The sequence below is a fragment of the Lynx canadensis genome, chromosome X (assembly GCF_007474595.2).
Source record: "Lynx canadensis isolate LIC74 chromosome X, mLynCan4.pri.v2, whole genome shotgun sequence".
Classification (NCBI taxonomy): domain Eukaryota; kingdom Metazoa; phylum Chordata; class Mammalia; order Carnivora; family Felidae; genus Lynx; species Lynx canadensis.
In genome coordinates, this window is record NC_044321.2 from 2,444,377 (window position 1) to 2,516,465 (window position 72,089).

General features: G+C 41.4%; 1 protein-coding gene across 2 annotated transcripts; it reads left to right on the forward strand.

Annotated features, from left to right (window-relative positions):
* Positions 1-27,160: 27,160 nt before the first annotated feature.
* Positions 27,161-36,700, forward strand: LOC115507310 (odorant-binding protein-like). 2 transcript variants are annotated; one of them, XM_030305602.1, is made up of 8 exons: positions 27,161-27,578; positions 28,082-28,218; positions 31,454-31,524; positions 33,837-33,935; positions 34,125-34,235; positions 35,080-35,181; positions 35,472-35,560; positions 36,444-36,700. In XM_030305602.1, exons 1-7 carry the CDS (start codon positions 27,228-27,230, stop codon positions 35,510-35,512), a joined length of 912 nt encoding a protein of 303 aa, XP_030161462.1. In that variant the 5' UTR covers positions 27,161-27,227; the 3' UTR covers positions 35,513-35,560; positions 36,444-36,700. The 2 variants fall into 2 exon arrangements, with proteins under 2 accessions (XP_030161462.1, XP_030161463.1); XM_030305603.1 differs by lacking the exon at positions 33,837-33,935.
* Positions 36,701-72,089: the final 35,389 nt, after the last annotated feature.

Genomic DNA, 72,089 nt, shown 5'->3' on the forward strand with positions numbered 1-72,089 from the left:
TGCGCTTCCTCATTCACCTCTCGCGTCTGGTGCACATTTCCTTCACTGTTGAGATATCTGGTTTTCCTGTCTTGGTTTTTAAGCATGTTTACTTTCTTTTTTATTTTTTTAGAACAACATTTTATTTTATTTTATTCTCTTATTTTTTATTTTATTATTTTATGATTATTGTATTTTTTGGTTCTGTTATTATTTTTTATTTTTTACAAAGGTTGTCACTTATTTTTTAATTTAAATCCAAGTTAGTTACTGTAAGTAAAGATTTCAGGAATAGAATCTAGGGGCTCAGTTGGTTCAGCGTCTGACTTCAGCTCAGGTCATGTTCTCACTGTTCGTGTGCTGACAGCTCAGAGCCTGGAGCCTGCTTCGGATTCTGTGTCTCCCTCTGTCTCTGCCCCTCCCCTGCTTGTGCTCTCTCTCTCTCTCAAAAATAAATAAACATTAAAAAAATTTTTTTTTTTTTTAAATTTTTTTTTTCAACGTTTATTTATTTTGGGACAGAGAGAGACAGAGCATGAACGGGGGAGGGGCAGAGAGAGAGGGAGACACAGAATCGGAAACAGGCTCCAGGCTCTGAGCCATCAGCCCAGAGCCCGACGCGGGGCTCGAACTCCCGGACCGCGAGATCGTGACCTGGCTGAAGTCGGACGCTTAACCGACTGCGCCACCCAGGCGCCCCTAAAAAAATTTTTTAAGAGGAATAGAATTTAGTGATTCAGCACTTATAGACAATGCTCAGTGCTCATCCCAACAAGTGCCCTCCTCAGTGCCCATCACCCATTCAGCGAGCGCATTCCCCACTCCCCTTCTCTCCAACCACCTTCAGTTTGTTCTCTGTATTTAAGAGTCTCTTACGTTTGTTGAGGCGTGTTTTCTAATGCTTCACACTTCATTTTCCCACAAAAACAAGCTTTCTCAAAAGGGTGTGATGGCGGAGACGACAGTGAATTGCCTAGACAAGACTCTGGTCTATATCATGTCACTTCAAACATTATTCTGGACATTTTTATATGAGGCGAGAAAATACACAAGCATAAGCAGCACATATTTCTTCAATATATGTCTGATAACATAAATTATACGTGGCAAATATTTACATTAATAAATCAGCTACAAGAATATTTAAATATAAAAGGTACACCTCTAAATTTGGAAGTGCAAAATCATCCAAACCAGTGTTTACCAGAAGTGCCTTTTTGCTGAAATCACCCTGTGGTTTCTGTTAAAAGGCTGATTCTCTACACTTTCCCTTAATGCGATCTTTTAAACATGTTTTTCTACAGTGGATTATTCACAAATATATTATGTTTTCATTTTTGCAGATGAAACATTATGTGAAGCAATTTCACGTGTATATACATATTCTCAGATACCTCCAATGTTTAACGAAAATGGTAATGTTCTTTATATTTAGAATAGTTCCGCAAACTGAGTTAGTCAATGAACATTTTCACAAATCTTCTTGTGTTTCATGAATGCCTTATGACAATAACTCCAAGTGAAGCTACCACTCATGTATTCATTCCAGCCTTGGTATTGTCAGACGCATTCACCCTTCCAAGCATCATTTTACAAATGGGCTTCATTCAAAATGCTATTATTTTAAACCTCTTCACTGTTATCTCTGCATCTGACTTTGAGATGCAGAAAATGAAATGCTTTTCCTAGGGATTTGGAGGTTTGAAAACGTTGATGTTGGAACCAAAAGTACACAGGGGGAAAATTACCAAAATCACTAGCAACTGAAATGCAAGAATTGAGACAGGACGTCACTGGGTATGGCTGTTTTTATTTCCTTAGAATTGTGTACACGGATGATGGGGAAGGGTATCTTTTGACCAAAGAAAGGACTTCACGTAAAATGAGGACGCATTTTAAACTCTGTCCCACCATGCTATGTGGACCCCGTGAATTGTGCATGATTTTAGTTTATCGGCGCAGAAGTATCAGCGATGCGTTGTATTTTCCCTCATGAACTCCGCTGGGCACTTCTTCTGGACATGCCATTTCACTGCCATGATATTTTGTCACCATAACAAGGTAACGACTAGAAGAAACATCTCAACACGTTGGCTACATTTCTCAGAGCAAACTGTGCTAATCTGTGTTTCCCAAGTCGGCCAATTTCCACCACCGAGAGGTTTCGCGTCAGAAATTAAAGCACTAACAGGGAGACACTGTGAGATCCTGCAGCTTTCAGCCTTTTCTTGACTGGGTCTTCCTGCTGGCTTCAGAGGTTTCCGATTCTCAGTGACTGATGCTTCCCGCCTGTGATCTGTATGCACGACGTCACTCTGGAGGCCACTTTAGCTCCTGCAGTCACATTTTTGAAACCATCAAGTGTGGTTTCTCTTTAAAAAGGCAAGTAAGAAAATATACACATTTTACGAAACATGACTGCCGTGTTTCCCTTTTTCAACTTGCCACCTTTTTGTTGTTCTGTATTGTGGAAATGATCTGTAAGAGGCAGAGGCATGTCAACCTTCTCCATCAAGTTGTTCTGGAGCTCTTGACCACTGCTGTATTTGTTTCGTAATTATTGGTGCCTAAGGACCAGGAATATAAGCTCATGAGCTACAGTAGTAAATAATGCTGCTCTGTGTTCCCCAGGAGCCTTTTACTCTTGGGGGTGTAAGCGTGTTGGACACAGAACGTCCCCACAGCTCCTTTGCTGATCCCTTCTTTTCAAAAGGACCGTGTAGCCAAATGGACACTTCATCTTCCCATGCCGAGGAGCCACCCAGAAAGTACGCTGAAATCTCGGGGCTCTAGGATACTGGCCCTTCGCTCATGAAATTCTACTTTCAGAAAATTGCCTGTCTGGTCATTAGCTTGGAAGAGATCCATACCAGGATGCATGCTCCTGCTTTCTCCAGAAACAACCACGGGGCCAAACTTGAAGTGTGGAGGTGAGCCATGGGCTATGGGAAGCAGGACTGAGACACACAGTGGCAGATGGATGGGACCTCTTTTCTCCCTTGTGGGGACTTGACGCAATATGGCTTTGGCATAGCAGAAAATGTCTCTCTCCAGCCAAAGAGGTCTACACCCTAATCTCTAGACACACGTGAACATGTCCCACATCAAAATGGACTCTGCAGATGGGATCAAGGGCTCTTGAGATGGGGAGATCAGCCGGTATTATGCAAGTGGAAACAACAGGAACCACAAGGGTTTTACCCGGGAAGAAATTAGAGTGACACACTTGCTGGCTGGAAGGGAACCACAGGCAGAGAAATCTGGGCATACTGTCAAAGGAGGAATATATAACCTGGAGGAAGCAAGGAGATTTTTTTGTTGTTGAAAAACCTTCATGACGAGCACGGCCCTTGCGATGCCTTTATCTGACTCTAGTGAGATCCACTCTGGACTTCTGACCTACAGAACCATAAAGATAATAAATGTGTGTTCTTTTATGCAACGAAGTGCGGGGTAATTTGTTACGGCAGCCTTAGGAACCTCAACAGTGGCCGATCAATGTATGTTGCGTAACAGAAAACACACGAGTCTGTTTATCAATTCAGGCATCCAGACATATGTCTGCTCTCCTGGAATCCACAGTCTTTTTTCTTTCTTTTTGAGACAGAGAGACAGAGAGAGAGAGAGAGAGTGAGCGAGTGACCAGGGGAGGGGCAGAGAGAGAGGGAGACCCAGAATCCGAAGCAGGCTCCAGGGTCCGAGCTGTCGGCACAGAGCCTGACGCAGGACTCGAACTCACAGACCGTGAGATCATGCCCTGAGCCGAAGTCAGACGCTTAAAACTGAGCCACCAGGCACCCCTGAAACCTACTGGTTTTAAATCTTGTGCTGACTTTGTGCTTTTTTTTTTTTTTTTTTTTTTTTGGATAGAGGGAGATTTCACTTCATCCATATAGATATCTGCGTGGAGAACTGGAGAGACTTGTCAGAAACACTAATAAGCCATTTCTGTTCAAAGAGAAATAATTGCAAAGTAGGCAGGCTCCCTACCAAGAGGAATGGTAAGTATGGGAACCTTGATGATTTGGACATGTTCTGTCTTCTGCTTCACATGTCTGCAGAGGCACACTATCCACCTGCTAACGTGCCACAGCCGAAACGGGACACGCACGCGGGCTTTCTTTTCTGCGCTCCACGGTCAACGCAACTGCAGACCCGCTCGGATATGTTGCTTTGAGACCACTGGTGAAGCAAAGACCAAAACGGCAGCATGACTGCTTTGACGTTTGCCTGCTACCTTTTCTCCCAGCCACCCTGGAGGTCCTGCACCTGGAAGGGGTCGTTACTCTCCGCCTTGTCTTGGGCTCTCCTTCCTTGAGATGCCAAAGAAAACACAGGGAGGAAGCAGACAAGTATCCACCTAGCGAGCGGCAGTGTTATGAGGCTTGGGCAAAAACACGGAAGACGTCCCGCGACAGGTGAACATGGACGGCTCGGAGGAGATCAAGTTGGAGAGAAGATCCTATAAAACACTGGAGGCCTGTGTTGAGGACAGAGATGGTCCCCACCTGTGGTAAAACAGTGCATTCTGTCTGTGGTAAGAGGCGGCATGCAGAATAACGGGCAGAGAATCTGGCGTTGATGATGGCAGTGGATAGGAGGCACCATTTTAAAAAAATTTTTTTAAATGTTTATTTTTGAGACAGAGAGGGAGGGGGAGAGAGAGAGAGAGAGAGAGAGAGAGAGAGAGAGAGAGAGAGAGAATGAATCTGAAGCAGGCTCCAGGCTCTGAGCTGTCAGCAGAGTCCGATGTGGGGCTCAAACTCATGAACTGAGAGATCATGACCTGAGCCGAAGTTGGATGCTCAATCGACTGAGCCACCCGGGAGCCTCGGAAGGAGGCACCATTAATCTGCTCAGGCTGCCATTACAAGGTACTCCTAACTGGGTGGGTCAATGACAGAAACTGATTCTCTTAGAGTGCCAAAGGCCGGAAGCCCAAGATCCAGGCTGGACAGGGGCTGATTCCTGGTGAGGACTCTCCTCCTGGCTTGTAGATGGTCACCTTCTCATTGTGTCCTAGGTGGCTTTTCTTTGTGCTTGTGCAGAGAGAGAGAGAGAGAGAGAGAGAGAGAGAGAGAGAGAAAGAGTGTCTCTCGTCACAAGGACGCAAATTCTATGGAATGAGAGAGTCCCACCCTGTGACCTCATATAATCTTAAGTAGTTCCTGATCTGCAAATACAGTCGCACCGGGGGTTAGGGTTTTAACATATGAATTTTAAGGGGACACAATGTTGTCCATAAGAGAGGCAGAGCGAGGGAGACCCGTGTGAGATGCTCCTGGGGAGAGGCAGTGCTTGAGGTGGAGACGGTCAGAATGACGTGTGAAGTGTCTGAATACCGCTGGTAGATTAAACGTGGGGAACCAGAGACAGAAAGACGAGAAGGACTCCATGATTTGAGGCATCCGTACTAAGTCTGTTCAACACGAGCATTAAATTTGTACACTGACTGCAAGTTTCTTTCAGGGAGATTTAACTGGTTTAGATGAAGGACTTCCTCACAGCGGTGGTGACAGGCTCAGTCCAGACAGTTCACCCTCTGCAGTCACGCGGGCTCTGGGTGACCCCTGAGGTAACACGATCCTCCCCGCTAACACCACGCCCATTTCTGTCCTAAAATGCCCATTCTTAATCTCTCCATTTCCCCGGGCTCCTGCCACTTGGTAACTATGAGGCTTGTGGTGCCCACCACCCCAATGTCCTTCCATTTATGATTCAGGCCTATTGTTCAATGACATACAGGTGACTCTTGAACACAGGTTTCAGTGCAGGTGGCTTTCTTTGATATACACAGTACAGTCCTGTAAACGCATTTGCTCTTTCCTCTGGTTTTCTTAATACGTTTCCTTTTCTCTGGCTTACTCTATCGTAAGAATACAGTGCAGTCTCCCTTGATTCACAAAATGTGTGTGAATCAACGGCTTGTGTCACCAGTAAGGCTTCCAGCATCAGCAGGCCATGAGTAGTTAAGTTTTGTGCGAGCCAGGGGTGCCTGGGTGGCTCAGTCCGTTAACGGTCCAGCTCTTGATTTCGGCTCAGGTCCCGATCTCACAGCTGGGGCGTCTGACTCCTGCGTCAGGCTCTGTGCTGACAGTAAGGAGCCTGTTTTGGATTCTCTCTCTCCCTGTCTCTGTCTCTTCCCCTCCCTGACTCATACTCTCTCTCTCTGTCAAAATAAATACACTTAAAAAAGTTTTGTGCAAGTCAAAAGTTGTATGTGGATTTTCGACTGCACAAGGGGGTTGGTGCCCCAACTCCCCTGTCGTTCAAGGGTCAACACTAAGATCTCTTTGAGTCTGGAACTTAGGGAGTCACTGTGGTTGTTACTATTATGCAGTACGTTTTGATACTGTATAATCCATCAAGGACGGTTTGAAAGTAGGAGTATGTCCCTCTTATCCTGTATCAAACAAATATACCCAGAACTTAGCAATGCTTAGAAGTCGAATATAAGCTGGATAGGAATTTTTGTTGTGGTTGACCTGTAATATTCACCTTCTCCATGAATGTAACCCTAAGGCCATGCATCCCTTTACTTGACTGTGGCATCTGATTTTACCGCAAGGAGACACGGTCAGAAGGCATTCCGAACCCAAACAGAGCCAAGCCCACTGAAGTCCAAGAGATGACATACCTTGCTCACGGCCACAGGGGCAGTCCTAGATCAAAGATGCCCGAGGACCCTGTGCTTTTTCTCTAAGTGGTCAGCGGTTCTGTTCCTTGCCATGGGTACACTTCTTAATGAGCTTTGTCCAAAGGATTCTGTGATCCCACAATTGCTCACTCCTTTCCCAGTTTATTCTTACAACCAGCACTATTTCTCCCTCCGTAGATACTCTCTTCATACGTCTATACCTGTGCTCTCCCTATTCTAAAACAATAATAACACCTTCACATACAAGAGTATAATCTCCTTTTGGTTAATAAAGCACAATAAATCATGCACGCATATTAAACTACCGGAGTGAAGTATTACGATTTCCATTACTTCTAGTAACTGAGTCCGTATTGATTACATATGTGAGTACAATAGTGATATGTGGCCAAATACAGTACAGCTGTTCTCTGCCTAAATTTTCCCATTCTGTTTATCATTTTAAGGACTCATTTGAATAGCTCCCTTAGAGTCTAATTTATTCAGAGGAATATTTCAAATGAGATTAAATATAAATTAGGTACCCTGCCAGAATTTTGAAACATTTTTGACTTCTATAGTACAATGTTAATAAAATGGTATTTTAAACCTTTTCCCCTGTGAATGCCAACTTATATTAAATTCGATATTGCATGTAACCATTTATAGGATTAGATCCTAGATTTTGAAATTAGTTCTGTTATTGTGGTAAATCTGCATTGCTTCTAATTGAAAATTAGAGGTTCAAAGGTTCTCATTGATTAGACGGTTTAAAATAATTAACTGTGGATGTTCAGAGCATTATCGGGCTTATTTGCATTATGGAAAGCAAAAGCTGCTTCTTTGCTAATATTTCACTTTATCAAATTTTTATTAAATGTGATACTATTTTGATGTTTTAAGTAATGGTTGTGAAGCAAAGGCGAGAATTTACAGGAAGCAATTACAATTGGGGGAGGAGGTTGTATGGCCAAGAAGAATGAATATGGTGCTGGTCACCTGGGGAGTTATTTCACACATGAGCACACATACACACACACTTCGTTATGACTATCCCTGATGTCATGATGATGATGATGGTCATAATTAACTTCTGTGATGAGATGGGGTGTGCTGTATCCCCCAGGTATACTAACGTGATGCAAACACAACGCCAAAATGACATGCTGAGATGACTTCTTCATGATTGCCCAGAAAGAACGGGAAATGACACCTCGTAAGACCTGGCTCTGAGTCCTGCCTCTCCTGAGGCGGGTACTTGACTTAGGTGGACTTCCTTTTTGTCATCCACGAGTGTGCGTGATGGTTTGTGGATTTATAGGTGTCTCTCTTTTTTTAAATTTTTTTTTTAATTTTTTTTCCAACGTTTATTTATTTTTTTTGGGACAGAGAGAGACAGAGCATGAACGGGCGAGGGGCAGAGAGAGAGGGAGACACAGAATCGGAAACAGGCTCCAGGCTCTGAGCCATCAGCCCAGAGCCTGACGCGGGGCTCGAACTCACGGACCGCGAGATCGTGACCTGGCTGTAGTCGGACGCTTAACCGAGTGCGCCACCCAGGCGCCCCTCTTTTTTTAAATTTTTTAATGTTTATTCTTGAGAGAGAGACAGAGCATGAGCGGGAGAGGGGCAGAGAGAGGGAGACACAGAATCTGAAGCAGGCTCCAGGCTCTGAGCTGTCAGCACACAGACCAATGTGGGACTTGAATCCATGAACTGTGAGATCAGGACCTGAGCTGAAGTTGGACGCTTAGCTGACTGAGCCACCCAGGTGTCCCTGCATTTATAGATTTCAAAATATTTTCACATACACCATCTTGTTTGAGTTCTACATAACACACGCACATGCCCACAGTACACGTTAGTAATGTGAACTATTTTTAAATAATAGAGTAAGTCAGGTAAATATAAATATGCATGCGTCATTAAACTGAAACTCTATTTTCCCAAGGAACATAGAATTTCCCCTTTGTATCAATCTATCAAGCAAAACTTTTCATATAAAAGTCTTTGACAAAGTGGTCTCCGAATGAATTGAATTGTTCACATGGAGAGTTAACAGAAAAGTCCCTGTTAAAATTTTATCGTATGTGGTATGCTTCCTTTTTACCTGAATTCTTCATTTTGCTTTCGGATTTAAGGTTTAATTGGAACTGTCTGCACACTGCTGAGGCTTGCCTGAGTCCATTTTTTGTCTGTTTGTCTCTGTCTCCTACTTTACAAACATTACGTCCGACTTTGAGGTATAATCATTGTTCGGCACATTGCACCTAGCTTCTAAAATAGTCAGTTTCCTGGGGCTCCCGGGTGGCTCGGTCGGTTACGTGTCTGACTTTGGCTCAGGTCGCGATCCTGCAGTTGTTGGGTTCAAGCCCCACGTCAGGCTCTGTGCTGTCAGTGTGTCAAGCTCAGAGCCCACTTCGGATCCTCCGTCCCCTTCTCTCTGTCACTCCCCCCTGCTCACGCTCTCTCGAAAATAAAAAGAAACATTGGAAAATCAATCAATCAATCAATCAATCAATAAAACATTCACTTTATTAAAACAGCCAGACTTGCACCGTGGGGAAAAAAATTTGTAAGAAAATTAAGTTTTCGGACTGTGTAACAGTCCATGGTACATATAACACATGTTTTCTTTACCCATTCATTCACTCATGGACACTTGGGTTGCTTTTAGCATATGGGGTACTGTAAGTAATACTGCGATGACCACGGATGTGTTCATATATCTGCACGAGCCTGCCTGATTTATTTTGGCTGTATATCCATAAGTCAGATTGCTGGTCATACAGTAATTCAACGTTTAATTATTTGAGCAACCTCCACACCCGTTTTGCAAAACGAGTACAACAGTGTGTGAAGGTTCTAAGTTTGCATCTTCATCAACATTTGTTACTTGGTCTTTCTTGTTTTTTCTTGTGTTTTTTTTTTTTTTATAGTAGCCACCTTGTAGTGTCAGGTGATGAGTCATTGTGGTTTTGATTTATGTTTTTCTAATGGTGAGTGATAACGAGTACCTTTTCTTCTGCATATTGCTGATTCTGTCTTCTTCACTAAGAAAGGGCTCAAGCCCTGTGCCCTTTCTTTTTTTTTAAATTGGTTTATTTTGTTGCTGTTGACTTGCAGAAATTCCTTCAACATTCTTCTCGATATCTGCTTTTAGATACTTGATTTGCAATTAATTTCTCCGGTTCCACAGACTGTTTCTTTATTCTGTTGATTGTTTACGTCAACGCACGAAAGTGTTCAAAGGTTGGTGTGACCTTAACTTATCTATTTTTACTAGTTGTTGCATTTCATTCCGGTGTCAAAGCCAACAAATTTTGCCGGCCTTAGAAAAGGAAACCCCATCACATGCTAAAACATGCATGAACTGGGAGGACAGGACACTAAGCAAAATAAGGCACTCACAAAAGGACACATCCTAGAGAATTCCACTCACAGGAAGGCTCAAAAGGGGTCAAAAGCTAGAAGTAGAAAGCAGAAGGGGGTATAAAGGTAAACCTAGGATGTGCCGGTTGGGGGTGGGGGGGGGTAGGGAAATTAATGTTCACTGGCTACAGTGTTTCAGATTTGCAAGATAAAAACATTCCAGGGATGTGTCGCACAACCCCATGAATACACTTAACACTGCTGAGCTGCACGCTTAGAAGAGGTTAGGATGCTAAACGTAACATTTTCTTTCAGCTTTAGAGAAAAAAAATTCAGAAAGTCCCGCAAACAAAAATCCGGAAACACTGTGCTTCCTTTATACGCTGGCACTAGGTGCAGATTTCTTGAAAGGCTCACAAGGGTGTAATCATCATACACATAAAATACAAGGGATGTAAATCATCCTAATGGGGCCATTTTCAAGGACATTCCTACGCAACATGATATTCAGGCACATTTAAGGCACTTAGGCTGCACTCTTTACGGTTTATTAAGATTGCCAAAGCAATGGTTAACACACCTGAGAATAAAGTGCTCAGTAAAATCACGTTCCTCACTAACAGCCTAGCTCAGTATATTAGAAAAGATTGTGCAGAACCCAGTGGCTTAAAGAGAAGAGAAAACAATTGCACTGTTTTATTAAAGAGCAGTCATTTGGTCCTAAATTGCCTATTAACAGATATTAATTTCTGCTTTTACATTACTGGTGACTGGGATAATTCATTCTTCATTAAAATAAGTCTCATAGAGAACATTAATTTATATACAGATGTATTGTCCCACCTAATTTATATACAGATTTATTGTCCCACTTGTTTTATGGTCTTTTAGATGCCTCCACCCTTAAGGCTACTATTCTGTGACAAATTTATTCTATAACAGTGACATCAATAATAACCAAACACATCTATGCATAAACGTTTGTTGGGTGAGGGTGTCTACTGGAAGTGTGAGTTATACAGTGGGACACATTTTAGAAGAAATTTATTGCATTTGGTGTTGTTTAAATAATCACCAGGATATACAAGAATTAGCAAAATACAAAGACATATTTACTGAACCCTCAAACGCCTGTGATACGCAAAACCCCCCTCTGTTTATTTATACAGTGCTAATATTCCAAGTATAAGTCAGTGCTGGATACAGAATCAGGAGGAAGTGATTCAGAATGAAAAATAAAATAAAAATAAAATCTGTTTCTGTTGTTTGGTGTTAGGTTAAGACAGATCTCTGAATGGGTCATCAGATCCAGTGACCCTAGACTGAATACGAGGTTCCTGATGTGGCATCTCAGAATTGACTACATTTCATAATTGTAGGCAATCCTTGGATTAGACATTAATCTCTCACTTTTTAAAAACTATGTATGTTTCCACCCATGTCGCTACAAAAGGCCGTATTTCATTCTTTCTCATTGCCAAGTAGTATTCCATTGTGTATGGAAACCACAATTTCTTTATGCATTCGTCACCTGATGGATGGAACTGGGGGGTATTATGCTACGTGAAATAAGTCATACAAAGAAAGACAGACACCATATGCTTTCACTCTTATGTGGATCCTGAGAAACTTAACAGAAACCCATGGGGGAGGGGAAGGGAAAACAAAAGTTAGAGAGGGAGAGAGCCAAAGCATAAGAGACTCTTCAAAACTGAGAACAAACTGAGGGTTGATGGGGGGTGGGAGGGAGGGGAGGGTGGGTGATGGGCACTGAGGAGGGCACCTGTTGGGATGAGCACTGGGTGTTCTATGGAAACCAATCTGACAATAAATTTCATGTTAAAAAAAAACTACACATTTTTTGTGAGGTTCTTAAAACTAAGGTAGATTTCTCTGCTTTAAAATTGTAAAGTACGATTCTGCAGCTGGTTACATACATTTAACTAAAAGAGCACTTGGTCCAGATAAGTTAAATCACTTTGGTTATTAAAATCACCAATAAGTAGTACAGCACATTGCGGGCCATGCCATTTAAATTCAACCCAAACCAAGAAGTCAAGTAACTTTGCTTTAGCTCATTAGGTATCCTTCCATTACTGAGGACAATCCCATGAAAAGTGCCCTCTCTTAGGAAAGAATGAAATTAGTCAATGACGGCTGACATTTCGAAAGTAGACAAAATAGAAACTGAGCAGATCTTGAACTGCCTAGACTTCAAAAAAAATGTTGGAATAGATTAACAAAACATTTAATGGACGAGATCCAGTTTTGTTTCTTTTCTTGTCTTTTCTTTTTAAATACTACTCACCCTGAACAGAATGCATCTCCAGGCCTCGAAATGTCAATATAAAAAATTAGGTGGAAAATAGCATGTTAACAGTCTTCTTTAACATCCTGAAATTTTTGATCAATGGTAAGTTTTAAGGCTGCCTGAAAACATCCTCAAATTCCCATTTGCAATTCCTCTACAAATACAAAGACATTGCTAAATATCAGAGTTTCAGAGCATGATTTCTAAACCACGTTCCCAGAAAATTTTTAAGTTCCAACTGCAAAGACATTCTCAACGCTTGGTACCTGTCTCAAGATGGTCTTCACTCAAGGATGAGGGCTATGGCTCTTTGGTAGCATCAGCTCGGATATGTTCCCTTTTTCAGGACACACGGTCTCCCTGTGTGATTAATTCCTGCAGAGACATGAGGAGAATGAAAGCCATATTAAGGATTCAAGGACATACCTATTACTCAAATTCTCTTCTGCTTTCTCCTAGAGTACAAATTAATTCTGATATTCCTGCAATTCGTAACATCCCTGAATATAAATGGAATGTCCACATTCCATTTGGAGTCTCCATTTATTGAAGTATAGTGTGTGTTAGGCTCTCTAATGAACATTTTAGGCAATTAATCTATCTAAATTGATTCCCACAACCATTTTTGGAGCAAGTGCTAATAATCTCCACTATGATGTCGGAGAAGACTGAAAGTCTGAAAGGTCCCAGAACTTACCCTATTCCACAGGCCTAGAAGGTTTTAAGGCTGGTTTTCACAGGTTTAAAGAATTTCATGGAAGTATTCTGTCTCAATGACGGCAGATTTGAACCAACTTTTAGCCCTACCCTTTTGAACAGCATAAATTCCTTTATTATTTCCAAATTCTTGTTCTTGATACTACTGTTGTGTGTGTGTGTGTGTGTGTGTGTGTGTGTGGTGTGTCCATGTGTTTGCATGTGTCTCTTTAAAGCATCATGCTATGCAGAGAAAGGGTCCCTTCACATTTTAGACTATGTCAATATTAACTTTAATTTCCACCACCACAATGAGCATTGCATAGTATTCTTGCCCTGTTGTCAAAGGACTGCTTTCATATACTGTAAATGGTCTTTACTTGTTTTGTATGTGTATATTTTTGTAAAATTTTTTTAATGTTTATTTACTTTTGAGAGAATATAAAATATGACTTGGGGAAGGGCAGAGAGAGGGGAAGACACAGAATCCGAAGCAGGCTCCAGGCTCTGAGCTGTCAGCACAAAGCCCAACGCGGGGATTGAACTCACGAATTGTGAGATCATGACCTGAGCCGAAGTTGGACGCCTAACTGACTGAGCTACCCAGGCGCCCCTGTTCTTTTATATTTACAAATGCACATATAGAAATAGAGAGTTCTCATTTTCCTATCAAAGACACTGAAGGTTTTGGCATGTTAAATGTTGCAAGATTATTCGGTGCTCTTTAAAAATAAGAATAAAAAGCGGGGTGGGGGGGTGTGCCTGGGTGGCTCAGTCAGTTGAGCGTCACACTCTTGATTTCAGCTCAGGTCATGACCTCATGGTTCATTGGACTGAGATTCTCATTGGGCTCTGCACCGACAGCACGGAGCCTAGTTGGGATTCTCTCTCTGTGCCCCTCTCCTTATTGAGCACACGTGCATGAGGACACTCTAAGAAGGAAGGAAGGAAGGAAGGAAGGAAGGAAGGAAGGAAGGAAGGAAGGAAAAGAAAAAAGGAAAAGAAAGGAAAGAAAAGGAAAAAGGAAGGAAAGAAGGAAGGAAAGGGCCCTTCTTCAGCCAATCTTCCCAGATGAAGATATCTGTATTCAGAACCTGAATTCCCCGAGTGAGGAGAGCAAAGTGTTTCAGGTGTTGGTGTCCATGATCGGATCTCTCACTCTGGAATTATATTCTACCTGTTTGATCAATGGATGAACACCTGAAGCCTTGGTGCTGCTGAAAGCTCTTCTGGTTTTTGTTCATAGCCTTTATTCATTTATGTCACCATTTCACTTCGCAAGCAGCGACCATGCTGACCTCTGGCATCTGCACGGTCAGTAATGCATTTGGTGCTCTGAGTCTAGGACTCGAGGCAGTCGGTGTTTCACACGCAAGGGGACGCACACTCGGGCCTCTTCACGATGACCTACAGGCTCAGCTCAGATATCCCAGTCCTTAATATAAATAACGACTACACAAATGCTGCTGATTGCATCTACAGAAAGTGGAACTAAATTTGGATTAATATCCCTGGCGAGAAGCTATGGCCTTCATACTGGACACAGGGATAGGGACGTACCTGATTATCATTACTTTGGTTTCTTTCCTTATTTTTTTTTTTTAATTTTTTTAACACTTATTTATTTTCGAGACAGAGAGAGACAGAGCATGAACACGGGAGGGGCAGAGAGAGAGGGAGACACAGAATCTGAAACAGGCTCCAGGCTCTGAGCTGTCAGCACAGAGCCGGACGCGGGGCTCGAACTCATGGACCGCGAGATCGTGACCTGAGCCGAAGTTGGACGCTTGACCGACTGAGCCACCCAGGCACCCCCTTTCCTTATTTTTTTTAGGGGAAGAACACATTTCTCTTCTATTTTGCATGTTTCAAGATATCATTACAGGGTTCTGTGTATGAATTTAGGAAGTAAAATCATGCACGTCGAATACTTGAATCTACCCTTAGGGACACTGTTTGAGTTTATACATTCAACTGCTTCCCAAAAGGATATGTGTGTTACACTGAAACCGTTCACCCCATTTCCTGAACATTTTATTCACAGCCCAGTCAATAGTGGATCAATGTTAAATGGGTTTTAAAACATGATATACGCATTTACAGAAAACAAAGACGTAATACAGACCCCTGTCCTTCTCCAAGTTCATGCCTGACGTTCTCTGAGGCAAGACTTAACACAGCCTCGGATACCGAGAGTCTGAACAAAGAATGTGCTGAAGGGAGTCTATACGCATTGTCCTGAAGAAGGAAGGCAACTCAAGAGCCAGCGCCTACTACGTTGACTAAACAAATAAAACACGCACCCCGGAGCTTTAAGGTTATGAATTGCAATGTTTAGGAGTTCTGTTTAGTGAATGTCATTTTTAAAGACCATGTTCTAAACAAGAAGTACCACTGAGGTTAGTACAGAGGAAAATGGACATTACAGCAGATTAAAATATTCTGCAGGACTGAACGCAGGGATTAGGATAGAACACAAGGAAAAACATGTACAATTAGCAGCAATGGCATGTAAGCACGCAAGGAGGTTCAGCCTTGAAGATATTTTTTGAGCAAATAAAAAATATTCTAATTTAAAAATACCATTGAATAGGGGCGCCTGCGTGGCTCAGTCGGTTGAGTGTCTGACTTTGGCTCAGGTCATGATCTCGCGGTCTGTGGTTCGAGCCCCGTGTCGGGCTCTGTGCTGACAGCTTGGAGCCTGGAGCCTGCTTCAGATTCTGGGTCTCCCTCTCTCTCTGCCCCTCCCCTGCTCATGCTCTGTCTCTCTCTCTCTGTCAAAAATATATAAACATTAAAAAAAATTAAAAACACCAGTGAATTCATTGGAAGGTATTTCATCATGTTTATAATGTTTATCTTTGAGACAGAGAGACAAAAAGCACGGGCAGGGGAGGGGCAGAGAGGGAGACACAGAATCCGAAGCAGGCTCCAGGCTCCGAGCTGTCAGCACAGAGCCCGACGCGGGGCCTGAAACCATGAACCGCGAGATCATGATCTGGGCCGAAACCAAGAGTTGGACGCTTAACTCCCTGAGCCACCCAGGTGCCCCAAAAAGGATTTCATCCTCAACACCTGATGTAATGACCAGGACCATCAAATGTGAACGTCGCTCAACACAGAGACCACATAATAATGGAGAATGGTAAATATAAGCAGATAAATCAGATGAATGTGAGCAATCTAATGAATGTGTTAAGAGAATTCTTGAAAGCAAGAAGCGTACTGTACAGAAATTATAATAATGCACGGATTTAATACCCAAATAATGCACAGAAAGCTAGGAATTGGTGGGAGAAAATGTTAATGATTCCACCATGAATTCTATCGATGGGAGGGAGAGTAGGGGTTGATAGTTTTAGTGAAAATCCAACGTAAGCCACAAGTACTTGGGATTTTAGTTATAACTAGTATTATTTAAACAGACTTGCAGAGGGAAAGGGGATTATCACCAGGTGATGGTAAAGAAAATGAAAGAATTTACAAATGAGCAAGGGAGAGTACGGAATGACTTGTAGCTGAATCAAACCGGCAAAGGACAAAGAGGAAGGAGACAAGAAAACTTTTACATTTCCGGCATACTGAATGAAACACACCCAACCAATCCATCTTGATGAACTTCTGAGACAGAAGCATGATAATTAAAGCTAGCAGGAAACGATATCCAGGGCATAAACAGAACTGCAGAACCAAGCACAATTGTTCTGAAGAACACGGAAAATCAGAAAGCAGAAACGTTCACCTCTGAAGACATTCATTGCACACCTACAGATGTTTTTCTACCAAGAATGATATCAAATACGATGGCAAACGTGGGCATTCTTTGTCCAAGAACTGAGTGAATATACATTTATACTGTAAAAATATTGCAATGTTAGGTATACGTCTAAGATCAATACTCTTTTCACCTCCAAAGAAAGGATCTTTGCACAAAGATTTAAAGTTGGTTATGTTTACTGTTCCTGTATGTTCAGTAGGAGAAAATACAGCTAAATTGAACACTATTTAAGTGATATGTTACTGAGTGATCTGTTTTTTTCTGTGATCACATCTTGCAAAAAGATTGGCTAAATTACTAATTATTATAGTCACAAAAAATGTGATTCAATGTTTAATTAAAGATGCTGTGCATTTATTGCTAAGTTTATCTTCCACAAATATGATTTCAGTTAATTCAGTTGTGGAAACCATTTCAATAATATATGGCATTGCTAGCACAACTTCTAAAGAAAATGTGAGATATGTGAGTGGTAACGGACACGCACAGTAATACTATTTTTATACATATGTACAAAATAGATGGGAAAATGCATTATGGCTCAGTTCATAGCAGGGCCGCATTACAAATTCATGCATCAATATACCTGGGTAGAACAAAAAAACACAAATCTCCCTTGCCCCATGGTGCTCCATTAAATACAGATTAAATTTCTGTTTGCAGTTACGAGGAAGCAAAAAAAGTACATAATTCCTCCAGTAAAATAAATGCAAAATGGCAAAAAGCCACATAAAACAAACTCATCAACCTGCATTATTTGGAGGTTCCTTAAAAGCAACAATTACCATCTCAAAGTTCATTCAGTAAACTGGTTTCTGGATTTCTAGGTGATTCATGTAAGCTCTTATCAGTAAACAGGTTTCTGTATTTCTAGGGGATTCATGCACACTCTTTTCTATTGTCGAGCTTTTTTAAAGGTGTAATTGGTATTAAAAAATACCAATAGACACACTTTGGCTTTTCCTAAGGTATAATTGCTATTAAATTATTTTTTCCAATATGGGATCTTAAAATTCTCAAACACAGGGGAAGGTTGAAAGAAAAGTACAGCAAACACATATAACATCTGCAGACGGGCACATTTTACTTTAGTGGGTTGATCATATACTATCCATTTGTTCATTCTTTTTTCCATTCAAGCTGTATTTTCAGGTGTATATTTAAAAATAAGTGGCATAGCGAGTACACAATAAGCACATTCCAATACTAAACGCTTTAGTGTGTGTATTATCGATATGTGTTATTGGAGAGGGCTCTTTTTGTTTGTTTTATTTCAGGTCAAATGTGCATCCCGAAGGGAAATGCACAATACTGAGCGTGCACACGTGGGCACCTTGAAGAAGGCATACACATGTGTGCCTCCAGCCTGTCTAGATGTAGAACTCACCCGCACTCAGCTCCTTCCAGAAATTGCAAATCAGTTCTGACCTCCACCCAGAGAAGGAAGAACACCCTGATTTTTTTTCACTGTAGATTTATTTTGCTTTTTCTCAAATTCCACGTAAATGAAAACATAGGGTTTGTATTTTTGAGTCTGGCTTCTTTCAGCATGATTTTTTTTTTAAAGATCCATGAATGCTATTGTGTGTATCAGTAACCCATTTCTATTTATTGCTAAGTAGTAGTCCATTGTATAAATGTATTACCATTTTTGTCATTCATTTCCCGACTGATGAAAACCTGGACCGTTTCTAGTATTGGGCCATTATGAATAAACCCAATATGAGCATCCTTGTGCAGACGTCTGCTGGACATATTTTCATTTTCTTTTGGTTAAATATTTAGGAGTAGTGCTGATCTGTCTTAGCATATGTGCACTTGCAGAGTTACAGGAAAGTGCCAATTTCTCTCATTAAAATGTGAAGGTTATCTTGCAACTCTGTGTTTCTGTAACTGTCTTTTATTGTGCACACAGAGTTCTTCCAAATTAACCACTCCACAATCTTTTGTTACCTTTTTAATATCCACAATCCTCTCTGTCTGTTATAGGAAATTCATTGTGACAGCTTGCTGGTCACTTCAAAACCTGGATATATTGTAATTAACTTTGTTTTGTTTATACCTTCCCAGCCAGTTTTATTTCCTGTGACATAATTTTATATACAAGCCAGTTAATGCCTCATACATCAGGGGACATATCAACTTTATTTTGCTATTGAAAAAGGATATTAAGCTTTTCTAATTTAGTACAGACAGGCTCACTTGCGTTTTCTTTTGTGATATCATTTATGGAATTATATAAGTTTTGACAGCATTATAACATAGCCTTGTTTGAAAGGAGTCTTCCTAGTGAGTTATTCAATTTATTCCCTCGTGTCGGAGAGAAAGCTTCTTCAGGGCAGGAGTTTAAAATATATTCAGGCATGCGCCGACCAAAAGACATAGGGTATCAGAATGGATAAAAAAACAAGACCCATCTATTTTCTCTCTACAAGAGACTCATTTTAGACCTGAGGACACCTTCAGATTGAGAGTGAGGGGATGGAGAACTATTTATCATGCTACTGGAAGTCAAAAGAAAGCTGGAGTAGCCATACTTATATCAGACAAACTAGACTTTAAATTAAAGGCTGTAACAAGAGATTACATTGCATTATGTAATAATTACAGGGTCTATCCATCAGGAAGAGCTAACAATTATAAATGTCTATGCGCCGAATACAGGAGCCCCCAAATATATAAAACAATTACTCACAAACATAAGCAACCTTATTGATAAGAATGTGGTAATTGCTGGGGACTTTAACACCCCACTTACCGAAATGGATAGATCATCTAGACACACGGTCAATAAAGAAACAAGGGCCCTGAATGAGACATTGGATCAGATGGACTTGACAGATAGATTTAGAACTCTGCATCCCAAAGCAACAGAATATACTTTCTTCTCGAGTGCACATGGAACATTCTCCAAGACAGATCACATACTGGGTCACAAAACAGCCCTTCATAAGTATAAAAGAATTGAGATCATACCATGCACACTTTCAGACCACAATGCTATGAAACTTGAAATCAACCACAGGAAAAAGTCTGGAAAACCTCCAAAAGCATGGAGGTTAAAGAACACCCTACTAAAGAATGAATGGGTCAACCAGGCAATTAGAGAAGAAATTAAAAAAATATATGGAAACAAACGAAAATGAAAATACAACAATCCAAACGCTTTGGGACGCAGCGAAGGCAGTCCTGAGAGGAAAATACATCGCAATCCAGGCCTATCTCAAGAAACAAGAAAAATCCCAAATACAAAATCGAACAGCACACCTAAAGGAACTAGAAGCAGAACAGCAAAGGCAGCCTAAACCCCCAGCAGAAGAAGAGAAATAATAAAGATCAGAGCAGAAATAAACAATATAGAATCTAAAAAAACTGTAGAGCAGATCAATGAAAACAAGAGTTGGTTTCTTGAAAAAATAGACAAATTGATAAACCTCTAGCCAGGCTTCTCAAAAAGAAAAGGGAGATGACCCAAATAGATAAAATCATGAATGAAAATGGAATTATCACAACCAATCAGAGATACAAGCAATTATCAGGGAATACTATGAAAAATTATATGCCAACAAATTGGACAACCTGGAAGAAATGGACAAATTCCTAAACACCCACACTCTTCCAAAACTCAATCGGGAGGAAATAGAAAGCTTGAACAGACCCATAACCAGCGAAGAAATTGAATCGGTTATCAAAAATCTCCCAACAAATAAGAGTCCAGGACCAGATGGCTTCCCAGGGGAGTTCTACCAGACATTTAAAGCAGAGATAATACCTATCCTTCTCAAGCTATTCCAAGAAATAGAAAGGGAAGGAAAACTTCCAGACTCATTCTATGAAGCCAGTATTACTTTGATTCCTAAACCAGACAGAGACCCAGTAAAAAAAGAGAACTACAGGCCAATATCCCTGATGAATATGGATGCAAAAATTCTCAATAAGATACTAGCAAATCTAATTCAACAGCATATAAAAAGAATTATTCACCATGATCAAGTGGGATTCATTCTTGGGATGCAGGGCTGGTTCATCATTCCCAAATCAATCAACGTGATACATCACATTAATAAAAGAAAAGATAAGAACCATATGATCCTGTCAATCGATGCAGAAAAGGCTTTTGACAAAATCCAGCATCCTTTCTTAATAAAAACCCTTGAGAAAGTTGGGATAGAAGGAACATACTTAAAGATCATAAAAGCCATTTATGAAAAGCCCACAGCTAACATCATCCTCAACGGGGAAAAACTGAGAGCTTTTTCCCTGAGATGAGGAACACGACAGGGATGTCCACTCTCACCTCTGTTGTTTAACATAGTGTTGGAAGTGCTAGCATCAGCAATCAGACAACAAAAGGAAATCAAAGGCATCAAAACTGGCAATGATGAAGTTAAGCTTTCACTTTTTACAGATGACATGATATTATACATGGAAAGCCCGACAGACTCCACCAAAAGTCTGCTAGAACTGATACATGAATTCAGCAAAGTTGCAGGATACAAAATCAATGTACAGAAATCAGTTGCATTCTTATACACTAACAACGAAGCAACAGAAAGACAAATAAAGAAACTGATCCCATTCACAATTGCACCAAGAAGCATAAAATACCTAGGAATAATCTAACCAGAGATGTAAAAGATCTGCATGCTGAAAACTATAGAAAGCTTATGACGGAAATTGAAGAAGATATAAAGAAATAGAAAAACATTCCATGCTCGTGGATTGGAAGAATAAATATTGTCAAAATGTCAATACTACCCAAAGCTATCTACACATTCAATGCAATCCCAATCAAAATTGCACCAGCATTCTTCTCGAAACTAGAACAAGCAATTCTAAAATTCATATGGAACCACAAAAGGCCCTGAATAGCCAAAGTAATTTTGAAGAAGAAGACCAAAGCAGGAGGCATCACAATCGCAGACTTTAGCCTCTACTACAAAGCTGTAATCATCAAGACAGCATGGTATTGGCACAAAAACAGACACATAGACCAATGGAATAGAACAGAAACCCCAGAACTAGACCCACAAATGTATGGCCAACTCATCTTTGACAAAGCAGGAAAGAACATCCAATGGAAAAAAGACAGTCTCTTTAATAAATGGTGCTGGGAGAACTGGACAGCAACATGCCAAAGATTGAAACTAGACCACTTTCTCATACCATTCACAAAAATAAACTCAAAATGGATAAAGGACCTGAATGTGAGACAGGAAACCATCAAAACCCTAGAGGAGAAAGCAGGAAAAAACCTCTCTGACCTCAGTCCCAGCAATTTCTTACTTGACACATCCCCAAAGGCAAGGGAATTAAAAGCAAAAATGAACTACTGGGACCTTATAAAGATAAAAAGCTTCTGCACACCAAAGGAAACAACCAACAAACTAAAAGGCAACCAACGGAATGGGAAAAGATATTTGCAAATGACATATCGGACAAAGGGCTAGTATCCAAAATCTATAAAGAGCTCACCAAACTCCACACCCGAAAAACAGATAATCCAGTGAAGAAATGGGCAGAAAACATAAATAGACACTTCTCTAAAGAAGACATCCGGATGGCCAACAGGCACATGAAAAGATGCTCAACGTCGCTCCTCATCAGGGAAATACAAATCAACACCACACTCAGATATCACCTCACGCCAGTTAGAGTGGCCAAAATGAACAAATCAGGAGGCTATAGATGCTGGAGAGGATGTGGAGAAACGGGAACCTTCTTGCACTCTTGGTGGGAATGCAAACTGGTACAGTCACTCTGGAAAACAGTGTGGAGGTTCCTCAAAAAATTAAGAATAGACCTACCCTATGACCCAGCAATAGCACTGCTAGGAATTGACCCAAGGGATACAGGAGGGCTGATGCATAGGGGCACTTGTACCCCAATGTTTATAGCAGCACTCTCAACAACAGCCAAATTATGGAAAGAGCCTAAATGTGCATCAACTGATGAATGGATAAAGAAATTGTGGTTTATATACACAATGGAGTACTACGTGGCAATGAGAAAGAATGAAATATGGCCCTTTGTAGCAACGTGGATGGAACTGGAGAGTGTGATGCTAAGTGAAATAAGCCATACAGAGAAAGACAGATACCATATGGTTTCACTCTTAGGTGGATCCTGAGAAACTTAACAGAAACGCATGGGGGAGGGGAAGGAAAAAAAAAAAGAGGTTAGAGTCGGAGAGAGCCAAAGCATAAGAGACTTGTTAAAAACTGAGAACAAACTGAGGGTTGATGGGGAGTGGGAGGGAGCGGAGGGTGGGTGATAGGTATTGAGGAGGGGATCTTTTGGATGAGCACTGGGTGTTGTATGGAAACCAATTTGACAATAAATTTCATATATTGGAAAAAAAAACAAATGGCTTCAAGGTCATGGGATCATTCCTCCTTCAAGTGCAAACACCCCAAGTGGACTCCAGTCTTCCGGGAGCTTTGGGGCTGAACCTAGATATAAGTCTGAGCTGTAACCACTTGCCTTCGGGGCAGATAAGACAAGTTTTATCATTCAACTAGGGGGAGGGGGCGCGGTCAGAGCACTTATTTCTTTCATTACAGAAGCAAATATCAAAGGCTACACATCAAAGCCTTATTGTATATGAACATGTTTCTAAGAGAAGTGTAAGCGAATATTTCCTAGTTTTATATCATATATATTTCAGTGTCCCAGGGGGCGAGAGATTTTTTTTTTTCTTTAGACAGCACTGAGAAAGCGAGAGAGGCCGTATGCCACACAATATTTTGATGATTTTCATGGCAGATACTTCCCCAGCTTTTCTGCATTTTTATATCTGAGCAGTGTATCTGGTACATAACAGGTATCGATCGGATGGTTTCATTCAGTCCAATTCTCTCTGTATCTTACATGGAAACAGTACTACATTTTAATGAATTTTATTATTGCGCATATATAAACATACATAGATGGATGAACGGGTGGACGGATAAATGGATGGATGGATGGACAGACAAACAGGTATGATGGATGGATGGATGGATGATGGAATGATAGATACACAGATAGATAGATAGATATAGATAGATAGATATAGATAGATAAAATGTAGGTATACCATATACTACTATATATATAAAATTTAACAGGGCCTTAGATGCCCATACACATACACTTCCAGTGATAATCTGTGTTTTTCCCTTTTTCTAACTGATTATTTTTCCACCTTTTCTATTCCTTTCCAATGTGCTCTGAAGATACAGACTGTTACTAATCTGGTAATGATACCCCTAGTGATTACGGTATGTTACTGACTTACCAAAGTCTCATAGTAACTCACTTTTTACTGTCAGATAAGAGAAGGTGATTAGAAAAACTTAGCTATATCCATTAAAGTACATCCATGGTGGCATTTATTTCAGGTCCATCATCACTTTTAAACCCATAACATCACCATCAAGTTTTCATTCTGAATAGGACTGTGGCTTTCTTGTGTATTTGCCAGCTTCCTTGATTTGCAATCCTTTCTCGAAGTGTTGCCACGCATATGACAGATGCTCTTAGGTTTTGGTTGTTTGAAAATATCTGTGTTTCTCTTTCAATTTAGTAAGAACATTTGACAGTGGAACATTTTACTACGTCATGACTTCCACTGTTTCTTGAGAGAATTTAGTGGTCCACCCGTTACTTCCCTCTCTCAAGGCAATCCACCCTTTTAAACATTTTTTTCTCTACATGTGTTAAGATTTCGACTTAGTGTTTGGTTTTGCGATTTTGCTCGGGCAGATCTCCGTGTGGGTTTCTATTTGTTTGTTCTTCTCAGGCTGGGTCGTGCTTCCTGAGTCTTTACCATGATGTCTTTCTTCGATATTGGAAACTTAGGACCCGTTATCTTTCAGATAGTGCTTCTGCTACAATGAACAACTCAGGAAACAGATGCTGGCAAGGATGTAGAGAAAGAGGAACCTTCTTGCCCCGCTGGCGGGATCGCAAACTGGTGCAGCCACTCTGGAACACAGTATGGAGGTTCCTCAAAAAATTAAAACTAGAACTACCCCATGACCCAGCAATTGCACTACTAAGTATTTATCCACACGATACAAAAATGCCGATCCAAAGGGGCACATGCACCCCAATGTTTATAGCAGTGCTATCAACAATAGCCAAAGAACGGAAATACCCAAGTGTCCATCGATGGATGAATGGATAAACAAGACGTGATATACATCTGACGGAATGTTACTCAGGCATTAAAAACAAAGACTATTCTGACAACTGCTACATGGATGAACCCCGAGACAATTATGCTCAGCGACATAAGCCAGACACCAATGCATGGATGCTGTATGATTCCACTTCTATGAGGAACTTGCAGCAAATTCATAGACACAGAAAGCAGAACCCTTACAGTGGTTGTAAGCGGCTGGGGGAGTGTAACGGGGGGTCAGGTGTTTAACGGGGGCAGAGTTCCAGTTTTGCAAGACGAAAAGAATCCTGGAGGTGGTTGCGTAACAAGGGGAATATACGTCACCTTCTTGACCTGTATGCTTAAAAACGGTTAAGATGGTAAACTGTAAGTGGCATGTATTTTACCAAAATCAGTTCTTAAAAGGACATTGGAGTTGCTAGTCTTTCGTTCTGGAATCATTTTACTAAGATAATGGTATGATTTCTCCTTCCCCTCTTTTCTGATCTCTGCTTAAATGACCCTGTACCACTCTGCGCTTCGGTAACCTGTGTTAGGCTTCCGTGGGGCCGTCATTCATATTTGTGATTTTCTCTGTTGAGCATTTATCTATTCCTGTCTCCCCTTGTGGGAACAGAAGCTCTGGGTATCATATGTGCGTGGGTCACTGCTTGCTCTGCTACAGACGTGTAACAGTGTTCTCCACCTGGTGTGGGCTCAACAGGGACCTACTGAATGCACAAGAAACCCTTGGTATGAGTACTTGTGAAAATAAACTCTTTTTTTTTTGTACAGCATGCATGGGGGTAATGAGCATATTGCTTTCTGTTATACTTTCTAATAGTTACTTTTAAAAAATTCCTTTTGTGTTTCTTTATTTTGGGGTGCGTGCGCAAGAGAGACACAGAGCACCAGTGGGGGAAGGCCAGAGAGAGAGAGAGACAGAAAGAGAGAGAGAGACAGAGAGAGAGAGAGAATCCAAAGCAGACTCCAGGTTCTGAGCTGTCAGCACAGAGCCCGATGTGGGGCTCAAACTCATGAACTGGGAGATCACGACCTGAGCCGAAATCAGATCCTTAACCCACTGACACACCCAGGTTTTAGATTGGGTTTTAGACCTTATTAGCACTGCTCTTATCAAATTTCAAAAGATACCCATATATTCTTGACATTCCGGTCTATTCTTATCCCATAGACCATTACTCTTTCCATTTCATAACCGACAAAAAGTGAGCAAAAGGGTTGTAAGGTTGACTGTTCTTGCTTTATTTATTTGTTTGTTTGTTTGTTTGTTTGCTTATTTATTTAGGCAAGGACACTTCACACCCAGTGTGGAGTCCAACGCGGGGCTTGAACTCACAACCCTGACATCAAGACCTGACCTGCGATCAAGCATCAGACACTTAACCAACTGAGCTACCAAGGCACCTCTGGTACTGTTTAATTTTATTAGCCTGTAAAGATGACTGGAAAGTTCATTTAATATTGAAGCAACTGGCCATGCTAACAGCTTCCTAAAAGACTGTTATTTTGTCGACTGATTCACTGTTTTTTTTTTAAGATTTTAATAACAACTTAAAACCTGTTTTCTCCAAGCAGAACACTCCCCTCTGAGCTTTCCATCAGTACAAAATTGTCTGATGTCACAATCAACTCACAGGGTCAGAGTCACTCAGGAGACTCTAAACCTTTGTACCCAAAAAACCTCCAAAGTAGTGTACCGTCCAGCTCGTTCACCCACTTCAGAGTCTGGGAAATAAAGGAAGACCTAATGTTTCCACACATTTGGTCTGTATCTTGGCATTTATATTTATGAGTGGGCATAACTCATTGCCCACACATAAATCTTTCTGTCTTTCAACAAGGAAAAGGGTGCAGTTTGCTGGGGAAAGAAGGTGATTTCCTTGAAACTCATCTGAGAGAAAGGGAAGGCAGGTTTGTTCCCCACACTCCCCCCCTCCAAGAATGAGTGAATGAGTCTCAGTGTGACATCAGATATGCAGGCTTGATCCAAACGACCCTGTAGGCAGGCCTACCTTCTGAACGTCCTTTGGAGGGGTTTATGGAAGGGGTTTATGGAACGTCCTTTGGAGGGGTTTATGACCCAGGTCTGAAAGATCTTTGGGATACATTGCTGCCAACATGATGTTTATTTTCAGCGTTGCACAACGGTCTCTTGTAAATAATGACAAGTAGATAAACATTGCCACATTCACAGATGTTTACTATATAAAGAGGTCAAGATTCTCACCAGCAGGTAATTGATTCTGAGCTTCCTCCAGAGGAGAAACCAAGAGGTGCTAGAAAGATGAAGATTCTACTCTTACTTCTTGGAGTCGTTCTGGTTTGTGGCGGCCGCCTACCTCTACCGGACGGCCGCCTACCTCTTCCGGACAGCCGCCTACCTCTACCGGACGGTCGCCTACCTCTACCGGACAGCCGCCTACCTCTACCGGACGGCCGCCTACCTCTACCAGACAGCCGCCTACCTCTACCGGACGGCCGCCTACCTCTACCGGACAGCCGCCTACCTCTACCGGACGGCCGCCTACCTCTACCGGACAGCCGCCTACCTCTACCGGACGGTCGCCTACCTTTACCGGAAGGCCACCTACCTTTACCGGACAGCCACCCACCTTTACAAGACAACCTTACACAGGTACCAGAAAAAGGCTGACCTGACATGGACGTCTTCATGTGTGTGCCTCTGGGTGTGTGTGTGTGTGTGTGTGTGTGTGTGTGTGTCTTTTGGGGGGGTTTCTATTTATATCCAAATTTATGTGCATCTAAGCCTAGCCATGCACCTGGAAACTCGGAATCCCTCTGTTCACCACCTCCTTACACATTTCTTTTGTACATGTCTGCTCTGGTCTATTACCCGGCTGCTTCCCCTGTATTTATAAAACAGAAGGTGCATCAGCCAAAGAGCTGTTGGGTTTGAGCTCTTGCATTTGATAAGAACGAGTGTGCTATTTCAGGACTATGTGAGTTTTTAGTTCTGCTGCAGACTTGGGTTTCTCAGTATTTTATAAATCGTGCTTTTGTTCCTTAAAGTTAGACAGCTCGCTGCTGATGCAAAAGAGGAGGGAAACCCATGCTGGATGATGTTGGAGGCCATCAAAAGAACTGGACCAACGTTTCTGATGGAAACTTTGCTTTTAGCTTTCAGGAGAATGGAACACGCTTTTGGTCGCAGCCACCAACGTTGACAAGATAAGCAACGGCCCATTCCACGGTTATATGCGCAAAGTTGATGTGGACATAACAAATGGCACAGTCGTCTTCAATTTTTCTGTCATGTAAGAATAGCACAGAATGAAATGGCCTGATCTGATGGCCCTGAGAGGGCATCTGAGTTGCATGTTTGCAGTGAAATACCCCGGTGATGTTGGAAAGTGAGGCTCTGAGTTCTTAAGAAATTCAGTACACCCTTCTTGCTTTAATGAGATGATTCTCAGGGACCTCCTGTGACCATAGGGTTCCCGACACTGGCCTCAATCATTCTCTACCCTGAAGAACTCCCAAGTAGCAATGTTTAATCATTATTAAATTCACCAAAGCCTTTGCTGCTTCAAATATTATTTATAAAATGCTCACTTTCCTGCAGGCATTTTATTAAGAACTCAAGAGTAACAGACGATGAAGACACTTTTGTACTTCCATTGTTCAAACCAGAGCCAGATACAGATCTATAAAGTAATAATATCATGCATGAAATTCTTTACTAAGAGTAAACATGCGGTGGAAAGTGGGCACCAGAAAATGACAATGATCGCATAGCTGAACTGTATTGCTAAATTGAAAACACCAGCAATCACACATGCTGATGAATTCACCTGGAAATAACAATGATTTCCACACCAACATTTGACTTCCAGTAGACGACTCCTAGGATAATGAAATGAAGCAGGAGGTATCACTGGAATCAAAGGAATATAGGGCATCTGAAAGCATCAAATCATGCAAACAGATCCTGGCCTGTAAGATTCAAACATCTATTTACATTGCAGGTGGGAAGTATAATGCTAATTTCTATCTTTCTGAGTTCAGATGGATCTTCTCAGGGGAACTGATGATAGCTTATGATAGTTCAAAAAGTTCTCAGTATAAAGAAATGAGAAAACTTGCAAGGGGTGGTGACAGGGGATTATAAGAAACCGAATGAAGTCTGTTTCTGAAGACCTAATTTCTAAAGCTATAGGTAGAATGCAGGAATCTTTCAGTCTCCACTGCTCACACACACATAAACACAGGCACATACTTTGAAGAATGAGAAATAAAAAGGGACTGACATGAAGGAAAAGAAAGGGTTATGTTTGGAGAGAGTGGTTTATAAATATATAAATATAATTGTGTATTAAATTATATAACATGTTATATAATATGAAATCTTATACAATTATAATATGGAATTATAATAATAATAATAATAATAATAATAATGTATATGCCTGCAATATAGTGAGCGTTCCATAAATAACACTCAAAGGCTCTACGAAGTCAGTAATGGATAAAACTGCAGTATATTATATACAATAATTATATAACATTGCATATATACATACATTATATGTAATATACATGTAACATTATAGAATTATGTAATTATGTACATAGATGTAATAGATATGTAATATAATACAATATATAATTAATAATATAATTGATTGTATATAAAATATATAGTTGGTTATATGTTATATGCAATAATCATATAACATTGCATGTATACATACATCGTAGGTAATATACATGTAACCTTATATAATTGTGGGATTATATACATACATATATGTAATAGATATGCAATGTTATACAATTATATAATTGTATATAAAATATATAGTTGGTTATATGTTCTATATAATATATAATCGATTATACACATATTATCAAGTTACACACACATCCTATTCCAATAGATATACCTGTCAGTTTTCATTAACTTTTTAAAGAGTACCTTAGGGTCTTTTTCTCTCATTTTTCAAATTTCTGTGTCCTTCTCTGTTTAGTAGACTTTCCCTTTGGACGCCCACCTGCAATCAGGTTTACTGAAACGCAAGGGACGTGTAGTGATAGGTATCCATGTGAAGGCATAGTTCAGTGAACTTGGACCTACGTGTACATCTACTGCACCCAAAGATGCATACATTTCCATCACCCCAGTTATCTATAGGCAACACCTCACATGCCGTGTTTTCCTTCCCTCTTCTAGAACTTCACACGCATTAAACTTCACACTCTGAAATTAAACACGATGCATCTCATTCTGCTGTCTTCACTCTGCATAAGGTTTGGAACGTATATCCACGTGTCTCCGTATGCAAACAGTCACTCGCGTCACTGCCAATCAAAGTTCCTCGTGTATGTACCAATATGTACGTTTCCCACTTCCTGGGTAACGTTTCCACTTTGTGGTTGTCTTGAACACCTTGGATACGAACTGCTCTGCACTAATGTCTGTGCCGACACATATTTATTTGCAACTCCTCTCCGGTAGCCCACAACTGCTGCATCATGGCACACGAGCATATTTAACCACAGAAAGGGTCAAGCTGTTTTCTAAGTGACGGTGCCTTTTGCATTCTTGCCAGTAACGTATCAGATATTTAGCGGCAGCACATTCTTCCTAAACCTCGGTATTGACATCTTTTGATTTTAGGCAGTCCCGTGAATGTGAGGCACCAGCCCACTGTGGTTTTAACCTGCATGTCTCTGATGAGTCATCGACCTGAGCACGGTTTCCTACACTGTCACTCTTGCATGACGGGTCTGTTCAACCATTTGCCCCATTTTAGTTGGTTTACTTCCTCTTTTACGATTTCTGCCGTATTCATTCTTCCTGTTTTTCCAAATATGCATTTTTTATCATATACACACACAGGAATACACAAACTCTCTTGTTATATATGTGACACGTATATAATTGTTTGTAATACACATGTAGTTTCCATCCAGCACACACACGCATCATGTGTATTTATGCATTTGCTTGTGTGTGTATGTATGTTTGTGCGTGTGCACACATATGTGACTTGATGTCTAATTTTCGGAGTAGTGTTTTTATACAAGTTTATGGTTCTGATTAATTAAGCCCATCATTTTTTCCCCCTTTTCTGGGGGGTGCTTTTGTCTATTATATTATGTAAGAAATCTTTGCCCACGTTGTGAGAACCGCCAAAGACCGTCTTGACGGCTCTTCTTCTCTTTTTCCAGAATATCTTTAAGGCAAGGGAATGTTCTTTTTGCCTTCTTTTCTAACAATTCATATTTCTTCATGTTTAATTGCCTTTAAATATGACTTGTTTTATAGTCACTCTTTAGAACTACCTGATTCCATGTGTAGACAAAGACATTTTTGGCAGGTGACCTTTGATGGTGGAAAACGTATTTCTTCTCTTTCAAATGGCATGTTGTTTACAGGCACTGAAATGATGCCTCATTCAGATTCTTGTGCGATTGAGACAAAGAGAATGTTAATTGTGGTTCAAAGTTTGTTTTCATCGACTCACTCGAAGACATTTTGTTTTTAAGGACGAACGGACTGTGCACAGAAAAGTCTGCCGTGGGAACCATTGGGCGTGACAAGTTTATCAATATTGGTTGTAAGTACAAGTATTTTACTGAGATATTAAGGTCAAAATCTTAGTCTCCACTTCTTTCTGGAACTCTTGTCTGCCTGAATTCTAGTTCAACTAATCATTGGAAATGTGACCAGGCACACTCCCCTAAATTATCTATCCAAGCGCTTTATTTTGTCGTGCACAGTTAAGTCATAGGACATTGGTGGCCCCTTCCAATTTTGAGTAGTATTAAATCATTCATAAGGGCTTAGGATGTTTATTTCATAAAGTTCTTGAGTATATGAGAATGTTTCAAGATAATTTAAATGGCCTTAGGAACTAAATATAATAGGTCTATCCTCACTTTACATATCAATACCATTTTGCTTTAAGAGAATACTTTTTTAAACATCATCTTAAAACATCTTACTGCATTCCATTCTTGGGAGATTAACCTACAATCCGAGGAAATCGGAGTGATTTTAATACCAGGCACATTTGTTCGTAACCTCACCTTCTGTTAAAAGAAACGGGGATGTCGGCTAACACTTAGATTCTAAACTCTTCTTAATTACCCTAAACAACACTCCAAATTTTAAATGGCCTAATGTCTAAATATCTGATTAAAATTGTGATGTGTAAGTCTGTGGTTACAGCCCTCATCTAAGATAAGAAACAGCACAACGGCTTTGTAAAAAGTAAAATATATATGCAAACAAAGTGAATTATATGCCTGGCATTCGACCCTATGCATATTCCTCAGTAACTTATGTTCCCAGTAGATTTTTTAAGTTATGTTTTCACTCTTCTTAGCTTTACATTATTTTTTCCTTTGCCTGAGGCATCAACGTCCTCTACCATCTTTTCTTGAATTTTCTCCCTTTTGGTAACCCCTTCTAACTTAGATTTGGACAACTTGAGAAGGGAGAATGAGCTGCACTTACTGTAATAGCTCTTTTGGAGCTAGGAATTGTAACCTACCCAGCTCTGTTCTGGAGAAAGTGAGGTGTCACACTGACAAGCAGAATACCAGCAGTGGTCCTGAAACCACCCCGGAGGCTCAGAAGACAGATTTAACTTCATTGCTTCCATAACCTGCACTAACTCTATAAACCTATTTAGTGAGATTTTCTGCAAAGCCCTTCATTTAAAAAAATTTTTTTAATGTTTATTTATCTTTGAGAGAGAGAGAGAGAGAGAGCCGAGCACAAGCAGGGGAGGGACACAGAGAGAGGGAGACACAAAATTCGAATCAGGCTGCAGGCTCTGAGCTGTCAACACAGAGCCCGATGTAGGGCTTGAACTCATGAGCCGTGAGATCATGACCTGAGTGGAAGTTAGATGCTCAACTGACTGAGCCATCCAAGCGAAGGCCTTCTTTATAACATTATCATTAAAACATTTGGTTACTAAGAATCTGAAGAGATGTATAAACTCTTATTTAAATTGTTCCAACACAACCCAAGACTCATGGACCTAAGAGCAGGCCTGTGCAAGATTTAGGTCCATGCAACTATGAAGTTGTTTCAGCTGCCACTTGGTCTCTGGCTGGGGCTGACTAAGGCTATTTGAATGGGAAACACAAAGTGGCATAGTTTCAAATAAAATCCTGATGAGTGGTTCCATTAAGGCATTGTGTACGTTGAGAGCAGAAGAGAGAACGGATATTAGAAGGTATGGTGATGACGCTAAGTTGGTCAATGCTTATTCTTTTTCTTGTACACGTGCCGGGGTGGATGGGCAGAGCCAGAGTGGAAGGTGCCCCTGCAGGCGGGATCTGAATGTGTGTATCGTCACAAGTAAAACCGTATTAATAAAAATGCACATGTTCATGGCAGCCAGAAATTTGTTGGGTAATACACCTAGATTAAGGGGGCAGACGCAAATGACTCAGAAGATCGCCCAATGTAGGAAAGGCACTCAGCACACAGTCATGCAGGGTTTTAAAGGGCAACTGAATTTTGGTCTTAAAGAGAAATCATCTCCAATGCTGGGATAAGGCAAATAGAAAGAGATTTTAAACTTGTATTGATAATATGCCATATAACAACAAGTCGTGTTGCTCAAAAAACGTTGGCTCCCCTGGAACACGTTTCAGAAAACACTTTAGTAAGACTGGAAGGGGTGAAATGTTTAATATCGGAAGAATGGGGCAATAAGGAAAAGTTCCTTATAGGCCTTGTCTCCATGTCATAAGCAATGCTAACATTCGTTGCATCGTCAGAGGGACCAATATGAGAATGGTGTTACTAATATGCTAATTAGGCCACGGTAGAGCCAATCTCCAATACATTCACTAAGGCAAGGCTACAGTTTATATACAATTACATTTATATTTTTTGTCTCACTCACAGATACGAGTCAAAATATTTTCAGTTTTTTCTCTATAGCCTCAAATACCGCAATCAACGTGAACACCAAAAGAAACACCACAAAAGCGTTTGTATTGCTTGGTACGTATATCTTCCTGACGATGGTCATGGCTGCGTAATATTTCCACTCTTGTCTGCCTGAATTCTAGTTCAACCAATCATTGGAAATGTGTCCAGGCACATGCCTCTAAATTATCCCCAATCTCCAATATTCACTAAGGCCAGGCTACAGTTTATATACATTTTACATATATATTTTTTGTCTCACAGATACGAATGGAAATACTTTCCATATTGGTTATGACAGCCTCGGTTCTCTCATAATACGTACGGCCAACGTGGACAGAGCAGGACACACCACACAAATGTTTGCGTTGCTTGGTACGTATATCATCCTGACGATCGTATTGGGCAGGTAATATTTCTACCGTCAGCATTCTCAGTGAGAAAATCAGTAGAGGTTGGAGGTACCAGATCATAAGACATTTAAGAACAATTCCCATTTATGCAAAAAAAAAAATCAGTTTGATTAGAAATTATATGCTAACAAGTCAATTCATTTCAAGCCACGGCTATCTTTGGGTTGACCCCAATTCCTTCATTTTATGACAATTTTTCAAATAGACTCTTCAGCCTCAGAGCAGAAACTTAAAAACAACAAAAAACCTTCATCCTGTTTAATCCTTTCAATGCACTATTGTGAACATCAACGATTTCCACCCCCAGGGGCTTGAGAGGGGTGCTTCAGCTCTGAGATACTAGGTTTCAAGTTGGAAAAAGGCATTAGAAAACTCTGGTTTTCATAAAAAAGGAAGCTGTCTCCCATTACTGTGTGACAGGGCTATGGTTGGGAAGGTGAGAACCGTGCTTGCTTTTTCTTTGGGCCCAGAACCAGGGGTGCATGTCAGAGCCAGAGTCTGAGGTGTAGGCAGAGATGAGGTAGGCTGGATATTCTTCATGGATTAGGCCCCCAATTCATGGATTTCCTGCTGTTTTCCTGGAGTCCCGCTGCTGATGTTGGGCAGTGCATGGGATACACAGGGAGAAAGCAGTGAACGGCTCCTACCCACTTAGGTCAGGCAGCTGACACTGAGACAAAGTCAGTGGCAACTGTTGGAGACTGAGTTAAAAGACTTGATTTCCCCATTCATTCTCCTCATTCTGCATTCAGAAATTCTTAGGGGTTCTAATGGGCAATTTCTGCTTTATGCACGGTGATTTTCAGGCAAAAGACTTCATCCTGATGACAACGACTTTGCAAAGTTCAGGGAGTTGATGAGAGGAAACAATATTCCTGAAGAAAATCTTATAGATATGAGCAAAACTGGTAATGTGACTATATATATATATATATATATACACACACACACACATATATATATACATATATATATATATATATATATTTTTTTTTTTTTTTTCTCCCTGAACATCTCTCTCACCTGACCTGTAAATATGCTATCTGGAAAAAAAAAAAACTGATTCATTTTACATTTTCCCTTCCATGAATTATCTTTCATAAAACCCATTATTTAAAAGAAGAAATCCTTACAAATATTGGGAAATGGCCATGATGGGTTGCTCCTTTATTCACCTTTCGTATTTGTCTTTCCCCAGGAAAGTGTCCTAGAAATGAGAGGGGCACCAACCCGTCCTGAACACTGTAAGGAAGAATGACGTGTTATCAGTGCCGCTATGTCAACTCGGTAATTATGTCACTAGAGACCTTTTTTATGTTACATGAGGTTACTTTTTCTACCCCAAGACTGCAAACCAGTTGAGGTGAATTTAATGCTAAAAAGCAGTTTGGGGATCAAGCATTATTTCACAAGAATCATGCCAGTGACAGCCAGCCAGGTGACATGCTTGCTTCCAGCCAGAGAAGCAGGAAAGCCAGACGCTGGTGGGGATGACAGGAAAAATGATGAGTTTTCCAGTCAGTTCTGACTTGAGGGTTGTCCGAATGCGTCACCACTCCATGTGCACTATTCCCGCTCATCCCGTGTTTAATTTTGCATAATTGCAACAGCCACCTCAGAGGCCCTCCTACCACGCCAATGACACAAGCATTCAATGTGTATTTTCTGGCAGAACGTGATTTCCTTAAAGTGTGATTGTTAAACCTTTAAAGTAATACGAGCCTCAAATTACGATTGTGCTCTAGGCTAACACATGCCATTTGTCACTGTTGTTGGGAAGAAAGGGGCGAAAGAAAGGTCAAACAGAAATATTAGCTTTCATGCTGAATCTAATGTCTTGAGGCCAGAGAGCTTTTGCAATCAGAAGACCAGAGTGTAACTCCATCAAAGATCCTGTAAAATCATGTTTGATGCGCCATCCCCATGAACATTCATTCTGAAATCATGAAAGTGTTGGAAGGGATCCTGATTAGGAAAGGTCCCATCATACACACATCCCTGAAAAAATTCCAGGGGGTCCCCCCCATATCGTAGGGATGGAGACTATGATGTTCCCTTGGGATTGGTGCACTGGGTCAACTAAACGTCCTCCGAACCCTTGATGTTGTACTTCCTGAGGCTCATACAGTCCACTCAACTCAACCTCCTCTCCTGTTTTATGCACCTGTAGCTGCATCACTGAGAACCAGGAACAAGGTCTTCCCCATGGAATCAGGATCAACAGCATGAAGAGTATGTTCCTTCTTTCTGCCTCACATCATTTTCTCTATTCATAAACATGTTCGCCTTTCCCATCTCGTCTCTGTCCATCACCATTCAGGTTCTGTTTGGTGTTACTGGATTTCTCTGTCCATCACCATTCAGGTCCTGTTTGGTGTCACAGGATTTCTGAATGATTAAATAAATTGATTACACATGTATCCTGTACCTGTGTGTCTGTGCACATATGCATGTATCCTAAACCTGTGTGTTTAGTTTTAAAAACACATAAATATCCACTTTACATACAACTACCCAGGAAACCATGGCTATCATAGGATCAACATCCCATCAGAGACCATTCAGATTAGGCTTAAATAGAAAAGCCACAGAGGTGTCTACATGAGAGGGAGAAAAAGGTCTAAACCATCAGCGGAAGGGACGATGGGTATTTTTACTATAATGGTCAAGAAAAAACGTCCCAAGGAAGCATCTTATCTACCACAAGGAAAGAAGTGTGCACACCTCACTGAGAGTTATACACAGACAGTCTACAGTGCCTTGAGTCATAATTGAGGGGAACTGCCTACCATCACAGCACCATTACCCATGAAACTGAGGAGAAGGACTGCTATTTCCTTACAGTAGGATCACAGTCATTACAGATGGGGCATCACAGTCATCCAAGATGGGGCAGCAGCTGAGGCATGGTCAACCCAGAGGGTCATGGTGTCAGTGTAGCGCTTGGACAAACCATCAGATGGTGAGCTCAGTTGGGAAGCTGTTAACACAGTACGCAAGTTCTAGAGCGTGCCATTCCATTAAGTTTCAAACAGCAGTAGACACGGGAACTTCTAGGGAATGGCCATTCCCATTGTAACAGGCAGAGCACATGTATCAGCTAGCCACGATACACAGGTGTTCACCGTCTAAGAGATCAGCACTCAGGATGGACCACTCATTCCAACGGCTGTGCCAAAGTTCAGAGATCCAGTCCACACCTCAGGAAAATAAAATGAGCTTTAACCAGTATTTAATAGAATAAATACAGTACATTCGGGCTTAAAGAGATATGTGCAATACCAAATACTTATTATGAATTAAGAATGGGCATGGAGAGGCTCGCCCATGGAGACATTCACTGATGGAGATGCTCCCTAGTGGAGGAGCTCCCTTGTAGAGATGCTTACTCATGGAGACATTCATCCATGGAGATGTTCACCCATGGAGATATTCACCCATGGAGAAGCTCGCCCATGGAGAGGCTCGCCCTTGGAGACATTCACTCATGGAGAGGCTCAGCCATGGAGAGACTCAGCCATGCAGAGGCTCAGCCATGGAGAGGCTCAGCCATGGAGAATTCACTCCTGGGGACGATCCCTAGTAGAGGTGGTCACTCATGGACAAGCTTATTCTCTGCCTCTACCCTTAGCAGGTCCTCCCCCCTCCTCTTTTCCTCTTCTTATGTTGAACACTATGTAGCAAGTGGTTCCTTAGGTTTTTCTTCTAATTACATGGAGGACTGAAGATTTGATCCTTGGTCAATTTTCCCTGCATTGTTAACTCCAGAAATGTTGAGATTTTACAATATTAATGGCTGAACTGGGTCCACACAAATTCTGTGTGGAAGCCCTCACTGCCAGGACCTCAGAACAGGACTCTATTTGGAGATGGGGGTCTTTACAGAGGTGATTAACTTACAACGAGGTCACTAAGCCAACAGGACTGTTATCCTTATAAGAGGAGATGAGAATCACTACCTTGTACACTTGAAACTAATATAACACTGTATGTTAACTACACTGGAATTAAAATTTAAAATTATTTAAAAAGAGAACAGGACAGAAGGACACAGACATGCACAGAGGGATGACCACGTGAGGACACGGGGAGAAAATGGTGTCCACATGCCAAAGAGAGACGCCTGAGGAGGAACAAGCCTTGGCCATGCCTGGATCTCAGACTCCCATCCTGCTGGACTGTGAGAAAATACATTTCCATTGTTTGAGCCCCTCCGTCTACGGTCCTTTGTAATATGATCAGGTTCTAATTTCCAATGTCATTTGATTATCGAGGTTTGACAGACACTGATCTGCAGCTGACAGCTTCCTGAAAAATCAGTAACTGAATATACTGAAAATGCATACAGGAAACAGAGAACCGCCACATACTCCAGCCACGTACACAACACCTGTGAGGAGTGCATCCTCCTCTACCCCATGCTCCCACAGTGTCTGCTTAGGGAATTTACGTCAAACATAGAGTTGACCAAAACTTTCCTTTGATTGAAAATAAATTCAGCACAGGCAGTTACCAGTAGATGAGCCAAAAGGTGCTACATACGTGCCTGTGTTTGTGTCGTGTGTGTGCCGATCCAGGAGATACCTGGAACTGGGGGGTCAATTTCTTCCTACAGCCGAACATCCAGGAAGCATGGACGTGGCCAAGTGCCAAACCACACAAATTGGGACATTGTGACTTCTGGTGTTTATTTATTTGACATGTACAATGTTGGACTATAGGAATGCTCAATTACTGCTTCAAAGTTTATTTATTTATTCCTTTTTTAAATGTTTATTTATTTTTGAGAGAGAGAGAGACAGAGACAGAGAGAGCGAGCAGGGGAGGGGCAGAGAGAGGAGGAGACACAGAATCCGAAGCAGGCTCCAGGCTCTGAGCTGTCAGCACAGACCCTGATGCAGGGCTTGAACCCACGAACCATGAGATCATGGCCTAAGCTGAAATCAAGTGCCGCTCGCTTCACCGACTGAGCCACCCAGGTGCCCCTGTTCAATTATTTTTCCTTATTTTAATCCCTGAAGAGTAGATTTCAGTAACTGTGTCTCCAAATATTGGTAGCGGAGAAAAGTTAATATTAATGAAAAAAAATCAGATACTCTAGGTTATCAAAAATACAATACGGAAATACATCCTGTATTTTATAGCCTTTGAAACCTTCCAAATGGGTGAATATCCTCTTTTTTTTTTCAATGTCATGGCCCAAGTATATATATATATGTCATATCAAAATTCTTAGCTTCCCAAAAAGGTTAAGAAAATGACTTTTGAAAAAGAATGCCTAAGGAGATGCGGAAATGACTTTCTTTGCCCTACAGAATCACAACTGGAATAACACAGTCATAAAGTTTCCATCTTATTCTTGTTTTAATAACTTGAAAGTCTTATTTAGAAAAGATGTGATGGAATCAAGACACAGTCTTTGTTTAGCATATTGTCTTTTTTGTACTTGACTGCCCCTTCTACACGTCCTGACAAAATAACATGTCCCTAAATTTATTGTAAAGGCTTCCACTCTATCATAAGCCAAACATATGGAAATAACAATGTGAGTAAAAACAACAAGTTGGCCAACTACAGCTGACTTCTACTCTGTGTCCATATATTTAACAAGCTCTCCCTATTCACGTAGCTGAATAAAAGAATAATATTTACATTTGCCACAGTAATATTCTCTAGGAATGCAACTTTCAGTAGGTTATGTGTGACCCACCCTCATTCTATTATAGTGCCATGCTAATCCAAGGAGGGTTTTCAGTTTGGTCAATGAATAAACCTAGAAATGTACTAGGAATTAAAATGTATGGACCCCACCCCAGACCTTTTGATTCAGGTGATTTTGCAGGAACCTGTGTTTCAACTAACTTTCCGTAACATTCTTACCTAAAGTCTGAGAAACCACTGTCCTAGTGCGTTATATTAAAGCAGCGAGGGTATATACCAACAAATAAATAAAATACTGCAAACAAGAGAAGGAGAATATTAAACAGACTTGGCAAGGCTGTGCCCAGAAAGATGCATCAAATTTGAGGGCAAATTTGTTGGGTAAGCATTAACTAGGGGAAGGACGGACAGCATCCTAAGAAATGCACAAGAGTGAAAGCCGAGCATTTGGAATTATAGGTTATTTGTTTAGCCACACTGCTGTCCTACAGAATACCACGTACTTTTGCTTCAAGTGCATTTGCTAATAAGTTCATTGAGAATGCTCACTCTTCACTTAATGTTTTTATTTATTTTTTAAAACAGAGAGAGACAGAGCCTACACAGGGGAGGGGCAGAGAGGGAGGGAGACACAGAATCCCAAGCAGGCTCCAGGCTCCGAGCCATCAGCACAGAGCCCCATGCAGGACTCGAACTCACGAACCGTGAGATCACGACCTGAGCCGAAGTCGGATGCTCAACCGACGAAGCCACCCGGGCGCCCCACTCACTCTTCACTTAAAACAATAATAGGGGTTACATAATGCACAGGATGTGACTCTGGTTGGGAGGAGGTTGGGTGAGCATCTTTCAAAAGTTCAGAGAGAAAATTAGGGGGAGGTAGCTCAGTCTGTCTACCTGCCTTATTTCAGGATAAAAACGAAACGGTGCTTCAATGGCTTGAGAGAAATCACCCACTCGAAACAACGGAAGATTAAACATAGAACTGTTTATAAATTCAGGACGAGCGCCCAAGGTTAAACCATGCACGCACACAGACACACTCCTAAAACCCCATGCATTGATGAAGCCTTAATTTGTGCAGGAAGATGGTACCACATGTTGGATTCAGGAGCTGGCAATAATGAATGAGTAGGAAGTTTGGAATATACAGCAGGAACCTTTTTTTTGGAAAAATGTAAAACAGGTCATGAACATCCCTACTGAATGACAGCAATGTACACATGTAGAATGATATTTGAATTCAAACATCAACAGACTTGCAACTAGAAGAAACTTTTCTAAATTTCTCATGGAGAAAATATGTATATAAGCTTATTTGAAATACTAGGAGTGATAATCTTGCTAACTATAGTTATCAGTTTTTGCATATTTAGTTCTTGTCAATCAATTGTAATACATCTCAAGGACTGTGCCCTTTCCTTGGAGTAACACCATACATTACCTTTCTATGTGCCTTAGTATATGAATCCAGAGCTTTATGGATGTATCATTAAAAGCCATGAGGCTGATCTTCCAGAATGGATGAGGTCATCATCAGCAATTGTGTCGTAGGTAAGCATGCACTCAGTTATAGAGAACATTGCAACCTGACGTGTGGATAAATTAGTCTTGTAAGAAATTTATGCGTCTTCTACCCAGAGACTTCCATATTTGAGATGGGAATTTAAGATTTACTTTTATAAAGGATAATTTTATTTAAAAAATCAATGGATGATTTGACTCTAGGGCAAGTTATGGAAATAAAGAGTCTTGACATCTACTTCATTGTAACATTCCTTATTATATAGGCACTCAACCAACGGATGCTACTTGCCAATATGCTCTCTCTCTATAAACTCAGTTGCTAAAAATGAAAATACAAAAAACAAAACAAAAACAACCACCTGTGTTGAAAGAATGACCTATAAACAAAGTAGGTTGACTCTTCCTCAAATGAATATTTTAATGTACTAATTAAACGGAAGAATCAGCAATCCTACACAGGTATTGTTTCATTAGCTTCCAGATTTCTGGAATTGACAGGTCCCTGTGCGTCCAGATATAAAATGTGAACGCAAGAACATTGTCTTCACGCTCAGCTGCTTTTAGTTCCTGAAATAAATACTGTTTCACGGGGTCCATTAGGTTTATTCCCCTTCTGCATGAAGCGTGGTTTCATCGTACTGGAATCAACCACTGAGATCATCTTATTTTCTAGGAAAATGAGGCATTTCAAAGAAAAGGACTTGCCCAAGGTCATCGATTTAGCATTGTGACAGTACAAGAAGCGTTCTCTGTGCTACGTTAAAATGAGGTTTCTTTTTTTTAAAAAAAAATTTTTTTTGACGTTGATTTATTTTTGAAACAGAGAGAGACACACAGCATGAACGGGGGAGGGGCAGAGAGAGAGGGAAACACAGAATCGGAAGCAGGCTCCAGGCTCTGAGCCATCAGCCCAGAGCCCGATGCGGAGCTCGAACTCGCGGACCGGGAGATCGTGACCTGAGCTGAAGTCGGACGTTTAACCGACTGAGCCACCCAGGCGCCCCTAAAATGAGGTTTCTTTAAATAAGAGACTTTAAGATTGTTTTCTCCCTTTCAAGTATAATTGTAGAGTCAGGGAACACTTATATTTCATTCTGAGAATTAGCTGGAAAAAACTTTAAACTGATGTTTATTTTTAAGATTCCAATCTTACAGGCATATTTAGGGAGAAAATCCACTTCTTACATTTGTTTGCTGTAAACATTTTTACAAAATGACTCAGGGGTGCCTGGGTGGCTCAGTTGGTTGAGCATCCATCTGTGGCTCAGGTCATGATCTCAGGGTTTACGGGTACAAGCCCTGCGTGGGGCTCTGTCCTGACAGCCTGCTTTAGATTCTCTCTCTCTCTCTGCCTCTCTGCCCTGCTTGCGTACTCTCTCTCAAAAATAAGTAAATAAAACATTAAAAAAGAGTTGATTAAGAAAATAAAATAAATGAGTCAGAAGTTGAAAAACTGGCGGACTCTTGTATTTTATATGGGATGCTGACAAAATCCATTCCATGAAAATGATGGCAGATCCCAATGACTAATACAGATTGCTTAGATAAACAACTTTCTTCAAATGAACACTTTTTAAACGAAATCTTCTTGGTACAGATCATGTTAGAATGGCACAGTTCTAACACATTCATAAAGAGAATCATTATAAAGAAAATCCCAAGACTACTGAGCATTAGGGGAATCACTCAATTCATCACACACTATGTAGCATCTGCAATGTACTGGACACTGTATGAGGTGGAGAATTATGTGTGTAGCCTTAGGAATTCTTCAATCCTATTGACTGAAAAAGGATTGTACAGAGGTCAAAAAAGCAAAACATGTTTTGAGATTCTCAGATTTATTGCAGTGACTACAATGGTATTCATTCATTCATTCATTGAGAACACAAGTGAGGGAGAGGACCAGAGGGACAGAGAGAATCTTAAGCAGGCTCCACACTCAGCACAGAGCGCGATGCACGGCTTGATCTCATGGCTTTGGGATCCTGACCCGAGTAGAAATCAAGAGTCAGATGCTCAACCCACTGACCCACCCAGGCACTCCAACTACAATATTATTATTGTTGTTAAATTATGATTGCATTAACTTACTAATGGGTATAGTTGGTGTTCATTAAATATCCGCTGAACGTGTGAATGAATCAATGAATGAATGGAGTCCCCAGTTCATGGGATGTCTAATGGGTGTTTCCAGTTCCCAAAGTGCTTCTCGGGCTTCCAAAAAAAAAAAAAAAAAATAGGTTAAATCCAGTGTTAGCATATTTTGGCTGAGGCACAAATTTTAAATGTTGTAAGAATTAAATATCTTGGGTCCCCTGGCTCACTCAGTTGGTTAAGCATCTCATTCTGATTTCAGCTCTGGTCATGATCTCATGGTTCATGAGCTCGAGCCCCATGTTGGGCTCTTGTGTTGATCATGCAGAACTCGCTTGGGATTCTCTCTTTTTCTCTCTCTCTCCCTTTGCCTCTCCCCCACTTGTGCTTCCTTTCTCTCTCAGAACAAATATTAAAGAAAAGGAATTAAACATCTTGAAAACATCTGTTATCACAGCATGATGTGCTCATGTGTCTTTCAACACCAGAAACTGAAGAAAAGTATAAGAGAAAAATTTATAATTCCAAACCAAGGCAGATTAATGTGATAAGTGTAAAGATTACAGGAGCTAACTGTAAAAAAAATGGAAGTCATATTACTATAAATAAATGTATCAAGTCAATACGTTGCACACGCTAAATGTACACATTCTACTCCAAATATATTTCAATAATAAACAAAAATAAAACCTGCAGTATGCAACTAAAAAATAAAAAACAAGTAGAGATCCAATTCCAATTTTGGCTTCCATTTTGAATTTCGGTATCATTGTCTTACATTCAGATGTCAGTATTTTCATAGACATTTGTAAAGATTATATGTTCTCTCAGGTTTTAATGCTGTTCACCTTCGGATAGAAAATAAAAATTGACTGTAGTACCATTTTTGAGAACAGTTGCCTAAAGACAAGAACTGAGGTCATTCAATATTGTGACCTTTGAATCACATGACGCAATAAAGTTGAACTCTGATACATTATGAAATATCAAATCCACTGTTACACACTAAAACCTGTATCTGACATCATTAACTCACAATTATCTTTCAAAATGGAAGTCCAGATTGTTTTCCCTACGTTTCATAAAGAGTCATTTCCCATGGGTTTTTTTTTCCCTTCTAGTAAATATCACTATCATCCAGTTGATTGATCAGTCAAGTAACCTTGTACGTCCCTGATAACAACATTCCATCACTGTCACTCACCCTGAGCTCATCATTCTATTTCCCATATAACGGCTGGAAAGATAATTTCAAAATATACACCAGAGCATGACACCCCCTACCTAAAACCCTGAATGCCTTCACCTAACACTTAAAAAAATGCCAAACTCATCACATGCCTTATTAGCCCTGAAATGATGGTAGCAGTGTACTTCTCCAGTCTCCACCCTTATCCTATCTTTTTTTTTTTTTTTTTTTTTAATTTTTTTCTTTCAACGTTTATTTATTTTTGGGACAGAGAGAGACAGAGCATGAACGGGGGAGGGGCAGAGAAAGAGGGAGACACAGAATCGGAAACAGGCTCCAGGCTCTGAGCCATCAGCCCAGAGCCTGACGCGGGGCTCGAACTCCCGGACCGTGAGATCGTGACCTGGCTGAAGTTGGATGCTTAACCGACTGCACCACCCAGGCGCCCCCTTATCCTATCTTCTTGGCCTCATTTATTCCTTGAAGTTCCCATTCCTTGAAGTTTCCATTCCCATCTAAAGATGTTTTTCCATTTTTTCCCCAAATTATTTTTCCTTTGTCGACTATAGTCCTCTGCTAGGACTTTGCCCTTCCTTGGCAGCTCAGCTCTGATATCTCATTCTCAGACACTGTATCTTCTAACCAACTGATGGATTTTTTCAGCCCTGTGCTCCATTACTCATGATCAGACACTCTCACTTTATTTTCTATACTGCACTGCTTGTAACTCCTCTGGTCTTCATATGGTTTGTTGACCTCCAATGTCCCTCACTAGACTGCACGTTTCATCAGCGAGGTGTCCTGTCTTCTGTTTACTTTCACTGTCATATCTGGAGCATCTAAATGTACTTAGGAGACACCAACCAATACAGGTGGGTAGGTACTTGTAATGGGCTGAATCGTGTCACCCAAAATGCATTAGGTTAATTCCCTGATTCCTCCAATACCTCGAAACGTAGCTGTATTTGGAGATATGGCCTTTCAAGAAGTCATTAGGGGCACCTGGGTGGCTAAGCTGGTTAAGGGTCTGACCCTTGGCTTCAGCTCAGCTCGCGATCTCATGGCTTGTGGGTTCTAGCCCTGCATCGGGCTGTGCCCTGACAGTGAGGAGTCTGCTTGGGGTTCTCTCTCTCCCTCTCTGTCTGCCTTCCCCTGCTCACGCTCTTTCTTTCTCAAAATAAATAAATAAGCTTTAAAAAAGTAAAGAGGTCATTAAGGTAAACTGAGGTCATTAGGGGTGAACCCTAATTCCGTGTGACAGGTGTCCTTACAAGAAGAGATCGGGACACAGACACGCACAGACGGACGGCCGCATGAGGACCCAGGGAGAACATGGTGTCTATGTGCCGAAGGGAGAGGCCTCAGGAGAAACCAGCCTGAACCCCGCCTGGTTCTTGATCCCCTAGCCTCCAGGACAGGAAGGCAGTAAATATGTGCTATTAGAGTCGCCCCATTGGTGGTATTTTCTTATTGCAGGCCCTAGTAAACTAACACCATACTCAATAAATATTGATCCACGCTCATCACACACCTTCCTTCTAGGTAAAGAAAAAGAACTACTTCAGGGAATGCTGACATTTCTCGAAAGCTGGGTCTCTCCTGCAGCTTATTTAATTTGCCATGACACTATCCTTTATGACATCAGGATTTTCATTTGCAAATAATTAAAATGAGCCTTTGTAAGAAAACAGGTCTTGGAAAAGCGTTTGTGAGCCCAGAGTCTTACGGCCCAGGATGCTTATTCAACGTCTGATCCTGCCGTGGGCACAGATGACCGAGCTCCTGTCACAGAAGGAGGTACGATCCAACCTAGAGAAGAAATCTACCTTTTCTGATGTGAACAGATTCTAACATCAGAAAGTGCTTCTGTCAAGCTCCAGTGACATGGAAACTTGCACAGAAAACCATTCCTGAGCTGCACTAAGTGTCAGGTTGTGATCACTGTTGACTGAACGTTCTCCACAAGTGCTGGGACGCAAGCTAGGCGGCAAAAGTTCACTTTTTAATCAGCTGAAGCTGCAAAGATGAGACGAGTAATCAACTTTGGGACTGAGAGTTCAGGAGCATCGCGATGTGAAGTGAGGCAGGCAGATCACACAACGTTCCCAAGCAGATGAACTTGCCTTTGGGGAGAATCCTCTGGGTGCTGTAGTTGGAAAATAAATGTTTATACCACTGATAATTGACCATTTGTACGTCACTTACTGTAGGTGACTGATTTAAATGTGACTCATCGAATGTAGTTTCGTAGGCCAAGCAACGGCCGTGCATCAGAAGTCAGGGGATTACGTGCCACACGCAGCCTTTTATGTGCGGGTGACACAGGGTGAAGCATCTAACGTCTTTCTCTATTAATTTCGCTTTTTTTTTTTTTACAAATGTGTGATAGAACACAAGGGGAGTAATTTTTAAGGTCACTTACTGCTCTGTAGGACTAGGATTTTAAGTTTCCGACTTGCCTACTGGCTCACCTCAATAGACAGAAGTACCTGTTTCACAGGGGAAGAAGTTAACACGAAAGGGACATTTCAAAATAACACGTGAAGTGGCACTGGGCAATTGTGAAGTTAGTTTAAATCTGTGAGGCTCAGGAATGTCTCCGTCATTATGGAATTTCCACAGAGAAGTTCTCCGGAAAATATGCTGTGAATATCTCCTTTGGACTATTGATGATTAACATAAAGTATACAATTCCAGGGATGTCCAAAGAGGTGTTTTATCAACCAGTTGGTCATCTTTTGGTTGAAAGGAAGTAACAGTTTTCTTCAGAAGTGAACATACTTCAGCTGGACTGTTCCTCACATCAAAGACACCCTTCCTTACTCTTTGTAAATATTGTGTCAATACACAGAAGCCTTCTCTCTAAAAATTTCTTCTCTTCTCTTCTCCACATTGAGACCAGTGTGATGTTTCTGAGGGGTGATGGCCTCACTGATACTCACCAGAATTACTGCACCTAGAAGACACAGTAATAGGATGATTCTTCAGGAAATTCCATCTTAAATACATAGCACCCAGTTTTTATTTTATTTATCTATTTTAAAGTTTATTTATTTTGAAAGAGAGGCCAAGTGGGGGAGGAGCAGAGAGAGAGAGAGAGAGAGAGAGAGAGAGAGAATCCTAAGCAGGCTCCATGCCGTCAGTACAGAGCCCGACACGGGGCTCAAACTTAGAAAACCATGGGATCACGACCTCAGCTGAAACCAAGAGTTGGATGTTTAATCAACTGAGCCACCCAGGCACCCCCTTGCCATTCATTTCTCAGATGTGTACAGCCCCACCTCGAGAAAACAGACCTAGTGATCACAGTTTCACCTCACAGGTAACGAAAGAGAAAGCATGTGTAGAAAGACATTGGAGATACTTCTTCATTAGTCTTGTAAGTAGTATTCATCCACATGTCTATGGCTAGAGCTCAATCAGGTGGCCGCAGCAAGTTTTAAGAGAGGACAACAAATGGGATTCATCATATGCACTCAAGATAGAAGGAATGGGGTTGAAGCTTCTGTACTGAAGCTCGACAGAGATGGAAAACACTGCTAAAGAGAAGCAGTAGCTTAAGTAAGACACGTTGATGTGGACTGTACATTACGGGCATTCGACATCATCCAACATGCCTGGAGTCTGGTGTGCATGCGGGGGGGGGGGGGGGGGGGCAAGTGATAGTCCAGAAACTATATGGGAGGGACAAATCACAGAGCCCCTTGTATGTCATGTCAAGGAGTTTAACTTACATTCAGAAGCAGAGCAAGACCAGGGAATAACATGATCCGCACAGCATTTTGAGTGGCAGCTTGGAGGACCTATGTAAGGGTACAAAAGTGCATTCCCTAAAGAGTCCTCTAATACAGAAAAACTGGGCCTTGCATAAATTTCCATACCCGTGCCCTTTAGCAACGGATCAATTTCCCAACATGCAAAACAAAACCCCAAGGTATTTATGCAGAGGAACGGAAATCAGGATCTTGGACAGATAGTTGCATCCTCAGGTTGTTGGCAACACTATTCACAACAGCCGAGGTGTGGAAACAACCAAAACAGACAGTGGCAGACAAACAGATAAAGACAAGCTGTTATATACATACAATGGAACGGTGTTTGGCCTTTCAAAAAGAAGGAAATTCTGCTCTGGGGCAACAATGCACGATGACCTTGAGGACATTATGCTAAGTGAAATAAGCCAGTCACAGAGAGACAAATACTGCGTGATCTGACTTCATGTGGCAACCAAAATAGTGAGAGTCATGGTACCCAAGAGAGGAACGGTGGTTGCCAGGGGCTGGGGACAGGGGCATATGGGGAGTCATGAACCCATGGGCATGAGGTTTTAGTTAAGCAAGATGTGTAAGTTCTAGAAATCTACTGGACAACAGTTACGGTATTGTCAACAATACCGCCTCGTACACGTAAAAGTTTGTTAAGATGGCAGATCTCTTGGTGAGCGTTCCTCCCACAGTAAAATAAACATTTTTAAAAAGAAAGACAATTCCAAGAACCAAAAATAATGTTACACCAAAACAGCAGCAACATAGAAACACAAAATCCAATGAGTTACAGCAAAAAATGTAGGTGGCGGGCAAAGTCAAGGGCTTGGAGTTTTGGTTTGTTTGCTGGGATGATAGCTAACATTAGAGGCGGGGTCAGGAGTTTCAAGCTGGGGCCCCTCCACCGCGATGAGGGAGCATGACCCAGCACTGTGTAGGAGTTCTGGATTCTTGCTAGGAGCTACGTTGACGTAGGTCAGGATTTATGCCTGGTCCTTGCAGAAGAAACAGCAAATGTCTCTGGAGGAAAGCAACTCTCCTTTGGTGGGCAGATGCCACGGATTATGGTGAATCAAACATGAGATCACAGAAGGAATCACCAAAACCCAAGAGAAGAAGCCCCTTTGGATGACAAAGGCAAAGCAAGGATTCGGGACCCCAAAGCCAAACTATACGGGGATTATCATAGAATTCTACCAAAGAGTATAAAAATCCAGCTTGAAGTGTTTAAAAACGTCCAAGCATAATGAAAGATTCACCAGAGAGCATGAGATTATCAAGTAATCCGCAAAATGTGACAAAGGAAAGTGAAAGCTTAGAACCAAAATCTTTAATTTCAGGAATCCAAAAGATAAGCAAGGATCAATTTATCCACAGCTTATGGGACTGGATGCAAAGAGAGGAGGACAGTTGAAAAACACGTGACGTGCACAAAGGCAACATCATGCACACGTTGCATCAGCGAGCAAAAAAAAAAAAACAAAAAACAAAAAAAAAACGGGCAAATGATGAAAACTGGTAAAGGTGCTGATGTTGTTTTCTTTGGAGGCACTCCTGATCAGGAAACACTTGATTAATGATCTTTCATTAATAATTTACCCTGTGTTAGCTTTTCTCTACTGTGTTGGGTACTATTCAGAGTATTTGCTGTAGCTGAACAGTTTTAATTGTCGCTTTTGCTTTTATTGTGATAATAGCTTCCTGTGAATGTTATCTGTCATGTTTTCCAGTGGTGTTTCATCTCCCTGGACCTTCCATTCCTGGTGTCTGGTGGGGTCGGGGCAGGGAGCTTTTTATGGCTTACCAGGTTTTTCTCTTGAAGGGCGCCTTCCTAGCTTCATTCAGTGAGGTTATGTTGTAACTGATGGCTTGGATTCAGTTTGGCTTGGTGTGGTATTTGCTAGTTTTGTTTATCAATTAGAGCACCGAATGTCAGGCGCTCTTGATTACGCAGGACAGAACATTTTTACTATTTGCTTCTTGGTTTGGTTTTTCCTTTTCAAAAGGAGCAATTACTTCGCCCAAAGACCAGATCCACTAAATTAGAGTCAGTATCCACACTCACTCGCATTTCGATAGAAATATCTACAGTAAAACCTAGGTTTGTGACCATAAGTTGTCCCGAAACATGCTTGTAATGCAAAGCACTTACATATCAACGCAAATTTCCCCACAGGAAATCATGGAGACTTAGATGATTCAATCCACAACGCAAAAAATAGTCATATAAAAATGATTACAATCCTGTAACATAATACAAAATAATTAAGAAAATACAAAATATAAAGAAAAATAAACAAGTTAGCCTGCACTTCCCTTTGAGAACCTTCATGGCTGGTGTGAAGGAGACAAGAAAGAGGAGGGTTGTTGTGTAGGCGGCTTTCAGTATCACTAACAGAGTCACTGCTATCTACTGGCTCAATGGAATCTCTTTCTACATGGGGGCCATTGTATACGCTCACACGGATGTTGACTACAGAATAGTATTGATAAACTCTTGTCACGTACTGTATTTAATGGAACTGGCAATAAGGTAGCAGAGGAAAGGGTCTACATCCACAGGCAGCCTGACCTAGAATGAAGCAAAGCGTTCCTTGGCTTACCCTTGTCTGGAAAAGCAAAGGACTGTCCACAGGGGCTTGGAAGGGACAAAAACACACTAGTTCCAGTTGTGAGCACCTTCCAACGTTCTAAAAAATCACTCATTTCTGCCACACACGGAGCATCGGAGCATGGGAGATGATCACCCACAATCCCTCAGCAAGAGAGAGAGAAGAACCATCGGCTCAGTTGTGATGGTGTGATGTTTGGCATCACGTGCTACTCATATTACAAGATATCACTCGTTTATCAAGTTAAATTTATCAGAAATGTTTGCTCATCTTGTGAAACACTCTCAAGTTACTTGCAACCTAAGGTTTTTATTGCGATTGAAGAAAGAGGAGACACCATCTGCATTAGAGAGGAAAAAAGTAATATAAACTAACTTGGATCTTGTTATGAAAATGAGTGCAGATTTTCTCTTTTTTAGTGGAGAAAATGTTAGCATGTAAGGAACGACAAGACCATCCATAGGCAGACTGCTGGGGGTCTGCGATATTTAAGGCTCTTCAGAGAGAGTGTTGTCTCTTCTATTAGGGTTTCCCCACGGGGATGTGGCTGATTGTGAAGAATCTCCCCAGCACACCTTTGAGAGAAAGGGAATGTATCTGAGTTCCTAACGACATCCTTGGTAGAACCAGAAGATAAGGTTCCCAGAGGTAGGGGCGCATTCGTGTGCAAGGGGAATATTTGCTGGACTCGGACACCGATGAGGTGCAAGTTTATCAAAGAGGATGTGGGAAAATGCAGGTGGCCAAGCTGAGCTGCGGGTCCCAAATGTGAGCCCAGGTCTCCCTCAGCCCATCCCCGCATCTCGAATTCCCGAAGCATCCTCAGCACTGCGTTTGTCACAGGAGGCTATTCCCGGGTCCACGGCCGGGCCAGATCTGAAAAAGTGAGGATCCGTGCCAGTGCCGTGTTTCCAATCCTAGGCACAAAACGGGGCAGACTAAAACCTAACAAAAGCCACAGTTCTATGAACAAATGTAAACAAATATTCTGTTTAAATGACACACCATGGTTGCTTTCAGATGTTCAGTACTGAATGAGACTACAAATGTTGCATGAACAAGACAAAGACTTGCTGTAGAGCGGAAGATAGTTTTTATGATGCTCACTTGTATTATTTCATTGATGCATGATGGCCTGCAGATAAACGGAAATTCTACATCACGCATTCCCTTGTGTTGGTGTGTTTCCTTTTCTCTTAATCACCGGCTTCCTTGAGAACAGGTATTTCCAGATAGGAATATGAAAAAACAAGGGAAGCAAACTATCACCCTGACATTGTCAAATACTTGGTCACATTGGCACTTGACAAATCATGACACTGAGTGTTCCTGGTACGCATGTTTCTAAGTACGGTAAACAGAACGTGCTTGGTGCAAACGATGTAAAAACACATGGGTCACACCTGTCTGCTGATGTGCGTATTGTAGTCACCGGTTAGTTTGTGAGTAAGAAGAGCAAGTGGTAAGAGCGACATGATAAACTAGTTTCTAAAGACTTAGGAGAAACCTGGAAAGCAGAGCGTGGACGCAGAAAACAATAGGATAATTCCAGGTGTGCTCTGCATTGGTTTTGCAAGAGGAGGTCATGATGCTTTTTTAAAAAGATCTGCTTATTCTCTCACACTTCTTACCTACTTCTTTTTCTTCTGCTCTGTTTTATTTTTATTCTTTTTTTTAAATTTTTTTTCAACGTTTTTTATTTATTTTTGGGACAGAGAGAGACAGAGCATGAACGGGGGAGGGGCAGAGAGAGAGGGAGACACAGAATCGGAAACAGGCTCCAGGCTCTGAGCCATCAGCCCAGAGCCCGACGCGGGGCTTGAACTCACGGACCGCGAGATCGTGACCTGGCTGAAGTCGGACGCTTAACGACTGAGCCACCCAGGTGCCCCACTTCTGCTCTGTTTTAAAAACCATGAGCATCCTTTAGAAATCATTTCTATAACTGAAACTAAAAGCTCCTGTTTTCCATGTTCATCTAATATGCTGGGCACTAAAAAATAGTGCATTTCAGACCGGAGCTACGAATTCCTTTTTTAATGAATCAATACTTAATATAGTGTTATTAAACAGGTTCTGTACAGTATTTGGATTTCATCGGTTTTCCCTAATGTAACTTTTCTGCTCCAGGATCATATCCAGGATATCATATTGCATTTAGTCCTAATGACACCTCAGTCATCTCTAGTTAGTTTCCCAGACTTTCCTTGTTTTTGATCATCTTAAATGCTTTGAGGACAATTATTCAGGTATTTTTAGAGTATCTTTGCAGTGAGGGGCACCTGCATGGTTCAGTCAGTTAAGCGTCTGACTTGGGCTCAGGTCATGATCTCAGCGTTTGAGAGCTTGAGCCCCACGTCGGGCTCTGTGTTGACAGCTCGGAGCCTGGAGCCGGATTCACATTCTGTGTCGCCCTCTCTCTCTGCCCCTCCCCCACTCAAGCTCTGTCTCTGGCTCTCTCTTTCAAAAATAAACCTTAAAAAAAGAATATGTTTCAAGCGAAATTTGCTTGATGTTTTTGCAATGACTAAACTGGAGTTATGGCTTTGGGGAAGAAGATCATAGAGACAGTGCCATTTTCATCACATCCTATCAAGGGTACATACTATCAATTTTATAAATACATACGTCTTATATACATACCTATCAATTATACGTAATTATAGTATATTTGTCACACAATATATAACATATATAAGTGTATATTGTACGTCATATATAATATTGTGTATTATGTTATGTATATATTAATATTATATACTATAACGTGTTATATATTATATAATAAATATAATATTACATATTATATATATTACAGATCTATTACACATACATAGTATTCTAAATATTACCTATATATTACATACATAGATTGTATACGTCTATATGTATAGAAATATAGGTAAATATATAACATATGTAATATACATGTAGTATTGTTGTTTTTTTTAATGTTTTTTAACGTTTATTTATGTTTGAGAGAGACAGAGACAGAGCATGAGTGGGGGAGGGACCGAGAGAGAGGGAGACACAGAATCCGAAGAAGGCTCCAGGCTCTGAGCCATCAGCACAGAGCCTGATGCGGGGCTCGAACCCACGAGCTGTGAGATCATGACCTGGGCTGAAGTTGGATGCTTAAAGGATTGAGCCACCCAGGTGCCCCTGTTTTTATATCTTTACTATATTTTCTATATTTTATAGTTTTTATATATTTTTATATTTTTAATATTTTATATTTATATTTTATATTTTCATATATATATTTTCATAGTTTTTGTATTTTTGTGATAAAATCACTTTATATTTTTACATTTTTATATTTATATGTAAAGCATACGTTAACACTATATATTTATATAATTTGTAGGAACCTTCAGGAAGGACCTATGTCATTTGGTTGTTGAATTTCTTCCTCCATTAACCCGCTATACTTTACATCTGATCAAGGCTCCTCTCTACTCCCTCATACCTGTTTCTCTCCTACCAATACTCTGAATACGTTCACAATTTAAACTTTCTGGTATTACCGTAAAGTAGATCTTACCTGCAATGATATATTCTAAATTGTTACTGCTTACACAGATAAAGGACACTGCTATGTATATGCGTGTATATGGGTACGTATCATCTATTTTAACTCGTTATAAAACATTCTCATATGGCAGCACCTTACCTATGATTTTCTATTACTTGTCTAATATTACATGACAATGGGCACCATGTTGTAGAACGTGGTCGTCCTGTTGACTGAAACGCTGCTCACGATGCACAGAACCTGTCCATTTCCACTCGCCACTGCCCGTGGGTGCCACCTTCCTGCGTGGGCTTCTGTGCCCTGGACAAGCATGGGCACCTTGCGTAAGTGGACGCGTGTCGTATCTGTCCTTCCGTGACTGGCATATGGCATTTGGTGTACTGTCCTTCAGGTTCATCCATGTTGTCTCATGTGATAGTATTTTCATCTTTTTTAAGGCTCAATAATACAAATAGCCAGAAGTGGAATTGCTGGACCTAGGGTAATTCTATTTTTGAACCTTGTGGGAAGCTTCAATACGGTTCTCCAGACCAGCTGTTACCGGTCTGCATTTCCACCAACAGCGCAGGAGGAAATTTCCAACTTGTCCACATGCTCGCCAACACCTGTTTCTTGTGTTGTTGATTTTAGCCATTCTGACAGGTGTGAGGTGGTTTCTCATTGTAGTTTTGATCTGTATTTATTTCCTTGATGATGAGTGCTCTCTTCAGCAGAGAAAGCTCTATTCATATTCAAGTCGTGCAGCTCCTTCAACCTTTTCTCATCATGTTTTCTTTTGTTGTTTTGTTTTGTTTTGCTACCGAGTTGTATGAGTTCCTTATACTCTTATGGTTTTACACTGGCTCTTGGCGTTATTAATATCGAGAATAGTGAGAATGAGCATTTTGTGATTTCCTTCTCTTTCATGGATAACTCCATCTTATTTCTCCTATGATTACATGATACTTTTTGGGCTGAACAAATCTGATTTAGTAGCAGCGTTCTGTTTGTTTTAGCTGGTTTTCATTGCCCTTAGGTTAGCAACACATTTATGCAGTTTTCCCATTTTAAAATCAGGATTAAATTTGAAATGCATTGAAGATTTTTGTGTGACTCATTTGTGATCAGTTCTTATTAATGCTTTCTTATGCCATATATTAATGTTGGTTTGGTATGTGATTGACTTTTTCCCTGATATTTAGGAAGGGTTACATCTGTTTTCCCTTGGACCCTTTCATTTTTGCTTAAAGTGTGTGGTCTGGAAGTGTCCCGTAACACACTTTCATGGTTACGTTATGCCCTCAGGTTTTTTTTGTTTTAAACGTTTATTTTGAGAGAGAGATTTACACAGAGAGGGACAGAGAGAATCCTAAGCAGGCTCCACACTGTTAGCATAGAGCCCAACATGTCTCTCAAACCCACAAACCGCAGGACCTGACCTGAGCCAAAATCAAGGGTCAGACGCTCAACCGACAGAGTCAACCAGGTGCCCTGGAATGAGTTCTTTTTCATCAAAAATAATTTTGCACGTATCTAGATGCTCAAGGCACAGTGTGGCTGGATGTAAAACGTATTTGGTTCCCACTTTCTTACCTACATTCTGTGTTACCCGTTCTGATTAGCACCACACAGAAACTGAGGCCAGTCCTAATCTTCATCCTTATCAATCAGCCTAGTATTTTGGCCAAGGTTACTTTACAGCACGTGCAATATTTTTTCTAACGTATGAGTAGTTAGTTACCCTCTGTCTCTCTTCTTGTTCTCCCTGCGGGTTGCATTCTTTCCAGCTTTTCTTTGATTTCATCTCCATTTCTGCAACCTTTATTCTTCATTACTGAGTTCCACCTGCTTATGATCCATATTCTGCTGTATTTTGCCAGCTCTTTCATGAGCTATTGGGTTTCGCCTTTGTTTCCTTCTTCCATGGAAGGAACTTCTTTCCTGAAGATGTTTAAGTGCTACAGAAAGCAGTACATATAAAATTTATTGTAAGACCGTTGCATCCTTTCTGTCTCTAGGAGCCCAAATCCTTGTTCTGAAGAAAGTTATATTCCACAGGGAAAGAGTACAACCACACATTTCCTTGAGATTTGTTACATTAAGTCCTCAATATTATTTATACTTTCCCCTTGCTTCTTTTCTGTTTGGCCTGCTACTGAGATAATCGCTCCAAAATGCCCGAAGCTATCCAGCATGGTCAGAGTTTATAGCATCCTTCTTATGAAACCCAATGAAATTATAAGTCAGTGGCCAAATGTACCAGGACATTTGAAAATGTGCTGCTCATACACACTCCTCAATATGATTTTCAGTGTGCATCAGGAGTAGAATGATTAAAAGGAAGAGACAGGGTGCAGGCTGAGTTATCCCTTGGGTGGACTTGACTTTCATATGAACAATGTGGATTTAAATTCACATTGCGATTCCTGCAAACTATCTACGTGGTCTACTGAGCGGGTGTTGAGCAGAACAATCCTCTGCAATGAGAGCTAGATGTTTGCCATTTTGTTTTCCGGATTCCAGACTGCTCTAAGTATAGCACCAAGGTTTGCTGTGGTTGACAGATATAGCTTATTAGGATCTCTATCACTCAGGCAGCCATGATCATTGCAACGATCGATCAACTGTGAGCCTTATATGAAGTCTTATTACAGGCTCTCAATTAAGAAATCTAACATGTTTGGGGTTTCTGCTCCCTAGGACAGAAGAACATGATGACTTCAGTACAACACCGACGTATTTTTGTGCACGATGCGTACACATATAAAGGGCTACGTAGGTGAGAATAAACAGTAAGGGATTATTTCTCAAAGACACTACACCTGACCAGACTCTTGGAGGAGGACATGTCATACCCAGGGAAGGATGGGTGGTTTGTTGGGCAGAGGGTCCAGCATGCTCCTCACCAAAAGAGCTGGAGACAGCAAACATCACCACCCTAGTTGCTAATAAATAACTCGAGGAGACAGTGGGCACCAGAACATGCGTGCGAGCGCAAGGACAAACACAGGAGGGAACGCAAGGGGATGAGAGCAGCTATAAGCCTTGCGAAAGAATTCACGGTACGTCTGTAGCTGTTGAGGGGCTAAACGTGATAAAGCAAGATAGTGAACTGAAGTGTCAAAGGGAACACTCGGCGATTCTCGGAAGACACTTCTCAGTTGTGTGATTCGGGTAAGGAAGAACGCTAAGGGTGCTAACGGGTACATGGGAGGTGGGCAAGGTGGGCAACGTGCTGCGTGACAATGCAGCTGGCTCAAAAGGAAGGAAGGGGAAGGATGCGGACTGTTGAGAAAAGGAAGGAGAAGGAGAAGACGCAAGGGGGTGTAGCGAGAGATCATGTTGTTGGCGGTGCAGCTTGGTGTTGAGTTGGGGGTGCTCTGAAAACACACAGGATCTGAAAAAATATGACTAGCAAAAACTGGTGGGGTGGATTGCAGCATTTGCAACGATGACAGGACCCAGATTATAGAGATGAATTCTGAAAGTTGCAAATAAAGGAATTTGAGGGTAGAGGCTATTTCAATAGTTCAGACAGAACTAAACACTGGACTTGGCTATTAGAACTCAGTCGGTTAAGCCGCTGACTCTTGGGTTTCGGCTCAGGTCATGATCGCACGATTTGTGGGGTCAAGCTCCACATCAGGCTCTGTGCTGACAGTGCAGCGCCTGCTTGGGATTCTCTCTCTCTCTGCCCTCTCTCTCTGCCCTACCTCGCGTACTCTCTGTGTTAAATAGATCAACTTAAAGACAAAACAAAACAAAACAAAACAAAACAAAACAAAACAAAACAAAACCCGACTCCTGGCTTGCAAGCATCAGCAGAAGTGAAATGTGGACCCTGTGTCTTACATTTACTGGCCAATCTGTCAAGCATAACGCACACAAAGGGCCATTCTCTTCTAATTTCATCAATACTCTGAAAGCAACAGTGATGAGAACAGACAGCTTTAGGTCAGGATGTAATTTATCCCAACATGAATAGGTATTTTAAATACACATCTGTTTGAAGAAACAAAATTGAGATATTCAGGACCAAAGTATTACAAGTGAATGGGTTACAAGTCAAAGATTATCTAAGTACATAAATGACAGGTAGATGATAGATGGATAGAGGTAAACTGAAACACATACATGTAAATTTCAATAAATTAAAATTATCCTTACATAAATATATATAATAAAATTATATTTATGCAAATATATACATAAAGACTAAAAGATCTATCATGTACTCTTATTTGAGGACTCTAATTCAGAGACTACTAATTAAGATGTAAGCTATTAGGGATTTGAACAGACTAAGAGTTTACATAATTTTTTTTTTTACAAAAATTCCATTTAGGAATCTGTATTTAAGTTTCCTACATGTCTTTTCTATTTTTTTTTTTTTTTTTTTTTTTTGAGAGAGAGAGAGAGCATGCGAGTGAGCAGGGGAGGGCAGAGAGAGGAGGGAGAGACAATCTCAAGCAAAGAGAGAGAGAGAGGGAGACACAGAATCCAAAGCAGCTCCGGGCTCAGTGCTGTCATCGCAGAGCCTGACACGGGGCTCAAACTCACGAACCGTTGAGCCAAAATCAAGAGTTTGCTGCTTACCAGACTGAGCCGTCCAGGTGCTCCTCCTCTATGTCTTTTCATGGCTTGAAAGCTCATTTCTTTTCAGCTCTCAACACTGTTCCACTGTCTGGATGGGCCACGGTTTACATATCCACCACCTACTGAAGGATACGTTGGTTGCTTCCAGATTTTGGCAAGAATGAATAAAGATGCCAGAAAGGCTACCTACTGTGATTCCAACTCTGTGACATTCTGCAAAAGGGTGAAATCAAGGAGACAATAAAAAGATCAATAGTTTCCAGGAATTAGGAAGAGAGGAGGGATGAAGGGGCAGACCACAGAGCACGTAGGCCGTAAAACTACTCGTATGGCACTGTAATGGTGGACGCATGTCCCTGGACATCTGTCCAAACCCACACAATGTACAACATTGAAAGTGCTGTAAACTGTGCACCTTGGGTGGGGCTGGTGTGTCAGTGCAAGGCTCGTCCATTCTCACAAACACACAGGTCAGGTGAGGGATGATGACGGTGGGGGAGGCTGTGCATGTCTGGGGGCAGACAGGAGAATGCGAAATTTCTGTACTTTCCTCTCACTTTTACTGTGGCCCTGAAAGTGTTCTACAAAATGAAGTCTATTTAAAAATATCTTTGTATACAACCCAGCAATCCTTCTATGTCCTTTCCCAAGACAAATGAAAGCCAAAAGGCACACAAATATTTATTCAAGTACGTTCAAGGCTGCTTACACTGCAAGTTCCTTCCAGTTTACATGCACATGCAATGAAATGTGACTAGACAAAAATGTGATTTGTACCTACAGCTACGAAAGAACTGCTGCTCGGGGCACGTGGGTGGCTCAGTCAGTTAAGCATCTAACTTGGGGTCAGGTCATGATCTCATGGTTCGTGGGTTCCAACCCTGGGTTGGGTTCAACCCCCTCCCCTGCTTGTGCTCTATGTCTCTCTCTCTCTCGAAAATAAACTTAAAAACTTAAAAAAAAAAAAAAAAGGACTTATGTTGAGAAATTATGGCCATGTTGATATTTGCAGGCTACGTACAAACTCTCAAAACCATATGCTGAGCGAAAAAGACAAACACAGACGAGTACGTGCTGTCTTATTTCATATGTTTGACTTTTTGAAATGTGCAATGATATCTGCAGTGACAGAGAACATATCATTGGTTGTCTACAGCTTGCAATAGGATGATTTAACTGAAAGGGGCAGGAAGGAATGTTCTGGGATTATGGGAATGTTCTCTGCCCTGATTATGGAAAGACTGTGGTCATGGTGATGTATACATTTCCCCAAATTCACCAAACTATACATTTTAAGTGGATGTAGTTCACTGTAGGTGTTACACCTCAACAAATTGGATGAAACATATAAGTTACCTAATGACATCAATCCATGTGTGTAATACTAGCTCTGGATAAAAAATAAAATCCTCCATCATGCTATTATAAGAGATGCATATTAATTATAAGAATCCTATATGTTCAAAATAAATAGACGGAGGGGCACCTGGGGGGCTCAGTCAGTTAAGCGTTCAACTCTTGGTTCTAGCTCAGGTCGTGGTCTCACGGTTCATGAGTTCGAGCGGCGAGTCGGGCTCTGTTCTGATGGTGCGGAGCCTGCTTCAGATCCTCTCTCTCTCCCTTTGTCTCTGCCCCTCCCCCACTTGCTCTCTCTCAAAAACAAATAAATAAACTTAAAAACAATTTAAATAAATGAATGGGAATGATATACCACGCAGACCCCGGTCCTGAGAAAGCTACAACGAGTTACACTACAATCAGACAAAGTGGATTTCAGGAATCCACCAACATGGGCATAAGAAAGGAGATTTCCTAATGATAAATAGGTTTAATCATCAAGAAAGCAGAAAAGTACGAAAATGTATGTACATAACAACAGAGATTCAAAATAGATGGGAGCGTGATTCTGACAGTTCTCAAGTCAAAAATGGACAAATCCCGATATTGCACATTTGGTGCTTGAAGGTCCTCTCTGGGTAACTGATGGAACAAAGACAGCAGAAGTGAGAGCAGGTGTGATGTGGGCACCCCATCAAATGCTTGAAATGACTCACCTCGGCAGAATACGCACCCAACGACCTCATTTTCAAGTGCTTGTGGAACATCCACAAAGACAGACTATCTGCTGGCCCATAAAATACACACTACGATATTTTTTTTTTATTTTTAAAAATTTCCCTCTTTCCATATACGTATGTATGTATGAGACGTATATGAGACAGACAGAGTGCAATCAGGGCAGGGGCAGAGAGAGAGGGAGACACAGAGTCCGAAGCAGGCTCCGGGCTCTGAGCTGTCAGCACAGAGCCCGACGCGGGCCTCGAACCCACATGCTGTGAGATCATGACCTGAGCTGAAATTAAATGCTTAAGCGAGTGAGCCACCCAGGTGCCCCTCAAACCTGTATTTAGGAAGACATTTTAAAAGACTGAAATCCCATCAAGTATATTCTTTGATCAAAAGAGAATTAAGTTAAAAATGAATGAACACAATTATCTGGCAAATTCCTGGATATCTGGCAATTTAAACAAACTACTTCTGCATAGCCCATAGGTCACAGAAGAAAAGTATTACAGACCCTATTACAGTGTGTGGGATGCAGCTATCATGGTCATTAGAGGGCTGTTTTCAGCTCTGTATGCATAATATCAGATGTTTTATAAGGATTAAAATTAATGTTCTACGAAGCTAGAAAAAGAGAAAACAAACTCAACCCCGCATAAGATAAAGGAAATACTCGATACGTTTTCAGAATCACACTGTAAGCACTTTGTGCTTACCTTAGGGAGAAGCCTGGGACCTGGGAAGCCGATGGCAATTTTAATAGCGGTAAAGAGGTGCTAACGGAACAAGGGGAAAAGAAGAGAGGTTCAGGATGAATAGGCAAGATGAGGGTTTCAAAGACACGATGGAAGGACACATTAGTGATGCCGTGTTCATTCTCGGTAACCCACAAGTGCTTTGGAAACCCCCGTACGGTCTGGTCTACAAAAGACAACGCCTTTCCTAGAGGCATCTCTTTCGAGCATCTGCATTGTCAGCCGTGCCAAACCGTTCCACGAACGCTTTAGAGAGGCGTCAGGAAATGTTGTATGTGGTCTGTTTTACGTCAATTATGAAGAGAAATTTCTGGAATGTTGATTTTAAAAAGAAGTAATTTTTTTTTTCTTTCTCCCTTTCACAAAAGAAACAATCGTGTTCCACCAGGTGCTCCATCTTGTGAAACAAACGCCTTGGCCACCTGCCATCTCTTGGTAAAATTACATTATAAATGGAACGCGGGCAAAATGTTTAAACCAGACGTACAACTTGAACGTGTTTACATTCTACACTGACCTAGCCTTGAAATGATAAGAACCTCTGTCACACAAAGAAAACGGAACACTGTCCCTGATTCCTGGAATTTAATATTTAAGATATTGATGATTTGGGTAAGTTCACTGAATTTCCATCTAATACTGTCCTCTCAACTAGCATCTCATGGAAATGCATTTAAAGGGAGATCTTGTAACTCTGTTCCTTTTCATAGTCGTAAACACCCATGGAAGTGAAGTAAAAATAAACAGTATTTTATGGAACGGCATTTTATAGGGAATGGTTTACATGAAATTTCCGTACATACACAGAGTTTCATTTAATAATAAAAAAAAACACGTAAGGAGAATATTCAAGAGTATTTACACAATGACGACAATCACCAAAGATGCAATTTCCAATACAAGGGAAGAGGGAAATAGAAAACTGTCTGTTACTGACTTCTAGAGGAAAGAGGATTTGAAGAGTAATTTGAATCACAATAAAGAAAGAGGCTTAGAACTTGAGTTTTGTTTGTTTGTTTGTTTGTTTTTTAAGGAAGCCATAAGAATAAGTCCAAGCAAGCATTTGGTGTTTTTGTAAAGAAGTCTTAAAAGTGGAGGAGGATTTATGGAATGAAGTTTGGGAAGCCAACTCCTTTGAATAGAACATCCTGCCTCAGGAGCAGGACTGAAAACAGCCGTCTCTTACTGTGAATTCTCTGGTCCTGGTTAGGTTCTTGCGCTGAAGATTTCCACATTCGCGATAATCTATAGGTCTCAGGGGGAATTCGAGAAATTACGAAGGCGGGGGTGGGGGGGTAAGCTTGTCCACGTTGTCTTTACAGACTGTTGTTCCGAGTCCCGCAGCCTGTTCCCAGAGATGTGGACATACTTGCCCACGAGACGGACTGTTATTTTCATGTACATGTACACAGGGATGGAGATGTCGAAAGGGTTTCCTGACTGGGCGGAAACTTAAGAAATACTAGGACCCACTGAGCCATAGCGAAACATGCTTGCTTGATCCTAATGCCCAAAACAAAATAGCAGTTTTACGGAGTTGGACGTTCTTTTTCTTTTTTTCCCCCTTGGCAAATAAATTCAATCCCGGCCTTGTTTTCAAAGAAAATTTTGGTCCAGACTTTCTTATCTTGCGTGCAGAAAGGTGTGTTATGGCATGCACACGCACGTGCTCCAATGAGACTAAAGACTGTTCTACTCTTACTGGAATCAGGGCAACCAAATGGCCCTACATATACATTTAGTAGATAAATGGCATGTTTCTCACTGAAATGGGAGGTTATGCACTCTTTATAAGTTGCACAGGAGAAAAACCCTCTTATAGGTGTGAAGTCAACAACCTCATGGAAGCCAACACAGCGTTACCAGAGTAAGTTGTTACACGCACAACTCGTCAACCCTTTACCCGCCTTACTTCCAGACAATCTCTTAGCCTTGGGACAGCAACCTTTACCTAGCTGACTTGTGTTCAACGTGAGGTTATCGCTTCAATACCATCACCCGTTAGTCACTCTTGACTTAAGGGCTGTACGTTTGCAAAAATGTTCCTGCTGTAGTTGATTATTTCACTTCTTTTCAAATTATTTGTTTCTGGTGTGCCAGTTAGTTCTTTTGATTTCTTTCTCCTAACTTAAACAAAAAAAAGGTTACTTAAAAAAAAAAAAGGTATATATTCCTCTCCAAGTATGCCATGTTCTTCTGCTTTCTTCTTGCAAAATTTTTCAAAAGAGTTGTCTAGACTCATGGGCTCCTATTTCTCCTTGTCAATTCTCTCTTGAATTCACTCCAAAGCCTGGAGCAGTGTGAGGCTTACGTAAGGAGCAAAGGTGAGCTAAAGTATGAAGAAAAGTTGCTGCATGACTGACCGTGACCCACCCACATTTGCATGACCTCACATGGCTAAATGCAGCGGATAATATCAAGTTCTTACTGTATGACATGCACTACCGCAGGAACGCCAGCTGCCACCTGTGAGAAGAAACTTGAAACAAGATTGTGAGGATCACAGCAGACTCCGGTCCCTTCCCTCTGGCACGAGAATGGACACGTGCCACATACATAAAGAGCTATTCCTCACCATGGGCCCTGGAATGAGAAAACATGCATATCAAGAGTCTCAGGCAAGCCATAGCCTGTGTGGCCATGAGATCAAAATAAATACCAAGTCATGCAAACCACCATTGATGCTGGGTGTCTGAGACACGAGCCAACCGGCTGATAAAAACACCCACCGTACTTCTCGCATCTGAAATGTCCAAACGTGAGCTCAGCATCACGTGCCCCAAGCCCACCCACATTTAGTCTCTGAGTGTGAGAAGTCTCCAAACTTCCAAATCTTGCAATGCTTTCTGAACATTCTTCGTCACTCACAAGTTATATTCAAACTCAAGTAGATCGTGAGGGGTCTACTTGAAAATGCTTGCAGGAATCAGACACCACTTACTGAGGCCACCGTGACCACTCAGCCGGACTGCCACCCTCAGTTCCATCGATCGGTTTCACAAGACCCCTGAGTGGTCTCCCCACCGGTCTTCCACACTGCCCAGTGCCTATCAAGAAATCAGCTGGATAATCTGGTGAAAGCTGAAGTCAAAGCACGGCATTTCTCAACTCAAAGCCCACGAGTGCCTTTCGATACTAAGGGTAAGGGTCAGTATTTCCAAAGCGGTTCCACAACACTCCTATTTGTACTTGATTTGCCATGGTTTAATTTGTAGCTTTTCATGAAATTCAAACTATCTTCAAATGTCTGTGTAGTTTTTCTCGGATGCATTTAAAAAAAACCAAAAAACAAAACATTATTTCCAAAAACCAAATGTATGAGCTCCTTCTATCTCTCCTTTGGGTTATGATACACTACTTGCCTGCATGATCATCTGTATGATTTTAGTCTCTGGATTTTTCAGACTTCAAGTTTTAAGCTGGTTAAAATTTTTGCTTTGCCTTTTAGAGGACAAGAGCGCTTCCACTGTTCGGTGCAATGTTTGAGATATACTAATTCGTTCAATTTGATGAACTTTGTTTTCCAAATGTTCTCTGTCGTTAGTAATATTTTAGTGAAGTAGTATGTCCTTCCTGAAACAGGTGGGCCAAACCTCGCGGTCAAATTTGGAGTGCATATGACTGTCGATGTGTGCTATGATGATGTGAGGAGTTGGGAGTCTTCAAATTTACTTTTATTTTTTTTAATGTTTATTTATTTATTTTGAGAGAGAGACACACACACACACAAAGAAAAGGAGAGAGAGAATAGCAAGCAGGCTCCGTGCTGTCAGCACAGAGCCCCACGCAGGGCTAGAACTCATGAACTCATGACCTGAGCCAAAAGACACTCAACCCACTGAGCCACTCAGGCACCCCGTGCGTTACCTCTAGAATTGTTATACCTTTCTGGTGTGTTTCATCTCTTACTCTTTTCCGGTGTTCCTTCCCTCTCTCCCCCCACCCCGATTTTTGCATTTTTCATGGTTTTGTCTGATACTGCTCTAACCATAAGAGCTTGCTTACAGTTAATGTTTTGGGGTTTTTTATTAATTTTATCCTGAAGGTGAACACAAGGTGTTATGATTCAGAGATGGATTTCTTATTGAAAAGCTCACAACAAATAATAAGCGTGTCCCCACCTTTTGCCCCAGTCCTCATCCAGTGTGGTAGCAACGAGACACAGGTCAATTGTACAAAGCGAGTAGCCTAACACCTTACAGTCTCGGGAGTAAGAAAAAACAATTTTCTCTGTGTCCACAGGGGAAGAAGCCAGCAGTGAGGGGTTCTTATGCCAGCCCTTTGGATGTAAATGAAATTTCTCAAGAGCCTGTGGGACTCTGAAAGTTTTATCGCCTACAAATGGCTTCAAGGTCATGGGATCATTCCTCCTTCAAGTGCAAACACTCCAAGTAGACTCCAGTCTTCCGGGAGCCTTGGGGCTGAACCTAGATATAAGTCTGAGCTGTAACCACTTGCCTTCGGGGCAGATAAGACAAGTTTTATCATTCAACTAGGGGGAGGGGGCGCGGTTAGAGCACTTATTTCTTTCATTACAGAAGCAAATATCAAAGGCTACACATCAAAGCCTTATTGTATATGAACATGTTTCTAGGAGAAGTGTAAGCGAATATTTCCTAATTTTATATCATATATATTTCAGTGTCCCAGGGGGCGAGAGATTTTTTTTTTTCTTTAGACAGCACTGAGAAAGCGAGAGAGGCCATATGCCACACAATATTTTGATGATTTTCATGGCAGATACTTCCCCAGCTTTTCTGCATTTTTATATCTGAGCAGTGTATCTGGTACATAACAGGTATCGATCGGATGGTTTCATTCAGTCCAATTCTCTCTGTATCTTACATGGAAACAGTACTACATTTTAATGAATTTTATTATTGCGCATATATAAACATACATAGATGGATGAACGGGTGGACGGATAAATGGATGGATGGATGGACAGACAAACGGGTATGATGGATGGATGGATGGATGATGGGATGATAGATACATAGATAGATAGATAGATATAGATAGATAAAATGTAGGTATACCATATACTACTATATATATAAAATTTAACAGGGCCTTAGATGCCCATACACATACACTTCCAGTGATAATCTGTGTTTTTCCCTTTTTCTAACTGATTATTTTTCCACCTTTTCTATTCCTTTCCAATGAGCTCTGAAGATACAGACTGTTACTAATCTGGTAATGATACCCCTAGTGATTACGGTATGTTACTGACTTACCAAAGTCTCATAGTAACTCACTTTTTACTGTCAGATAAGAGAAGGTGATTAGAAAAACTTAGCTATATCCATTAAAGTACATCCATGGTGGCATTTATTTCAGGTCCATCATCACTTTTAAACCCATAACATCACCATCAAGTTTTCATTCTGAATAGGACTGTGGCTTTCTTGTGTATTTGCCAGCTTCCTTGATTTGCAATCCTTTCTCGAAGTGTTGCCACGCATATGACAGATGCTCTTAGGTTTTGGTTGTTTGAAAATATCTGTATTTCTCTTTCAATTTAGTAAGAACATTTGACAGCGGAACATTTTACTACGTCACGACTTCCACTGTTTCTTGAGAGAATTTAGTGGTCCACCCGTTACTTCCTTCTCTCAAGGCAATCCACCCTTTTAAACGTTTTTTTCTCTACATGTGTTAAGATTTCGACTTAGTGTTTGGTTTTGCGATTTTGCTCGGGCAGATCTCCGTGTGGGTTTCTATTTGTTTGTTCTTCTCAGGCTGGGTCGTGCTTCCTGAGTCTTTACCATGATGTCTTTCTTCGATATTGCAAACTTAGGACCCGTTATCTTTCAGATAGTGCTTCTGCTACAATGAACAACTCAGGAAACAGATGCTGGCAAGGATGTAGAGAAAGAGGAACCTTCTTGCCCCGCTGGCGGGATCGCAAACTGGTGCAGCCACTCTGGAACACAGTATGGAGGTTCCTCAAAAAATTAAAACTAGAACTACCCCGTGACCCAGCAATTGCACTACTAAGTATTTATCCACACGATACAAAAATGCCGATCCAAAGGGGCACATGCACCCCAATGTTTATAGCAGTGCTATCAACAACAGCCAAAGAATGGAAATACCCAAGTGTCCATCGATGGATGAATGGATAAACAAGACGTGATATACATCTGACGGAATGTTACTCAGGCATTAAAAACAAAGACTATTCTGACACCTGCTACATGGATGAACCCCGAGACAATTATGCTCAGCGACATAAGCCAGACACCAATGCATGGATGCTGTATGATTCCACTTCTATGAGGAACTTGCAGCAAATTCATAGACACAGAAAGCAGAACCCTTACAGTGGTTGTAAGCGGCTGGGGGAGTGTAACGGGGAGTCGGGTGTTCAACGAGGGCAGAGTTCCAGTTTTGCAAGACGAAAAGAATTCTGGAGGTGGTTGCGTAACAAGGGGACTATACGTCACCTTCCTGACCTGTATGCTTAAAAACGGTTAAGATGGTAAACTGTAAGTGGCATGTATTTTACCAAAATCAGTTTTTAAAGGGACACTGGAGTTGCTAGTCTTTCGTTCTGGGATCATTTTACTAAGATAATGGTATGACTTTCTCCTTCCCCTCTTTTCTGATCTCTGCTTAAATGACCCTGTACCACTCTGCGCTTCGGTACCCTGTGTTAGGCTTCCGTGGGGCCGTCATTCATATTTGTGATTTTCTCTGTTGAGCATTTATCTATTCCTGTCTCCCCTTGTGGGAACAGAAGCTCTGGGTATCATATGTGCGTGGGTCACTGCTTTCTCTGCTACAGACGTGTAACAGTGTTCTCCAGCTGGTGTGGGCTCAACAGGGACCTACTGAATGCACAAGAAACCCTTCGTATGAGTGCTTGTGAAAATAAACTCTTTTTTTTTTTTTGTACAGCATGCATGGGGGTGATGAGCATATTGCTTTCTGTTATACTTTCTAATAGTTACTTTTAAAAAATTCCTTTTGTGTTTCTTTATTTTGGGGTGCGTGTGCAAGAGAGACACAGAGCACCAGTGGGGGAAGGCCAGAGAGAGAGACAGAGAGAGAGAGAGAGAGAGAATCCAAAGCAGACTCCAGGTTCTGAGCTGTCAGCACAGAGCCCAATGTGGGGCTCAAACTCATGAACCGGGAGATCACAACCTGAGCCCAAATCAGATGCTAAACCCACTGAGACACCCAGGTGCTCCTCTAATAGTTGCCTTTAAAAACTCTGAAATGCTCATTCTTCCCAAAGATAACGGGCCCGTCTCCTAACACTGCCACCACAGTTGGAGAAGGTGTGACCCTCGAGCCCACATGTATATCTTGCTAGGAGAGCTTGCAAAGGGAGCTTTCACGTATTTCCACTGTGATTTATCTGTGCTCACAGGGGCCTTTGTTTCCAATGTGGGACTAGATGATATCGAACCGTTCCTCAGGGGGGAGGAACCACAATCCACAGTTCATTGACAATAAATGTTGTAATAAAGAACGGCGCTCGGCGGCATATCCCCCCAGCAAGGCAATGCCCATCATCTGGCAAAATAAACGCATCACCCTGAAACCAAAACAAAGAAGTAAGCAACAGTTGAAAACTAACTAAATGCAAACACATGCATGAGCTATGGGAGTCACAGCAGTGCCTTACCTTCAGGCAGGAAGCCGCCCCCTCTGACATTTGCAGGAACCGTGGGGTATCTCCTCTAGTCCCATCAATACCTATGCTTATGACGACTGCCTGCCGTGTGCATGTATCGCAGTTAGAACGGCCATCGGATGCCTCGCGGAGGTTGGCAGATTCTTTTTCCCTATGTGGATAGGTTTGTGGGATTGTCGTCTGGCCTGGTGGGCTTCCGAGGCGCACAGAGAGGAGAGAATTCTGGAGAGAAAACTTCACAAGGACAGGTGCTGAGGTGTGTTTGTGGTGCTGCTGTTCCCGTGTGGAGATCTGAGATTCACCCCTTCGGTGCCTGCACGCTTCACCACCGCTGAAAATGTTCTCGGTGGTTGAAAAGGAAACCGCACTGTTGAATGCATCAGGTCCAGATGTACACATATAACCAGATCTACAGTCACTTGTGGTGGTCCGATTTTACGGAAGTGAGGCTGGCTACATAAAGAAGAAGGCGGGTCAAGGGTAAATCTACTCTTTCATCGGCTCCCCTGAGCCTCCAGGTTACCGACTGCACGTCCTGGGACTGGTCAGCCTGCAGAGTGCCGTGATCCAGACTCAGTGAACACAAATGGAGACGGGCAGTCAGCTTTGAATTTGACATAAACAACAAAGCTTTCTCTTCCCAGCGTAACTTATGCCCATGCTGTATGTAAAATGCAAATTTAACGAAGCAGCCTGTATTTTAATCTGACAACCCTGCCCCTATATGTGCACCTGGAACTGTTTTTGGCACGGGGTTTCAGCACAAAAGCACAGCACAAAAACCAACCTGGAGTGGACATTTCTGTCGAAGGACAGAAACTATGAGGAAGGAGGAGTAAAAGAGGAGAGTGGGAGGTAATTTTGAAGCATGTAAGTTGTACACCGACTGGCCAGTGACAGTGGCCTTTCTGCTAAAGAACTGCTCATGGGCTTCTAGAAACACCCAGACGCCCGTGTATCTTTTTGAGTAGAGGGTCTTACAGTAGCAGGAGGGATCTCGAAAGGGGTAAAGCTGGAAAGCAAGGCTGGGGAAACTGCACAGCGCTTTGTAGAGTTTGCAAGAACAATGGCTCTTACTGGCACTGCAGTGAACTTTTTAAACACACAGTTAAGAAAGCCAGGTCCCACATCAAGTGACCAGGATGTCCATGAGAAGGCTTGAAATTCCATGTGGTTAATCACCACTCTTAGGGGGTCTAGTTCCCCCTGTTGGCTCAGCACTACGGGATTTCCTACGATGTAAGATTCCCAGTGTTACATCCCAAGAAACCAGGAACTCCGAAGAAAACTAGGATGACTTGTCACCTAACTACTCTGAGTCGAGATCTCAAAAACATAATTATCATCCTTCTGACTCTGAACACTTGGATGTTGGTAGGGAATCCAAGAGGAGTTAACATAAAGACTATTAGATGAAAAGCGAGGGACGCCTGGGTGGCTCTGTTGACTTAAGCACAGGTCATGATCTCACGGGTTCATTAGTTAGAGCTCCACGTCGGCTCTGCCCTGCTTGGGATTCTCTCTCTCTCTCTCTCTCTCTCTCTCTCTCTCTCTCTCTCTCTCTCTGTGCCTCCCTCCTCATGCTCTCTCTCAAAATAAATAAATAAACTTAAAGAAAAAGAAAAGTGAAACGATACACAGAGAAATCAAAATGTCTTTTAGGCCTTTACTTTTTCTGTTCTTGGCACGTCGTGAGTCAAACAACCTAATGGATTTGGGCAAGAGTTATATGCTGTAGGTCCTTCAGGACAGAGCAGACAGGCGTCTGCTTCATCCTTTACAATGAACATGTAAACTAGAAAATGCAAAAGGAAAAGACAGGACACCTGGCTTCCTAGAGATAATTCTAGAAACGGCAAGAATCTTAAATGAATTGCAAGACCAGAGTCTCGTCCTGGATGCAGAGAAATGTAAAGAGTAGAAAGCAAAGAAAAGAACATGGCTGGAGGGCAAGGTGTGGGGGAGAATGACTTGTGTACTTGAAGACTTGACTCAGATGTCTAAAAAAATCTGGGTCTATATGAGAAAAAAAAGGAAGGGAGATCTCCATAGAATTCTTCACAAATTAATAACTGAGCCTCCAACATATCATATCTCCTATAGTTCAGTGTGCACTGAGTGAATATACCCAGGTAATGGATGTAATTAGGACCCAAACGGCATGTGGAGGGCAAGTGAGGTGTAATTAAAGGGAACCAGGGAGGACAGTGTTAATTAAATATTAAACTCAATCCCCGTGTTGACTGATGAGAGAGTATTATCCATCTCCTAATGCTGAAAATGAACAATGTGGGAAGGAACACTGTCAGATACGGAAAAGATTTCATTTCATTTTTCATGCAAGAGGCAACAATATGGGGTGATCTACAGAGGGAATACAAAACAGAGA

Excerpts from the sequence above, each read along its gene's own strand:
- LOC115507310 (XM_030305602.1), top strand. The coding sequence starts at position 27,228 with ATGAAGATTCTACTCTTACTTCTTGGAGTCGTTCTGGTTTGTGGCGGC. Across the intron at positions 33,936-34,124 it reads AAAAGCGTTTGTATTGCTTG|ATACGAATGGAAATACTTTC; the intron begins GTACGTATATCT and ends TTTGTCTCACAG. Across the intron at positions 35,182-35,471 it reads TATAGATATGAGCAAAACTG|GAAAGTGTCCTAGAAATGAG; the intron begins GTAATGTGACTA and ends GTCTTTCCCCAG.